At 38.8% G+C, this 72,089-nt stretch overlaps 2 protein-coding genes across 2 annotated transcripts; both read left to right on the top strand.

Annotated features, from left to right (window-relative positions):
- The first annotated feature begins 33,571 nt into the window (after positions 1-33,571).
- On the top strand, positions 33,572-37,521 carry LOC125233976 (pollen-specific leucine-rich repeat extensin-like protein 2). Its single transcript, XM_048140155.1, has 2 exons — positions 33,572-34,496; positions 36,674-37,521. Exons 1-2 carry the CDS (start codon positions 34,476-34,478, stop codon positions 37,412-37,414), a joined length of 762 nt encoding a protein of 253 aa, XP_047996112.1. The 5' UTR covers positions 33,572-34,475; the 3' UTR covers positions 37,415-37,521.
- Positions 37,522-47,604: 10,083 nt separating this feature from the next.
- LOC125234209 lies at positions 47,605-54,138 on the top strand. The gene is made up of 3 exons (XM_048140418.1): positions 47,605-48,206; positions 51,720-53,407; positions 54,083-54,138. Exons 1-3 carry the CDS (start codon positions 47,689-47,691, stop codon positions 54,136-54,138), a joined length of 2,262 nt encoding a protein of 753 aa, XP_047996375.1. The 5' UTR covers positions 47,605-47,688.
- The last annotated feature ends 17,951 nt before the right edge of the window (positions 54,139-72,089 follow it).

Here is a 72,089-nt window from a genome sequence, read left to right as displayed (position 1 = left end):
TCATTCCTTAGAACCTCCGTCAAACCCGTTCATTAGTGTCTCTTGACACTTCGAAATATTTGTTACTTGGTGTCACCCAGTATCAGGTTTAACTATACATGAAGTCTAGTTAGGTACCTATGTAAATACTTTATTCTAAGTACACTAAGCGTTTCGCTTCAAAATTTCTTTTGCGAACCGTCAAGGAGTGGAATGCCCTACCTGAGTCCCTGTTCGCATGAGTACAATCCAGGTCTCTTTAAAGCAAGAGTACAATTATGTCTCATAGGTAACGTAAGTACGTGCTCCACCGTAGACCGACCGCATCATTACTTACCATCAAGTGTGATCGTGGTCCAACGACTACATATTTAAACTAAAGAAAAGTGCATAACATAGGTTAAGTTAATACCTATTAGCCAAGTCACGCGTTCCTATTCTTAGTTTGAGCCAAATTGGGCTACAGGACCATTTTCTCACCAAATTTCACGAGCGAAGCAATATTTTAATAGTTATTTGTTATACAAGCAATTGAAAAACTCGCAAGCTCAGGATTCTATTCTCGAACCACTCGCTTTGCTCGTGGTTCAACAATAGAATCCTTTCGCTTGCTCGTTTTTCAATTCCACACTCGGCGTTAAAATACAACTTTGCACTCGTGTGTAACACAAAACTTTTCCCCTTACTAAAGCGAGGAAAGTACAACGCAAAAAACGCGTTTATCCTGCTGCCAGTAGCTCCACAGGTCGTAAAACATCTTCATCACTAGATTAACCCAATTTTATCAATTTTTAAGGCAGAAAATTTGCCTATATTCAAGGTCAAATTACTTTATCCACTAGTGGATAAAATGCGTTTTTACCCGCTGGTATTAAAGGACAAAACACGTGTTTCCGAGTTAGTGAGGGGAAAAGAATGTTACCTATTTTCAACCCCCTTCGCAAAAACGACGGGGTGTTATAAGTTTGACGTATCTGTCTGTCTGTCTATCTGTGTGTGTGTGTCTCACTGTGGCATAGTAGCTCCCGAACGGATGAGCCGATTTAGATTTAATTGTTAGTGTTCGAAAACTGAGGTAGTCGGGAGTGTTCTTAGACATGTTTTATGAAAATCGGTCCAAAATTTTAATTTTGTGGTTATTACATAGAAAGTCGCTGCTTATTAGCCTCCTCCGTTGCCATGTTATTGTATAAAACTGAAACGGAAAAGATGAGAAGCCAAGCTTTTCCGCGCATTCCCTACTCAACATGCTTCAGACAGACTGTATTATTCAGCACATCCCGCCAAGGCCTAGTTGTGGCCTGAAAAATGCTTACCATTTACTTGCGAACTTTGTATGAGGATTATGTGGATTTCTGTACTTGTGTGTAAATTTTTCAGAAGCGTGCTATGTCAACCACATGGCTCAGATGTCGATGCATGTGTGCCACGACATTACACGATTTAGCCATCTGAGATGTTTTTGGTTTCTATATATATATTTTTTTTTATGGGATAGGAGGCAAACGAGCAGACAGGTCGCCTGATGGTAAGCGATCACCGCCGCCCATGGACACCCGAAACACCAGAGGTGTTGGAGGTGCATTGCCGGCCTTTAAGATGGGTGTACGCTCTTTTCTTCAAGATTTGAAGGTCGTATCGGTCCGGAAATACCGCAGGCGACAATTCATTCCACAGTTTAGCTGTGCGGGGCAGGAAGTTTCTGGAGAAACGCACAGTTGAGGACTGCCAGCCATCTAGATGATGACGATGGAAATGTTGTCGTGTAGGGCGATGGCGGAAAGAAGCGGTAGGGATTAATCCGAACAATTCCTCGGAGCACTCCCCGTTATACATGCGATAGAAAATGCAGAGCGAGGCCACATCTCTACGCAGCGCCAAGGGGTCAAGCCGATGGGAGATATGCTGGCAGTTGACAATTCGAGTCGCTCGTCGTTGGATGCGGTCCAGAGGGAGAAGCTGGTACTGAGGTGCCCCTGCCCATAGATGAGAACAGTACTCCATGTGTGGGCGAACCTGCGCCTTATAGAGCTGAAGGCGGTGGGCTGGAGTGAAATACTGTCTCGATCTATTGAGCACACCCAGCTTTTTTGAGGCCAGTTTGGCCTTACCTTCTAAATGACCGCGAAACTGGACTGCACTCGAAATGTCAACGCCTAGAATTCCTATACTGGCTGTGGCAGTGAGAGGAGTGCTCTCAAAAAAGGGTGATGCGACAAACTCTAACTTTTTTGCGGTAAACGCGCAAACCTGTGTCTTGGTAGGGTTAAATCGGACTAAGTTAAGTCGACCCCATTCAGAGACTTCTTTCAAGGAAGTCTCAATTTCAGACACAAGTTTGTTCCGGCTCTCGATGACGTTTTCCCGAGAGATATTGGTGCGGCCGGTGTAAGTAGCATCAACCGTACTATCATCCGCATAACAATGAATGCCGCTGGTTTGCAGCATGTCATTGATATGCAAGAGGAATAGCGTAGGTGATAGCACACAGCCTTGGGGAACACCAGCATTCACAGGCATGGAGTCAGAGCATTTACCGTCAACTAAGACCTTTATGCTTAAGTCTGCCAGGAAGCTACCCACCCAAACACATAATCTCTCGGGAAGCCCGTAGGATGGTAACTTCGAAAGAAGTGCTTTATGCCAAACGCGATCAAACGCTTCCGCGATGTCCAAACTAACGGCCAATGCCTCACCCTTCATCTCGATTGCCTGTGCCCAACGATGTGTCAGGTTAACTAGAAGATCACCAGCCGAGCGGCCTCTACGGAAACCATATTGTTGGTCACTAAGCAGCTGGTGATCCTCTAGGTACCGTAAGAGCTGGCAGTTGATGATGGATTCCATTATCTTCGAGAAGAGGGAAGTTATAGCTATTAGCCTATAGTTGGACGGATTTGAGCGGTCGCCTTTTTTAGGGATCGGGTGCACCAAAGCTGACTTCCAAGAAGCCGGGACTACGCCGGAAGAGTATGAGAGCCGAAAGAGACGCGTTAAGACCGGAGCCAACTCAGGAGCACAAGTTTTTAGCACAATGGCAGGGACTCCATCGGGCCCACTCGACTTATGAGTGTCGAGGGAACGAAGTGCTTTACGCACTGAGCTTTGGTTGAACCGGACATCCGGCATACAGCTCTCGCACCGCGGTATAGTCGGCGGCGCGTTTCCCCCGTCATCCAAAGTAGAGTTGGACGCAAAGAGTTTGCCCAGAAGGTCGGCTTTATCTTTTGCGTCGTGGGCCCATGAATCACTTCCCATGTGCAGGGGTGGAAAAGATGGCGTGCAGAAATTCCCCTGGATAGCTTTGGCGAGAGACCAGAACGCACGAGTGCCCGAAGGGAGGTGCTCCAATTTCTCGCCAATTCTACCGATGTGCAGCGTCTTTGCTCTGGCGATAACTCTTTTGAAGGACCTGGAGGCGAAGTTAAACTCCTTTTTTAGTGCGCTGGTATTTTCATCCCGTACTGCCGCCGCATTAACCCAGGCTCGGTAGCACTCGTTTTTCCAACGCGAGGCCTCTTTACAGAGACGACTGAACCAGGGTTGCGATTTACCACCAACAGGGACTACAGAAGATGGAATGAAAAGCTCCATTCCCTGCAGCACCACGTCAGCAATAGAATCAGCGACGACATCGGGATCATCTGGCGAGAAGCAAACTTGCCTCCAGGGGTAGAACGCAAAGAAGGACCGCATCCCATCCCAGTCTGCTGACCTATAGTGCCACACACGGCGTGTACATGCAACTCGCCGACGCGGCGTGCACGCGAGCGGAACCGTGCTCCGAATCAAGCAGTGATCCGATGACCCCAGCGGGGCTTCAACGGATACACCGTAATCTGTCGGATGAGAAGTCAGCAGAAGGTCCAACAGGGAAGGTTCCTGTCCTTCCACATCTGGGATTCGCGTAGGCGTAGTAACCAGTTGTGTTAGGCCGTATGCCAGAGCAAAGTCAAAAACAGATCTGCCCGCATGATCGGTCTTATTAGAGCCGAGCCATTCGGCATTGTGGGCATTAAAATCACCGAGCACAATGATCTTAGCGGATGGGATCTGCTGCTGCACAGAGTCTGCAGCCGTTTGAGTGTGCTCAATGAGTCGGTCAGTTTCGGCATCACCGCTGTGGGACCTATATAGGCACGAATAGACGCGGGGATGGTCATCGCAGTCTATACGTAGCCATAATTCGGTAGGTACCTACCTCATAAACATTTGCCCATTTTTACATTGATGCTATTGAATGGAAAATCTAACGCGGAAAACTGTCTCAATAACAGATAACATCTCGGTCGAATGTTGAAAAATTATGTCAGTCGGTACACGAATGTAAGTACTACGTCTTAAAGTAGTTTTCATCAGTTAAACGTGACACGACATGAGACGATTATAGTTGAGGATCAAACGAACTTCTTGAAGTTAGATCGAAATTATATGAGTCACTTCATTTGAAAATATAAATTTATATTGACCATGTAGAATTTGTAATTTTAGGTATGTAAAATAACTTAAACAAATAATTTGCACATTACAACGGGAAGTTACATCATTTGTCGGTAATCTTCTTATTTGGTCATGTAATGTTTTCACGTGGGTACATACCCTCAATTGGCATAGATTTAGTTTACATATTTTATTTTAAATGTTAAATACAAGTCAAGAAGTAAAGATACAGACTATACACGACACGAGACCTTAAAATGTCCTGCCTATAAATAAACAATAATTTTGACAATCTAATACTTTATAACGCCGCCATTATACTGTATCAGTTACAAGAAAAGCCTTTTAAAATCAAGGAAAAATAAAATAAAACATGACTTAAAAGGATTACCTTATCAACGTCGTCTCCATAGCAATAATCCTCAACTGAAGGCTGAAGGAGGTATTTTATTTGAGGAAATTTCTCATTTTCTTTAGTTTATTTGTTAAATTGAACAAATCATGACTCATTTGTGTTAGTTTCATAGGTTTGTGGTCGCCTAATGGTTTGAGTAACGCGTGTGGGTTGATAGTTGGGCCATTTTTTTCAAAGTTGTCCACCCCACTTTTTTTGTAACATGAGTATTTTTACGCGATTATTACTCAGAATCGCGAGCTCTTTCGATCCGGATAGGAGAAAAAAAATGTCCCAAGATTTCCATACTTCGAACCTTCCATTCCGTTACCGCCATACAAAATGTATGAAAAAATGGTAACGGAATAGGAAAAAAACCTTGGGACACTTTTTTTCTCCTATTAGAATAGAAAGAGCTCGCGATTCTGAGTGGAAACCACATAAAAATTTCCAAATCCAAAAAAAAGTGGGGTGGACAACTTTGAAAAAAATGGCCCAGTTCCATAAGAACAAGATTTTGAAAATGCTATAAGCAAACTTATAGAATTAAGCTATAAATCAATAGGTACGTGTGCTATGGCGGCTGGTGAAAATTTCTGCTAGGCAACACTGAGCAAGAAAAAACCTACTTTCACATTTAAGTACTTTACTAGTAATCAATTTTAGGCAAGCCGGTGGGAATCGGCTTGTATGGACCAGCCGCTGCTGAGTGCTACTTACAGCTTGCTCTTGTTACAGTATGCTCATATAAATACATACAAAGCTACATAGAAGGTAACTAACTTTTATCACAAAATTATTATCAACACACGAAATCACCCCGCATCCAAAACCCCAGGGTATTGCTATTACTTACATATTTGACTACCTACACATTATTGTGACCATGAAAAGAACTCTAGTGACGTGAAATGTATCATAAAAAAATCTCTCTTATCTGTTTAGAACCATCCATTTCAGAATAATGCCTTTACATTGATTTACACTTTCACGATTTTTACACATACATTAATTAACCTCCGATACTCCGGTAACAACGCCGTTGCGTTTATGAAGTTAGTTATAATATGCGATCGAGTCCAATTTGCTATTTTAAGTAATCACACAGAATATATAATAGTACAAGTACAGAAGGCTCACTCCTTTGATATTCAGAAAATGCCGCCATTCTAAATTCTTACCTACATTAACAAACGGACCGCACGCGAGCAGTCGACATTGAATTCTATTGCGCCGCGCGAAGGTCGTCGTCACTGAATGGGCCGCGAACTCGCGGCCGCCGGCATGTACTTGTAGCGCGGCGATAGGATCGCGGAGTGATCCGCCCCTGGTAATTATGCATTTTGTTGCTTTCTGAAAACTATTTTTTTCCAATATTGTGTTGTAGGCAATCAATGTAACAATCGACAACTTTCAATCCAACGTTAGCAACACCCAGCCCCAACTCTGGACACCGTCTGGGCCAAAAAGCACAATTTTGATTAAAACTTTAGAAAACTCAGGCCGACAACGGGCCCCGATTAATTTAACTTTTTGCGGCACAGTCCTGACCCGGTTCTACTTTTTTTAGTTCTGACAACTGTCCTCGCGGCAGGAAGCATTTTGCGTTAAAATTAAGCGTTAGTTAAAACAAAGTTGCCTTTTATTACGGGAGGATGTACAATTTCACTGCGGAATGCGAAGTCTATAAACACTGTTTTATTTAATGCTTTTAGAATGTTACATTTGCATTGGTTGGTAGATATGCATTACGTATAATTCGAGGAGGGCAGCGTCGTATTTGTCAATAACCGGTCAGGTTTCAATGCCTTAGAATAAATAAGTCATACAATACATCGATATCGTTTTATATCGTGTAGAACAAACAATACAAATAATATGGGATAAGTACAACATACCTACTTCTTATCTTTCGGCCTATCAACTATTCGTGCTGGTTGCAGTACCTGATGTCGAGATAGTGATGTAGTATATTCATAGAGTTAGGTAAAAATAATAAGATATTTTGCATTTCTTTTTTTTTATATTTTTATGATGCTTGAATAAAATAAACATTCAGTAATACGGATGAGCCCCTGAGGTCTAATTATACTACAAATATTTTATCCAAAGCACCTACAGTAATATTGTTAACATTTAATTCCTCTGACACTTGTAGCTTTCCTCTTCTTTCAGACGTCATTTGAATTTCTTAAACGTGTTCAACATTTCTTAAAACGAAAAGAGAAACGCAATTGAAAGAATTTTCATTTCAAATTATATGACCTAGTACATTTTACTGTCACCCTCGGGACGCCGCAGCCCCGGCCTAGCCAAAGAGACAATAGTTGACGCTACGTGGCGATCGAAACGCATTCTGGCTCTGTCGCGCCACTACAGAAGAGCAATAGAGAGAGCTAGCTACGAAGCTGAAGCCATTGTGACGTTGGCTATGTACCCAGGACTGGCGTCGCTGGCTAATTAGAAACCGCGAACACACTTCCAATGGAAAATACCCCCAATTCAAAGGCTGATAAAGTTGACTTTTTAAAGTCAAAAAGAAGAAACTGCAATAGTTTGAAGTCGCAAAAGATATTGGACTTTGTTGATAGAAGTATAAAGTTTGAAATGGAAAGGCGAAGAGTTTAGATGAAATGCAAATGGATGGCGTGGGTCCACGCAGGTGGAAACGTGCGGCGAAAACATGAAAATTGGCGTCGAGCGAGTTCTGCGGATAATTGATTGTGTTAACTCGTTATTTGGAGATTTATGCCGTTCGCCGGTTTTCACTAGTTTTAGTTTAGAAGTGTGAACGTCATCAAACTTCAAATGATACCAAAGGTGTAAGTTGAGTTTCGTCTTGTCATAACAGCATTGAGTTTAAAGACTGTAGGTATGTCGCTGGTACTTATGTATTATAAAAAGTAGTTACTGTTGTATATATGCCCCTTACTTACTCATACTTTCATGATAAGTATAATATTTTCTTGCACATGTATAAGGTAACGGACCCAATCATGGACAGTTTAAGATAAAATTTTGACTATTTTTGATATTTGTCCTGATATTTTTTTTCAGTAAACAGATGACTTTTATCTTGCCGCCAAATCCTTCAGAATTAACCGAATTAAATGAAACTTCAAAATTAAGCAGCTCTAAAACTCTTGTTTATGTACAATGCCATCAGTTTTTAGAAACTATTTTTAGATACTTATTTTTAAGGACTTTTGGTTTTTTTTTTGTCCATAATGGCATCACCGTCCATTATAGGATATTTTACATTAAAGAAAAACCGTCACATAAGAACATGTACATAATTCATTTTCTTGACAAACTTAATTATTTATTATCACTGTTAAAACTCGTGTTACTAGTAATGTGTCTACTCTTGAAAGGTGACCTTTATCAGTCTACACGTGTATCTCAGAGAAAGTCTACGTCCTATCCTCAGAATTACAAATAAAGTTCCAGAACTACGTCTGTAACGAGAATGTAGTGATTAGTAAATGCCTGAGGCACGGACGGATTGACGAAAAGGGCATACTATTCACATTGCTGAGAGCTGGCGATTCGAGAGACTTGTATGGGTACCTACTAAGAAAAATAAAATTACAAAGAGAAATACCGATGGAAACTCTCGGGACAAAAATGGCCACCTACTTCTTACTCTATGATGTTACAGATGTTCATGGGCAATACGTCTGCCTGTTTGCCTCCTATTTATTAACAAAAAGGGGTAATTTGAGGTAGAATTTGGCGTTCAGCATTGTGCGACGCAAAATAAGTTGGTAATATAGGTAATTATAATTTTTAGAACTATAATATAAATAATTAGTTATCATTGTGTTAAAAAATGTCTACTTAGAAGTGTTATAATTTGAAAGAGATGTTTTTGTATGACCATGAAACTAAATATGGACAAGACTTGGGTTGATGGTATAGAATGTTTTAAGGTGGCGTCAGCTGGCTGAGCTGGCCTACAAAAAGATAGGACTTTAACTTATCATACAGCCACATTATTAATTTTAAGAGCTTCTACGCTAAGCCCTGGTCTAACGACCCCTTAACTTAATGATTTGGACTGTAAGGACTTCAAATCGCGCAATCCTTACAGAAAGCATTAAATTCATTCATTAGCCCCGCTTCCATATTTCACCGGCAACGACTCATGCTCGAGATTTATCTGCGCTCTCAAATTTAAAATTACCATTTGATTTCGGCCGGCATTGTTCAAGAGAAACAGCCAAGCAGATACGCCGCAAGACAAATGTGGAGTGGCTTTGTTTGCGGCGAAATATCATAAAAATGTAAGACGATAAAGTGGCCTGATTTATGGCGTCGGTACCGCGGTAAATAGATACCTAGTGCTGTAGCGCTGCTGGATTTTTATTATATTTCCTTTTTGGCGCTGAGTGAATCTTAGAATTTCTACACTTAAGTGGCAGGGGATATTTCTTTGTAACTGGTTGATGTATGGAGATTAACACCTTAACAGCCAGCGGGGTTCTCTGTTCGTAGTCGCTTTTACAGCGCAGCGGGTTCATTAGCGCTGGTGGCGAGAAAGGCGTGCGACTTTCAAATATTTGAAATCAGTTTGTAAATAGTCATTATAAATAAGCCCTTTAAGCTAGTCGTTTGATTACATATAGGCAAAGGCCTACCATATTGTATTGATAGCATCTCCTACACCACAGTATAATAAAGAGTACTATCGTACAGTATGGCCACTACCGCTCCCCGCTAAAAGCGCCTCCCACCCCTCTCGGTTACCTCACAGTTACCGCCTGTCAAAAACGCGAACAGTCAACCTGTCATATTTCACTCATACAAGCATACGCGTCACCTACACGAGCTTAGACTGTGTGCTAGGAACGCGCCTCTTTCATATATTTGATCGCCAGTGCCCGAGGTGCCTACACTGCCGATTTGTTTCAACAAAATTTAAAATAGGTAATCCAGCACATACTTACTGTCAGACGCCTTCAAGTATTCTGAAATGTTCGACACATCTGCTTTTGAATTGTTGCAGTAACTTTTAACTTTTATTGTAGCTAAATCTCTGAATTCCTTTTCTGCCATGAAATCCACACTAATATTATAAATGGGAAAGTGTGTGTGTCTGTTTGTTTGATTTTTAAGTGGTGATAGTTGAAGAGATGGAGAGTGACATAGGCTACTTTTTATCTTTTTCTAACCCCCCACTTCCCTAAAATGGGGGATGGAAGTTTGTATGAGCATACGGCAATTTTCGAATTTAACGCGAACGAAGCCGCGGGCAAAAGCTAGTATTTAATAAACTCTATGAAACAAAGTCTCTAGAAGTAACTTACATCGTTCAGTTTGGTCTAAATCCCCCCTAAATATACTTTTAAGCGCGGTTTTCCCCGGTCCAGCACGGTTATTGGCACTTTCATAACTTCTGGCGCAGCTTAGCGGCCCGCTGCGCCGCTAATTCTAGCTCCGGCCCATATTGGCTCCGTTTGGCACTGGGAATTATGTAATGGAAATAAGGCTGCTAAGCACTTCTACTTGTGTTTGTAAATGAAGGCGCTGGTTGAAATTATCTGGCTTGCGTTCAGAAAAAAAACTAATTACGGTGTGAATATACTTACTGAACTTATAATTGTCTTTCGTACCAGTGAAGATTATGAGCAATGGACTACGATTCCCTTTCCTGTTCGAAGGAACTATCGATCACCCCACTATCGATCTTAGCTGATAGGATGTAGTGCTGCTTTCAAGAGATTGTATAGCTCCTTCTGTTGCAGCCACTAAGAAGCAATTCTACAACCATCAATGACTGCGATGACTGTACCTATAAGCAAATGCAAGGCCGATCAGGGTACGTAGCCGAATGGCACAAACGCTCACGAAACGAAACGCTCGTAGATATCTATCTCTATCGCTCTTGCATATTGGCATGACAGAACCAGACTAACTTTCGCGGCGTTTCGTTTTCGTTTCGCGTCGCAGAAATGCCGGCACGGCACCAGCATTCAAAATATATCTTGACTCCTCTGCCCGTAGCTAAAACGGAGCGTGACCCTGAAGTCTTGGCCCTGAGGTGCTACAACAGCTTCGCGTTGTCGTATCTACTTGAGTTAGTCCAATCAGGGCTAACCGCGGTTTTCCAAGCTTATGTAAATGTTATTTTGTACAAAACATTACTACTAGTAGGTCGTTACCTATTAAGCTACGTGATATGTGTTTACTACTATCCAACCAAAACTTAATTATAATTCAGAATTTTATAAATACGTTAAACGATGTGTTTAATTAAATGTCGCCGTTTCGGCTTCCACGTTATAAAATTGATAATTCCACGATATAAAGTTAAATTACAAAACTGACATAAAATTACTCAAGCGATGAAGCCAGGCATTCGGGATATCATTACCAGTACCTGTGAATGTTTATCGGTGAAATATAGTAGACGAATATTGGCTTTTTGCACTGTTATGTACGTTATTAAATTTAAACGTGTTTCATTTCATGTACCTACATCGAAATTGTACCGTATCAGTTGGTTGGAAAAGCTATTATTTCTCTGGAGTTTTCATGTATTGATATTTTTCGCAATTGAATTACTTAATGTACACTGCAGTGGTAAACTACAAAGAAAATCTACAGCGTGAGGGTCAGCTACATATCTCTGCAGCTTAGTGTACAAATATTTTATTTCTTTATGTATGGTGAAGATCAGGCCAAAATGTGTGGGCGAACAGATCTGCAGTAGATACATCTCTGCCCAGTGTGTGTGGCCGAATGCACAAACGCTTACGAAACGCTCACGATAATATCTCTTATCTCTATCGCTCTTGCGTATTGGCGCGACAGAGCCAGACTACATTTCTGCGGCATTTCGTCGCTTTACAAAAAGTGTGAAAAGGACCCACTGACGCGATAGGCCATATCATAATCATAAATCATTTATTTACTTACCATGGTACGTATAGGATGTTAGAATAATGTTATTTTAATATGAACACATGGTACCCTGTGAAGGGTATGGCAAGATTCTTTAAACTATGTTACGTACATTAGGATGTCTATTTTGTTACTTATAATTAGGATGTCTATTTTGTGCTTACAACAACCTACCTAATTACCTAAATAGGTAGGTAGGTTTTTGTGTCAATTCAAACACATATTCATCAAGTAAATGTTATTATCGATTAAGAAAAAGTTATTCTTGCATCCTATTCCATTAAAAATTTCGTCCTAATATTTAAAACTAATGTCCCAGTAAATTAAGTTCAAAGGTAATAATTAAACTATAATGTAGCTTTTAGCCTACGTATTATCAGGAAACAATAGGCAGCGAGGGTTAATCCCGCCGAATTAGCGCCGGCTTGAATGGGCGCCTGGTCGCGCCCAATGTCCCATGAAAAGGACAATACACTCCTGAACGTGTGTAGACTGTGTAATAGGTTATAAATTGAAATAGATATCGTACACGAAAGAAAAAACGGCAAGGCCCACTGGTGGCCGAGCCGGGAATCGAACCCGGGTCTTCAGCTTACGCTAACGTCTTTACCACTAGACCACCCGCCCGCCGTGGTACCCGACGAAATTTATCTAGTGTATGTTATCTCTGATAAGGCTAGGCGCCTTTTGACCAACTCTAAGGGCGAACAATTAGTGCGTGCACCTCCTATATATTCATATAGGAGGTGCACGCACTTTGCAGGATTACGATATAGCGAGAGAACAAATCAAAAAATATTCAATAAAATAATTTGATTTGTTCCCTAGTTGTGTAATAGGTTGATGATAATCCTAGCTTACGGTTTGACCACAAAATTCAATTTATGATGTACGAGAAGTTAGAAATGTGAAGCCAAGTCCAATAAGCCGAAAATTAACACATAAATCACCCATGAAATTAATACTTTACTTGTGAACTGAGCTGCGTTGAAAAAATCGTAATGCAATCAAATGATGAAAAGGCAAATATTAAGAAAATACGTCATTAAGTAGGAATGACCGAATCACAACCATTCATTCCATATGGAAAATACAAAGAGAAGACCGGTATACAATTACAGTTCAAAGTTTGTTGATGAGAATTATAAGAACACTAGCTTTTGCCCGCGGCTTTGCTCGCGTTAGAAAGAGACAAAAATAAAAATTTTGAAAAAACCCCGACCGCGACATAGTAGACCGACTTTCATCAAACATGGCTAAGAACACTCCCGACTAACTCAGCTTTCAGACAAAAAAAACTAAATCTAAATCGGTTCATCCGTTCGGGAGCTACGATGCCACAGACAGACACACACACAGACAGACAGACAAACAGACAGACAGCCAGACAGATACGTCAAACTTATAACACCCCGTCGTTTTTGCGTCGGGGGTTAAAAAAGTAGTCTATGTCACTCTCTATCCCTTCAACTATACCCACTTAAAAAATCACGTCAATTCGCCGCTCCGTTTCGCCGTGAAAGACGGACAAACAAACACACACACTTTCCCATTTATATTATTAGTATGGATACATAATTATTTTATACATATATACCTGATATGTTAATATATTATGATTTTTTTCTTCGTTAAAGCTATTACTAACTCATTGGTTTTAGCGCGGCTACTGGCCTGCTTGTAATAGTTATTTGTTATACAAGGGGGCAAAGTTGTATTTTAACGCCGAGTGTGGAATTCGTGTGTTAAAAAACTCGCAAGTTCAGGATTCTATTTTCGAACCACTCGCTTCGCTCGTGGTTCAACTATAGAATCCTTTCACTTGCTCGTTTTTCAACACACGAGAAGTAAAATACATTTGCACCCGAGTGTAACACAAAACTTTTCCCCTCACTATAGCGAGGAAACTACAACGCAAAAAATGCGTTTATCACTGCTTCCAGTAGTTCCACAGATGGTAAATCATCTTTATTACTAGATTCACCTACTTTTATCAATTTTAAAGCAGTTAATTTGACTTTATTCAAGGTCAAATTACTTTACCCCCTAGTGGATAAAATGCGTTTTTACCCGCTGGTATTAAAGGACAAAACACCTGTTTCCGAGCTAGTGAGGGAAAAAATAATAAAAATATTAAACTTCAAAATAAAATCGGTGTCATCTAGAAGTCTCTTTAAGCAAGAGCCAAATATTATTATGAAGAATTTAATAACAGCGTAAACCAGAAATACAGCACCCAAATCAGCAGAAGAACTACCGACGCAGACGCCTCTGCCAGAAAGCTCAACTCGCAGAACCCGGTAAGCCAACGTCGAGCTTCTGATGTAGTATAGCCTCTATTGCTCTGCAAAGTTGCAAAGTGGCAAGCGGAAACAGGGCGGCCAATTTTTGCGCTACAAAGATGTGCTTAAGCGTCACATGCGGAGATATCGATACCTCTGGGTTCAATTGGCGTAAAGGACATTTTGGCGAAAATTAGTTATATATACAGTTTTGTTCAGAATTTCAAGCGCTATCGATCTGTGTAGTTAAAATTTCGATATCTCTTAAAAAGTTGCCTTTACGACCAAGATTTTCTACTATGGACTTGCAAAAATAGCTTTTCTGAAGGGGCGTAAATATCAAGTCATTAATTATAAATTATTATTTGTGTCGTAAAGGAAATCTACAAATAAATATATAGTCGTAAGTCACCTTGATATATATTGTTGCCCTTTAAGCCCTTACTTTCTAAGGATCACTTTCTATAGTGGTGTGATAAAGTTGGGCGTAAAGGACAAGTTTTTTTGTTCTTCGTCCTTTACGACCAGCACTAAAAATATTTTATCCGCAACTGTAATCGATATCTTTGGGTTCAATTGTCGTAAAGGACATATAATGCAGGTTTCCAAGAGAAAGATAAACCCACTTTTTTTGTTTTTTTGACCTATATTTGTGACGTGTATAAGAAAAATATGCAGATTACGAGTATCTTTAACCTAGTGTAGCAACCGTAGCGATAAACTAAACGATTTAGAAGATAGATGGTTGTAAAGGACACGTCAGAATACTATTAACGTCCTTTACACCCATGATTTGATAGGGTCGTAAATGACGGTCTTAGATGATTTTTATACAAAGTCGGGGCGTAATTGTAACCGAAATGGTACAAATGTTGTGCTAAGTTTACAATTAAAAACTGGAAAAATGTATCAAAACGTACTTAATATGGCATAGAATAGCTGCATTAGTTTAATGCAGTGTATTATTTATCTAAGCTATCTTAGGGCCGGTTGCACCAGCACACTTTGACGCCCCCTTCATCGTTAAAGATGGCTCCGACGACCGTTAAGTCCATATTTGCGTTGCACCATGCCATCCGTCAGTAAAAGGGTTACGATTCATTTAACCGGTGCCAGAGCACCGGTTAACGGCTCGTATTAGGTAAATCTAGGAACCAAAATGGCGGCCAATGTTTTAAATTTGTCCCGTATTTCACGAGTTTATGCTTATTTTAAAATAATTTGAGCTATTAGCAATGTAAAATACTTATAAAACGTTTAAAACAGTAAAAATGTGGAAGTAACTAAACATAAAAAAGTGACAGTGACACACCAGAGTGGTTTTAAGGTTATTTTAATTGCGCGACGATTTGTGTTTGTAAACACCTTTAATTTAATTTATTTTGTTAATAAATGTGTGTGTTTATATTTAGATCGAGTGCAGAATGAGCTTCAGTTGAATATATAATCGATCGATGCTGTAAGAAATTCACAAGTGCGTCCTATGAGATCAAAATTCGACAGCAAATAATGAAAACTATTTGTCGACAATACAGTCTTTAAAAGGGTCTTGGTATATTTGGAATCACGAATAAAATAATAAATATCCTGGAAAAAGTTGTGGATCCATTATGACATCCGAAATCAGGGCGAGAATAACGACAAACATTGTATAAAATCCGACCTTCAAAATCGTATCTCGCGACAGGAATCAACTTTCGTTTTAAACTATACACGTCTATGAGACATACGAAATGAAGTATTTTAGTGTGAAGCAAATGTGTTGGGACAATCTACACAACTTTTAGGCAACAGCATAGTCAAGATATCAGTGAAAAAATGTAAAGAAAATGTTATTATAATACTTCTGTTCATACCTACTTATCTGTGTTTTATTTCTCCTTTTATAACTTTTTCATAAACCTATAATGCAAAAACTTTGCAGTAGTCAACTTAAATTATTTACATTTAACATGTTCAGTGCTGGCGTCGCAAAGTTTGAGACCAAAATAATCCTCCTCCTATGTCGGTGACACAGCGAAGTTGACTTATGCCAGTGGCATAGGAATGAGAATTTATTTGTTTCTACCAGCATAAATAGTGTAGGCTTTTAGTAAAACAGTGGGATGAACGTGAATTCATACTATTCGTAAACACTCCGGACAGAGAGATGCAATCTTGAGTTTGACTAGTGCAAAGGCAAAGTTGACAATCAAGCATGTATTTCAGCTAATTAAATACATAAAGCTAACCAACATGAAAGCAATACAGATTTTATATCCTAAATAGTAATGCAAACATAGTAAGTATCTGCTTGAAATTCACTTTACTTATACCTAAATTTTTCATGTTGGTCAGGGATAAATTCTTGACACCAAAATGTTCTAACCATTTTAAAGTGTACCTACTACTAAAAGTCCTCAAATTGTATTTCATAATTTGTGTTGCTTTGATATAAATGATGCAGCTGAATATTTCTAAAATAAATCAGAGTCTAAGATTTCATAGGCACTTATAGTTCTGTACTTATTTTTCAGCATACTGTTGAGGGTGGGCTTGTGAATATTGTGGCATGTCAGAGCGTTATCAGACTTTTCAGTAGCAGTATAATTATATAGGCAAAATAATTTCTAGTTGTGTCATGCTAATTTGGAAACTTTACTTACTATTCTGGAAAGAAGAAATATACCTCTGTGAAATTAAAACAACAGTAAATAATTCCATGGGTAATTTATCTACACCTCAAAAAAAGGATATTATAACTTGAATAAGTAGATAGTTATAATAAGAGTATAGTGGGAAACAATGACTATACAGGAAGGTAGATAAAATCCTGTATTGTTCATGAATAAAGTACTAATTATCATAAACTGTGACACTAGATATAAGTTAGAAAAAAAGAAATATTATAGGTAGGACTTTATTTTTACACAGATTGACTGAGTTCCATGATAGCTTAATAACGCTTGTGTTGTGGGTTACTCAGACAGTAATATAATTATGTAAACACTTGATTACATAGAAAACTTACATACTCTGGAAAAAATGTGTCTGCCGGCCACATTTAAACTATCGGTGCTGTTCTCTAACATGTGAATAAATGGATTGATCCCAATAGATGCCAGCCTCAAACATATTGCAGTGAAAATGTGGTCTTTAGAATAAGCATTCAATTTCCAATTTTATAACCACAATTTTTAATGGGTTGGGGTCTATTAGTGGAGACTGTATAGTCATTTGGCACATAAAGTAACAAAAATATATTTTATTGACAAAATTGAAATTCTGATGATAATAATTTGTAAAACTTTATTTTCTACAAGTTTCTTCCAGACTTCCAGTTAATTTCATAGTATAATTTGTTGATTTCTAGAACAGATTCACTTGTAGAACTGTCATCTTGTAGTCCACATCAAATGGTGTAAATCAACTCTGAAAAGAAAGCAACATGTAACTTATTATTATATTTAGTACTTAATAATCCTTATCAAACACAACAAAATTTAAGTAAAAGTACATAAATAAACTTAAATGTCTGCTACTACAAACAGTTTTGTCATTAATCTTATTGGAAATTTTGCCATAGGCTGTGTGCTGTGTATGACATTGAACTTACCTAGTACTGCACCAAAAGTATGCTAATTTGTTTTATAGCCAGTTCACGGAATAAAGGCTATGCATTTGGGTAAGAGGTCTGTAATAAGCTACCTATAATTATTATAATACTCATGAGAAAACTTGCCTGGTAATTGGTTCCTTCATTCCTTGTTACAAAGGCTTTTAGGTTGGAAAAAGCCACGAAAGTCGTAGAGACGCGTCCTTTTCATGCATCATGAATATATTATATTAAGATAACCACGAACACAAGTGTACATAAGTGGTGTAAATTGTTAAATATTTCGATAAGAGCTGCAAAGAAAGTTTAGTTTGCGCCAAAGTTTTTTTTAAATAAAGATTTTGACATTTATATGATTGGGTTGCTATATGAAAAATCAATTCTACCATAAAAATGTTGGTAGGATTTCATTCTCGACCTGGCATCACAGTTAGCGGTTACGTGCAGTAATTTTTGGGTTGGTGCAACGCAATTCATTAACAAATCGTTAAGTCCCCCACGTAATCGGTAAAATTTTACGAACAGAGCCTACATTTACAGGTGGTTTGGTGCAACTGGCCCTTAGCAAAAAAAAAGAACAAGACTAATATTTTATATACAGTTTTGTAATAAATAAACAATATTTGCTTAAAAACTATCTAATACTTTGGCAACAAATTCAAAGTTATTTTTTAGTATTCGCCGCTGTCTGAATAGTCAGTAGGTTACGCATTCAGTCTTTAATTCTAGCAGGGAAACGCTTTCGTAGTATTATTATACTGCGGCGAGATGTAGGTAATTAAAAAAAACACTATGGTAATCAGGGTATCCAAATGCACAAACGCTCACGATAATATCTATTTCGTAGCTATATATCTTTATCGCTCTTGCGTATCGCACCAGACTGCATTTTTGTCGGCGTCTGGCGTCGACGATTGCCATTCAGCTACGCCGGCAGTAAACTTTAACAGTAGACTATACTAACATTTAGTGCGACAATAACAGGTGCGTTTCGCTAGCGAATGAGTGTTAGCGTTTGGTGACTTGGCTATGTACCCAGGTACTTAAAGCATTGACTATAATATTTCTAGGATTGAACTCATAATTAAGATTATTCTTATTTAACAGGTTTAAGACTAAATAACAATCTTCTGTTTTAAAATTATCAAAAATATGAATCAACATATCAAAATCCGTTGCGTAGTTTTAAAGATTTAAGCATACATAGGGACATAGGGACAGAGAAAGCGACTTTGTTTTATACTATGTAGTGATAGTGATAGTGATACTTTTACTCTTAGTTATTCTTAGAACTTCTTTCTACTTTAGACTTAAAATTACTGTCGTATTAATATAGTCTACTGTTCACAGTTGATTAAAGTTTACGTGATTACCATTAGTGTTTTTATATTTACTTAAACTACGAAAGCGTTTCCCTGCTAGAATTAAATACTGAATGCGTAACTTATTGAGACAGCGGCGAGTACTAAAATAATAACTTTCCAAAATATTAGATAGTTTTTAAGCAAATGTTGTTTCTTTATTGCAAAACTAGATATAAAATAGTCTTGTTCTTTGTCTTTGCTAAATATTTAGATAAATATACACTGTAACACTAATGTGGCTATTCTATGCCATATTAACTACGTTTTTATACATTTTTCAAGTTTCTCAATTGTAAACTAAGCTAAAAACAGTTGCCATTTGTACCATTCCGGTTACATTTACGCCCCGAATTTGTATAAAAATCATCTAAGACCGTCATTTACGACCCTATCAACTCTAATTGTTCAAAAAAATCGTGGGTGTAAAGGACGTCCATAGCATTTTGACGTGTCCTTTACAACCATCTAACTTCTAAACCGTTTAGTTTATCACTACGGTTGCTACACTAGGTTAAGGATACTAAAAATCTACATATTTTTCTATATACGTTACAAATATAGGTCAAAAAACAAAAAAGATATAAACATTTTTCTAAAAAAAAAGTTGTTTTTTGCTTCTCCTGAAAACCTGCATTTTGTCCTTTACGCCAATTGAACCCAAAGGTATCGAATGACATTGAACCATCGCACTGAGAGCTCGGCACAAGATCGGCCCGAAGTGGAGGCATACAGTGAGAACAAAAGTGCAAGCCTTCGATAATCAGAGGCGAGTGGAACTTGACGCCAAGCGCGACGAGATAAAGGCCCGGTCACCTGCGGTCATAAACTATAATTACATCGGAGGTGTGTTGACATGCAGTGAGTGTGGTCGTACATTCTCTGCGAAAATAGGCTACGTCAGCCACCTGAGAGCTCAATTCATGGCCGTCGCTCTCAATAGCCATACCAAACCCAGTCGCTGAGGCCGAAACCGGCCGGGACAAGATGATGATGAGTCTCTATTATTCATACAGTCCGCACCCTTTTCTCATTTACTCGGGGTCGGCCTTTCTTGTCCTTTTCTACACGTACTTACACTCCATAATACACGTACACGATTTTTAACCGTCGCCTCATATCTCTCAAGAAGGACGGTTATCAAGTCGTCTGTATGTTTTTTTTTTTTTTTTTTTCATGTTTGTTCCTCGATATCTCCGTCGTTACTGCATATGCATACAGATTGGTCCCATTTTTCTCAGAACCCAGTTCTGATGATGGGATCCTGGAGAAATCGAGGGAACTCCTCGAATCTGGAAGGCATACATATGGTGATTTTTGTGTTTTTAAAGGAACAGCATGCATTTAGGTACGAAACAGTGATATTTGGTGCAGTGGAACTGCTGATGATGGCCAGAACGGAACTCTTCAAATCTGAACGGCACGCTTATAGTGACTTTGGTATTTTTATAAAAACAGCATGCACTTTCGTCCAGAACAGTGACATTTGGTGCAGTGGAATTGCTGATGATGGTCAGAACCGAACTCCTCAAATCTGAACGGCACGCTTATAGTGACTTTGGTATTTTTATAAGAACAGCATGCACTTTCGTCCAGAACGGTGACATTTGGTGCAGTGGAACTGCTGATGATGGCCAGAACCAAACTCCTCCAATCTGAACGGCACGCTTATAGTGACTTTGCTATTTTTATAAGAACAGCATGCGCTTACGTCTAGAACAGTGAAATTTGGTACAGTGGAACTGCTGATGATGGTCAGAACCGAACTCCTCAAATCTGAACGGCACGCTTATAGTGACTTTGGTATTTTTATAAGAACAGCATGCACTTTCGTCCAGAACAGTGACATTTGGTGCAGTGGAATTGCTGATGATGGTCAGAACCGAACTCCTCAAATCTGAACGGCACGCTTATAGTGACTTTGGTATTTTTATAAGAACAGCATGCACTTTCGTCCAGAACAGTGACATTTGGTGCAGTGGAACTGCTGATGATGGCCAGAACCAAACTCCTCCAATCTGAACGGCACGCTTATAGTGACTTTGCTATTTTTATAAGAACGGCATGCGCTTACGTCTAGAACAGTGACATTTGGTACAGTGGAACTGCTGATGATGGTCAGAACCGAACTCCTCAAATCTGAACGGCACGCTTATAGTGACTTTGGTATTTTTATAAGAACAGCATGCACTTACGTCCAGAACAGTGACATTTGGTGCAGTGGAACTGCTGATGATAGTCAGAACCGAGCTCCTCAAATCTGAACGGCACACTCGTAGTGACTTTGGTATTTTTGTAAGAAAAGCATGCATTTAAGTTCAGAATAGTGACATTTATTTAGTTATGTTTGTTAAGCATATTGAGTTTTCAAGTCAAAGTTTGTCAAGCTTCGATTTCTTATAATATAATCGGATTCATGAGGAATTGAGGAAACTCCTCAAACCTTAACGTTATACGTATATTCATTTGTGTTGCCATCTAATAATTAAAGCATTAAAAGCAGTTTTAAAAAATACTTACACATTTCTATAAGTACATAATCCAACATTCGCAAGTAGCTTTCACCAGAACCCGAAAGGCGAGGGTTTTTTTTTCTTAAAAATTATTGGCTATTTATTTTCAGCGTCTGGGTCTTTTTCGACTGTCGTCAGCCAAGGTGGTCTTCCGCTTCCTCTTTTTGTGTATTGCATGTTTAAGTCTAACTTGATATTATTGTTTTGTTTCTTATTAAACTCTTTTTATCGTAGGTACTTACATGAGTATACGTAGTTATAAGTTACTAGCATTTGCCCGCGGCCTCACTCGCGTTAAATTCGAAGAATGCTTCATACAAACTTCCACCCCCCATTTTAGGAAAGTGGGGGGTTAGAAAGCGACAAAAAGTAGCCTATGTCACTTTCCATCCCTTTAACTATCTCCACTTAAAAAAATACGTCAATTCGTTGCTCCGTTTTGCCGTGAAAGACGGATAAACAAACAGACACACACACTTTCCCATTTATAATATTAGTATGGAAGTACGGATATACGCAAATGGGTAGGTATATGACTGACAAAGGTTGTTCTTACCCCGACAACATCGTTAAGTGCGCTGAAGCAATAAAAGAAAACTCTTAGTAAGCAGTAAGACTTCGCTCTAAACATTCTTTGAGAATTAACCAACAACACTCTATTATTAAAATAGAAAATAGCAAAAGGTAATAGGTAATAGGGCTATGAAAATTATTATTTATTAGCAGGGAAAAATTAATATAAGATGATTTTATTTTAGTTTTTCTTGCCAATCATGCAAAATGCTGTTTGTTCCTGTAATCATACACACTAATACACAGTAAAACATACGCGGCTTAGACCATGGAGGGATTAGAGGGACATGGTCCTGGTTTTTAATTTTTTTTAAGAGGGGTTAAGGTAGAAGTACCAGTACTCGGCAGGTGTCCCATTTGAAAGTCATTATCAATAAATTTTACAGAAGGCATTTACTGCGTGTGTGTTAGTGTATGATTGTAAAGTGCAAATTATTAGAATTTTTTTTTCTAAAGAATTTTTTTGTAGGCACAGACTCAGTCAAGATATTTTAGCAGAGCAAGCACAATGCTTAATCATACGACAAAGGCCGTAGCAGGATAAGGGAAGAAAAAATGCCCTTTAATGATTAGAAGCTGGTTTTTTTTTCTATGGTTACATACGGAGAAACTAAAAAGCCAAAAATAATAAACCTTCGAATTCAGATTTCTTATCGGATTGCTTAATCTAAACATCCAAATTATAAACAAATCAATTATTTTTGTAGTCGGTACCAGACCTGTTCGTCGCCTTGCTATTTCCTGTTTGCCCCACCCAACCATACGCAGGCTGGCCCCGACTCCAAAAATAATTGATTTGTTTATAATTTGGATGTTTAGATTATTGCAATCCGATAAGAAATCTGAATTCGAAGGTTTATTATTTTTGGCTTTTTAGTTTCTCCGTATTTTGTAACACGCTTTTTTTGAAAGCGGTTATATTTTTTGTTAAAAAGTTAATTTATTTGTTGATTTTTAGTGGTTCCTAGTGATTTTAATATGTATCAGTCCGAATATATGTAGAGTAGTGAAAGAATTAGGGTAAGGTGGTTGACAGTGGGTCGCTGGTGCACAATAGGTCACGCACACTACGACGAATTCAAATACACTATTATTAATTTATTACGCGCCGTGGATACCTCTGGCCAACACGTACCTACTAGCTCAGTGCCCAGGGGACCGCGCGAACAGAACGTTGTGTGCAGGTGTGAACGTGATATCACTCCGCGGGTAGCATATTTACGTAAGTTGGAATTTATCGTATAATTTTGAATTATATGTCATTGAATGTCTTGTTATCGTTTTTATTACTACCTTGATTAAAAAGCTATTGTGTGTTTTAACATTTTCCGCTATAAATATTTTTTTTTGTATTTGTTTTTAATTATTTAATTTTTTTGGCGTGTAGGTTGACATTGGGTCATATGGGTCAAGTACACAGTGGGTCAGATTTAGTACACATTCCTATGTTACAGACTGCCTCGAAAAAGGGTCACACCTGTAGAAATGAAGGAGGAATACCAAACGAACGAGTGGAAAAAGCATAGGCTGCCATAAAAAAATCTTGGAAGACTATTTTTATGTGGCTCTTACTTATGTTGTTTGGTCAGAAATGTTCATTTCAGAAATATTGATCCCATAAAAGCATTTTGAGTAGTTAATTATTTATATACGCATAATAATTATTGGTCTAATTTTCTTACATTATAAAGTTTAAGTTAGATAACAAGAAATATTTATTTTTGTTTTATTGTATGGCTGTTTACTAAGCGTGTATGGCCGAAAGTGGAAATTATTACAAATTGGATCTTTTAGTTAGATGATCAGTACACCTATGTTACTAGGTTTTGATATTTAGTATTGAATATTTTAATAAAAATTAATACATGTTCTGTTTCATTCTTTTTCCCCTTATCTTTCTGATATGATTCTCTTTGGTCCACTGTGGACCACTGGTATATCCATTGTTCACACCCCCTGTTGCACAGTGGATCAAATTCCATTTTTTTTTAAAAGCGTTAGTGACCATACATGTCTCATAATATAGCTTTTAAACCACAACACAATAAATCTTAAATAAATGATGTATATAAGAGTCCAAACAAAATGTAAATATGTCAAACCTTTCCTGAGATATGGCCTCCGAAAAATTGAGTGATCCACTGTCAACCATCTTACCCTATCCTTTAACTCCTAACCATTGAGGAGTTGACATTCCATCATCAGCTCAGCCACATAAAATTATTACCATCAGGCGTAAATACTGGTGTACCTTTGAAAAATACACTAAAAACATTACATGTGCCTATAACATTTGAAGAGTTCCCTCGATTTCTCCAAGATCCCATCATCAGACCCCGACTTGGTGCCAATGGGACCATCTCGGGGTTATACCCGTTCGATCAAAAAAAAAATTTTGAAAATCGGTCCACGATTCTCGGAGATATCGAGTAACATACATACAAAAAAAAAAAAAAAATTCAGTCGAATTGAGAACCTCCTCCTTTTTTGAAGTCGGTTAAAAAGCCTTATTTAATGATCTGTCAGTCATATAAGTTTGACAGATAAAATCGAAAAGCAACAGTGTCAAAATTAAAAAATAATGTTGGTTGGATTTTGTTACATTTTATTGTTATACCGTTCTAACACCGCCAAATAGCATTAACATTTATGTGAAAATAAAAAAATATTGTTTTTTATACAAATTGTATTGGAAAAGTTTTTCCCAATTTGTGGACTTTCTAGCCGGATTTTTATTTGGTTCCATACAAACTTTTGATCCTTGAGAGGAATGGGATCTTTTAGCATCTAAAAAAAGTTTGTGAAAAATGTTTTTTCCAAAATCTGTAAACGCCAATCTTCATCAATTTGAAATAGATGGAATGTCTCCTTAGACCGTTTTCGCGTAGCAGCACGGGATCTGGTAGCTGCCCTCACTGACCCGCTATCAAAATATACCCTGTATATCTTTTCAAAAATCAAAAATTTGTTTTATTTTTACACATTCACACAGAAAATATATTTTTAAGTTATTTGGCGGTGTTAGAACGGTATAACAATAAAATGTAACAAAATCCAACCAACATTATTTTTTTAATTTTGACACTGTTGCTTTTCGATTTTAACTGTCAAACTTATATGACGGACAGATCATTAAATAAGGCTTTTTTAGAAGTATCACTTAGAGTGGTCCCTCCTTCAGAAACTAAAAATTTTTTTTTTTTGAAATGTTGACTTACGTACTTTTTGCAGAAATATTATAGTTGGAGATTCAAATTTCTTCCAGGTTATAAGTACTATTTAGTTAACCAAAATGAAAAAAAGATTGTATGATAAAGTTAAATAATTTTAGAGAAAAGTCATATTTCATGAATTTGGATTTTTTCTTCTGCTGGCTGAACCACTGGGAATTTTTCAACAAAACTTTGCACAATCGTACTACTAAGTGTAAGTAACTATAGAAAAAAAAACCAGCTCCTAATCATAAAGGGCACTTTTTGTTCCCTTATCCTGCTACGGCCTTTAGTGATTGAGATGAGAGATTATTTCCATGTTTGGAAAAATAATGTAACTTAACAATCGAAATAAGGTGCCATATATTAAAGACGAAAATGTCCTAGGGCCTAGTGGCCTAGGGGTTTATGGCGTTAGCCCGGATTGCTAAAGACGCCGGTTCGAATCCGGCCTTCGCCACTGGTGGTGTCCGTTATTTTTTTCTATATATGACATCTTATTTCGATTTTTAATTTATATATAGTAGTTTGACTACTTGAAAATACAAATCAAAATATTTGTTAAAATAATTTGATTTTTTTCCATAGTTCAAAAAAAAAAATCAAAATAATTTATTCAGCAAATAGGCCACAGGGGCACTTTTACACGTCACATGTACATATTTAGAAAATATTTAAAATTGAGTTCCGTAACTTAACAATCTTAGAGGCTGTCTTCATACCTACTTATTAAGTATGCATATTTGTGAGCATTAATATAATTCGTGAAGCATTCTAAGTCGCTCCGGGGCATCTGATTCACTTCGCCCTTCCATACATTAGCTTTGTTTACATTTTTTTGTGTAGGTATTTCTTGTATGTTGACAGCCACGGACGTCGGACACACGACCTCCGCGTTCAGTAAGCAAATCTCGCGAAAAGGAGGATTAATTAATTAATTTAAACTTTATTGCACAAAATAAAGTCTTAATTTAAGAGGCAAATTTAATGCCATGAAGTAATTTGCTTATTACGTATGGTATGGTATATTGTAAACTGGTGTTTAAGTACCTCCAACCTAAACTAGGGTTAGAAAATCAACTTGGCTATAGTTAATCACGTGAAATTTTATCAATATTAATACAACGTGGATAGTCTTACTTTTAGGTAATTTAGTTCATAGATCTGATAAGTACATTTATTTAAAATTAATTTGACATTTGCGGCTTAACGCGCCATTTTTTGCAGATATAAATAATACATAATGTATATTAGGTAATTAATCGATTACTTCACAGATTTACTCTCGAATTATCGTACAATTATGCAAAAGATAAACTACGTTGCACTTATAATATATCAAAAAAATCCGCAGAACTCATTGCGACTAGTCAAAATTGATCAAACACAATTTTACAGTTCACCAATTTATATAATTTGCAATACTCCAAACGGCCAAATACTTATAAATTATTATTTTATTCTTTTGTTAGGAGTATCCTTGAATTCGGAAGTGTTATCTGGACTCCACAGTACCAAGTCCATATTGACCGTTTAGAGAGGATACAAAAAATTTTCCTAAAATCTTTAAGTTACAGAACCGGTAACTATTTTGCTAATTCCACCTTGTCGGCGAAACATTTTGGTGTACCCTCCCTTTCTGACCGTAGAATTTATTTAGATGTCATGTTTTTGTTCAAACTTCTTAAAGGTAGTATTAATTGCCCTAATCTGTTAAGTCGAGTTACTTTTAGTTGTCCGCGTCAGCCCTTGCGCCCTCGATCGCTGTTTCACATCAGTTTTTGTGTAAATAACTATTCTAGACATACCTTTTTCAGACGAGCTCCTAGCTACTATAATAAACACCTTTTTGATGTTGATTGTTTCCAAAATTCTTTGGCTATTCTAAAAAATATTGTTAAACGTAAGTTGTTTTAAAAACATAATTACGTTAGGTTATGTTATGTTGTATGCAGTTTAATTTTCTTGTATTACGTTACGTTATGTTGTTTTCATATTTTCATTAAGTGAACATTATTTAGTATGTACAATTATGAACCTCCACTACTACTTACTTACTTTCCTTTCTTGCAGTACATTTTTGTATAGCCAATATATAATGTATTTATGCGACTGTTTGGTTTCTGAATAAACTAAAAAAAAAAAATACTCGTCATCACAAACGCATACACATATTTTATAGTAAAATACATATCTGTGTAGTACACACACTGCATGATACGCACGTATTCAAATTTGTGACCCCTTAAATGTAAAGTGAAATTGTGCGTTATAAGAGCAGCACTCTAAGCAGGGGTGATAAGTGGTTCGTTATGTTTTTCATTTGATTGCACATTTGCTTCTTGGGGTATTTTTATTCGTACATTTCGTCACTGTCACATAGTCCAATTCACACACATCACATAGGACATTTGTCACATAGGTCAATTTAAAAGTAGATGATTTCAAGTTAGAAGAAGTTCTCTTTTATAAATATTTAGGAGTATGGATGGACAGGTCTTTACGCTGGAACAAACATATTCAGGAAATTTCGCAAAGAGTATTAAAGTTCTTGGACATTTTCAAAGTCCTAGTGGGACCGGGCTGGGGCATGCATCCTAAACACCTCAGACAGTTATATATTTCAATCATCAGAAGCCGCTTAGATTACGCTAGTTTCCTGTTCGATAATAGTAGTAAGTCAAACTTATATAAAATTTAAAAAATTCAAAATCAAGCAATGCGGACTATTGGAGGATTCATTAAAAGTACACCCATACATGTGATGGAAAGCGAACTTTGTTTGCAGCCATTACACATCCGGCGCAGATTTCTAGCCGGAAAATTCCTGTTAAAATCAAAGTCGCAGTTAGGTAACGTTATTCTAGACCTTCTTCAACAATTGAAATCATCTATTTCCCGAAGAACATGGAAAAGACCTTCTCCTTTATTACTTACGATGTATGATTTTGTAAAAGATATAACAATGTATGCAAGCAAGCAGCCAGGAATGTTTAAACTGGACTCATGGATAAGCAGTTTCAATCTAACTAATATCGTTATTTGCAATATAGAGGATATCACAAATCCAAAACGTAACTATGATGTGGCTAATCTGAAGAATATTTGCTCTCACATGGTAAATGATAAATATAACGGGTATTACCAGATCTATACTGATGGCTCAAAGCAAAACGACAACAGAGGAGCTGCCCTCTATGACCCACAAAATTTTAACAGCATGAAATTTAATATAGACGGAGAATTATCCATAATGAACATCGAACTCATTGCGATCCTAGAGGCCTTAGGTTATATAGAATCAATAGACCATAAAGCATTTGTTATTTTCACTGACTCAAGAAGCTCTCTCCAACATCTCCTAAAATGTACTGCTAATGTCAGAGGTATTCCGACAGCATATGCTATTATTGACACTATATTCAAATTACGAGACAAATCAAAATTGGTGGTCCTTCAGTGGATACCGTCCCACATAGGTGTCTCTGGAAATGAACTGGTGGATAATTTAGCCAAAGAAGCATCATCTGATGGAGTACCTCTGCCCGTTAAACCATACTTTGCAGAATACATACATTTAGTGAAGTCAAACTGTCATATGTTATGGAAAGAACACTTTGACCAAAGGTCGGTAGAAAGGGGAATATGGTATAAAACCATCCAACCAGAGCCATGGAAAATCCCGTGGTTTGACAATAGTGACTTATGTAGAACACAACTGGTAACCGCGTTCAGACTTCGTTCCGGACACATTCCACTAAATAAATTTGCATTTTTAATGAGGAAGGTCCAGTCGCCGGAATGTTCAGAGTGTGGTGGATTGGAGGATGTCTGTCATATTATGATGGAGTGTGTTCGGAACGAGGACAGAAGAAATGAACTTCTGCTTCAAGGCATTGATGTTAAAAGACATGACTGCTGTAATAGAATCTTGGCTTTCCCGCAATCAAGGGAAGCGAAGGCTCTATACAGTATGGTGATTTTGGGCATCCGAAGACGAAAATAATTACCTGTATTAGTTTTAATATTTTAGCGTAAGAACTCCTGATGTGTATCATGGAGCGACATCGTCTCTTAGACTAAGCTCATTAAATAAAGATTAAAAAAAAAAAAAAAAAACGTATCAGCATTGCGATACAGCGAGGAAATGTCGCCAGTATCCTTGCTACAATGCCTCAAGGGCCTTTTTAGGGTTCCGTAGTCAACTAGGAACCCTTATAGTTTCGCCATGTCTGTCTGTCTGTCCGTCCGTCCGTCCGTCCGTCCGTCCGCGGATAATCTCAGTGACCGTTAGCACTAGATAGCTGAAATTTGGTACCAATATGTATATCAATCACGCCGACAAAGTGGCAAAATAAAAAGTGGAAAAAAATGTTTTTTTAGGGTACCCCGCCTACACGTAAAGTGGGGACAGATTTTTTTTTTCATTCCAACCCCAACGTGTGATATATTGTTGGATAGGTATTTAAAAATGAATAAGGGTTTTCTAAAACCGTTTTTTGATAATATTAATATTTTAGGAAATAATCGCTCCTAAAGGAAAAAAAAGTGTGTCCCCCCCCCTCTAACTTTTGAACCATATGTTTAAAAAATATGAAAAAAATCACAAAAGTGGAACTTTATAAAGAATTTCTAGGAAAATAGTTCGAACTTGATAGGTTCAGTAGTTTTTGAGAAAAATACGGAAAACTACGGAACCCTACACTGAGCGTGGCCCGACACGCTCTTGGCCGGTTTTTTAGACATTAGCTAGCTTTTAAATTTAGTCTTAGTTTCTTATAGAATTATGTAAATATGTTCATATAAATAAAGATTTTATTATCGGTATACATTCACATAATGTTTATGTAAATGATGTCATTCGTATACATAGTGAGATTATATTCAAGCTTAACTACCGTCGCAATCGTAAGCTAACTATCTCTTCCTGTCGCTCAGCTCCTCTTAGGGTCACTTGCACCGCAGAAAATGGAGGGTTAACCCGAATGAATGCGCCTTTTTCGGAAACACTCGACGCGCAAAGTTCGTCATAATTCCCGCCAGTATGTCTCCGTGTATGTGTTTATACGCGGCTCGTAAATATGTAAGAGTGGTTTTAATTAAAAGCGTCCGTCAACGTCCTCCCCCCACTTGACGTTGACGCACTGGTTCCTTTGATCAGCGGCTGACGTGACGGCTATATGCGTCACGGAACAATGGGGAAGGCGCGAAGTGGTGACGCAGAGAAGGTTAAGCTGTTAACATTTTGATTGCCTTTTTATTTCTGTCACCGTCTTCTTTTGAGATTCAAACATACTTATCACCTTAAAAAAAATGTGTTGCCCTCACAGTTACAAACTTGGTGTCTATTCTAGATTTACTATTTACTCTGTACTTTATCAAAGTTTTCTTTGTGCGAATCTTATAATTGACATAGCGTCAGTGTCAATGCACAGTGGAATACTTCCTAATTCAGCGCTAGTAACAGTTTCAGAAGTTTTATGCTGTACGAGAGAAAGCAACTGCGTCTTCATCAATTAAAATTTTGGTTTTATAAGCACAACCGCACGGTGTTACGGTGACCGCTTTACATCAGGCGGGCCGTATACTTGTTTGCCACCGACGTAGTATAAAAAAAAAAAAACAATAACAGAATCCCTGATTCAGCGCTGCACAACATCCGCGCACAAATTTGGGTCACGACCTCATTTACCACACACGCATTTAAAGAAACAAGCATCCATGTAACGATGAATCGCGTGAATACCTTAAACAGGTCCAGCCTGGTAATAGAGCCTTCAGCAAACAACGCACCACAAAGGAATCCCCCAAATAAAGCTAAATATAAAGGCCCATAAGCAATTACGCAACGATAGCGGGCTCGCTCGAGATTCACGAATACCGGGAAGAGTAAGCATTCGTACAAACCTTGGAATCGGTTGCTTAAGATTTAAATTCGTGTGTCTGTGGTGTGTGGGTAGGTTTGCAGCGTCGTTCAGACGTCAAGGGCTTCCCCTACTTTATTTATTCGCCTTAACGAGCGAACTCCACTCAATGGGCAGGAATTGTTGCGGCTGGCGGCGCCATTGTGATGCTAATGCGGGAGTTATTGCGGCTCGCACCTGGCCCGGCTCAAGACATGCTGCTCTATACTGTGAAGAAATAGAGGCCTACTCGCGGAAAAACCGCATAGCTTCTCAGAGAAGAACATTTCAGCGCCGGCGACGGCTAAGGTTGATAATTGTTTAAGTTTGGATTTTAAGCCGAGTTTTGTGTCATTTTAAAATACTTAAATCAAAGATGTAGACGTCGCCGACATAAATCGGTTGAGATAGTATTGTTTCTCTGTAAAAACGTATACCTTCCTTTTCTTCCTTATATATCAGTCCCCCAACCTTTTAATGATCTTCCATTATAAACGATCGTCAACGCAACGCCCAAGTGTCTATGCCGATGACACTAATTATGTTTTCGAATGTCGACGTTTTTCCTCATCGCGGACAGCGTGAAATGTTTAGGTTAATAAGTATCAATTAAGTATTGGTTGGACTCCATCAAAGACTGAGAGGGTCCGATAACGGTCGGGCAAACTTGGGGTCCAGCGCTGCGTTTAATTAAGTAAGCCGATCGACACACGTACGTAGTAGAATAGATAACACTTACGAACAGTAAATTCATTGTATTTTTATATACAGATATAAATGGGATTCCTCGTGGCCACAGACTTTTTTTGTGGTGTCGGCGAACACGGGTCGCGTGAGCAAGGACCCTGTGAATACAGGTAAAACTTGCTGATGTGCATGTCTACCGCCATCAGTTTTCCCTTAGCCGCCTTATACAATACCCCTGGGACGAGATGGGATGGTGCTATCCTTTTCTGGTGTCATCATCACATGGCACCAAGGCTACAGCCTACCTGAGACGAAGACGTAGCCTACGATGGAGCGAGCTTGCCCGGAAGGTGCCTGTTAAACCTCAATTCGAAGGTTGCCGGATTAATAATTATAATAGACGTCGGCAAAGGATTCCATTCAACAGATCAACAGCAACAGATCTTTTGTGGCTTTTCGTGCTTATGGTCCTTTAAATTACAATAGAAATTCTGTTAAAAAAATATATTTATTGCACATGAAGCATAAGAATCCTTTAGGCATGGAAGGCTGCAAATAAGCAGGTACCATTTGACTTAAAGACTAATGTAGGTTACTCCAGTATTATTGCATGTATTTTGGGAGATATTCTAGTAGTGCTATATTGCTGTACCAAATATTCCCTACTGTATTACTTTTTTTAATGGTAAAGAAGCAAAACTAGTACTTTTTTAGGGTTCCTTATCTAAGAATTGTGAAAAGTAATTCTTAATGCATCATTTTGCTGTCCATCCGTCCTTCTGTCTGTCTTTTTATCTGGAAAATGTGGAGTTAAAGAATATATATTAACACCACATACTTAACACTTAAATGCATGGTGATGTATATGTCGGCGGACGATCGTAAAATCCGCCAGATCACGAGATTCCTAGGCATATCGTGAAACGGCGCCAAATCATGAAATGCCTAAAAGTTGTCCAGGCATATCACGATGTACCTGATAAACAACACGGCCGATCGATTAAAGCAACGCATTCGTCGATATTCCTAGCTCTATAGCGGGCACTTCGTAGAATAGTTTCTTTCTTAGCCATTGGTGGCGCTGCGTATGCAGCGTACTACCTATGCGATGGCGCGGATGGCGGCATTGGCGGCCGTGTTTGTTTACCGTGTGAAAAATGTCGCGCCACTCTAAATGATTTTATCACCAAAAATAGTGTGGTTATTCAAAATAGAAGTGCAAAAGAAGCTTTTTTCTATTCGTCAACTTTAATTTGCCAATTACTATAATATTAATTATTAGCTATTATTATTATAATTACTAACACATGTCTTGTTTTGTAAATTTTGTAATTTTTTTTGTATAATTTAAATGTATAATTATGGACCTGGTCAATGTATTGAAAAAGTTTATTTAATATTTATTCCAATTAGGTAATAATACAAGTCTGTTTTCATTTCATTTGTTAACTACAAAGTTTTTAATTTAATATTGTACTTATTATGCTTTTTTGCAATTTTTACTTCAATTTTGGAACCCTAATGTATTGAACGATATGGCGGCGTATCATGATATGCCTAGGAATCACATGATCTGCCTAAATGCCACTGGCGGGTTTTACTTGGTGAAATCACGAAATAGCGGCGTTTCATGATATGCCTAGGAATTTCATGATCTGCTTAAACGTCACTGGGCAAATCGTTAAACGGTGAGTTTTGAACGATATGGCGAATGTTACTGTTGCATATGTGTGCGTATGGCTGCGTCCATACGCTGTTATCTATACTGAATACAGACAGTGCGCTAACGACCGTCGGTGGTTTTACTCGCTCCTTTCCCATATTTATCAGTGGCGACTCGCGTGCGCAATCTACCCGCCCTACAGAGGAAAAAATCATGTCGAGTGCAAATATTGGGATTTTGACCATTTTTGATCACTCTTGCCAAAATTGGAAGAGTTATAAAGGCAGGATTCTACAATTTTTTTTGGCCAATGATTTGGACGGGACCTCAGATGCTACGGGAAAGAAGAGGAAGGCCATTCTTTTGAGCGCACTCAGCGAAGGCACATATAAATTAATTGAGGATTTAGCGTTGCCGAAACAACTGGAAAGCGTGCCATACGAGGATATTTTGACACTTTTGGACGGACATTTTACGCCGACACGGGTGGGCTTCGGCGAGCGTCATAAGTTCTACTCCGCCTCGCAGCAGGTAGGCGAGTCTCACACGCAATGGGCGGCGAGGCTCCGTGGCCTTACTGCACACTGTGAGATGGCGAACGTGGAAGAGGCGCTGCGTGATCGTTTCCTGATGGGCATGTTGCCAGGCCGAGAGAAGGAAAAGCTTTATGCTCAGAACTTAAAGGAGTTGACGCTGGTTAAAGCGGTCCAGTTGGCAGAAACCATTCGGTGTGCTAGCGTTGGGGCTACCGCGTCGAGCTCTGAGGCCGGCGCCGATCAGCTGCTGAAGATAACGAAAACCCCGAAGAAAAACGAAGGTGTCGCGAAGGTTCCGTGCACGATTTGCGGTTACACAAATCATAAGCCTGCGGAGTGTCGGTTTACAAATTACGTGTGCAAAAAGTGTAATGTGAAGGGACATTTGCGTAGAATGTGCAAAGTGAAGTACGTCAATTTGGCACCAGAGGATGAGGGCGATGATGACGACGGTAAGATTTATTTTATACGTTCGTTTCGCGGAGAGCCTATGGTCGAAACCGTTACAATACGTAAAAAACAATTTCAATTTGAAGTCGACACGGGCAGTGCCGTCACAGTTGTGCCGCAAAATACTTACATTAAGTGTTTTAGTGACATTCCCTTACGTTCCACGAATAAAAGGTTGCACGGTTATTCTGGGGAACGTATTCAGTGTATAGGAATGATTCCGCTACCCATTTCATACGCGGGAATCACTCATTCATTAAAGGCGTATATAGTCTGCGATGAGGGCCCCGCACTGCTGGGAAGAGATTTCATTTCGTTATTTAATTTACAATTAACTCCTGTGAATTATTGTAATGATGAAAGTTTAGATAAAACGTTACAAAAAAAATATCCACAGCTTTTCTCGGATAACCTTGGGTGTTACAATAAAACTAAAGTTAAATTAACTTTGAAAGATAACTCAAAACCGGTTTTTGTTAAAGCCCGGCCGATCGCGTTTGCACTGCGGGATAAGATCGATAAGGAGATAGACAGGCTAGTCGATTTAGGCGTTCTTGTTCCGGTCGAACACTCTGAATATGCCTCCCCAATAGTTCCCGTATTAAAACGAAACGGTACCGTTAGACTTTGCGCAGATTATTCAGTGAGTATTAATAAACAGCTAGTCGTCGAGCAATACCCCCTACCTACCGCAAATGAGTTATTTTCCAAGTTGTGCAGTGGGCAACAATTTTCTAAACTCGATTTATCGATGGCATATAATCAGTTTATGCTCGACGAGGCTTCACAGAATCTAACATGTATAACACACCGTGGCCTATATAAGTATACAAGGCTAGTGTTCGGCCTGTCCTCCGCCCCAGCTATTTTTCAGCGTGCTATGGAGGGTTTGCTAGCAGGGATGGATGGCGTATTGTGTTTGTTGGACGACGTGCTTATCACGGGCTGTGACGAAAAACAGCACCTGGACCGGTTGCACGCTGTCCTTAACCGGTTGCAATCTGCGGGCCTAACCCTACAAAAAGAGAAATGCGTTTTTTTTCAGGACGAAGTTTCGTACTTAGGATATGTCATAAGTAAAAACGGGTTAAAAAAATCATCGGATAAAATAGACGCGATGGTAAATGCACCTAAACCTAAAAATGCTGCAGAGTTACAGTCATTCTTAGGACTCGTAAACTATTACCGGAATTTTGTACCGCAAGCATCGACAATCCTAAGTCCTTTGTATGACTTATTAAAAAAAGGTATTAAGTGGCACTGGTCCAGCAAACACGACAACGCGTTTAAGAACATTAAAAGTGTCTTAGCGTCAGATCAGGTACTGGCACACTTCAATCCAAATGCCAAGGTCGCGTTTTTATGCCGTACACAACTGTCAATTGAGAACGGGTGTGTTATGAGGGGCCACAAGGTAGTTATACCTGGCAAATTGCAAGGAAGAGTGTTATCTGAATTACATACCTCGCACTTAGGTATCGTTAAAACTAAAGCGGAGGCACGTTCAAGGTTATGGTTCCCCGGCATAGACGAGGCAATAGAAAAAATGATAGGGTCGTGTGACGTTTGCATTCAGCTACGCCCATCCCCAGCGCGGGTTCCATTAGCACATTGGGACTTACCTCCCACGGTATTTTATAGACTCCACATAGACTTCTTGGGTCCTATAAATAACCACACGTATTTAATAGTGGTGGATGCCTACACCAAATGGGTGGAGGTCTATGATATGGGAAACTCGACGTCATCAATAGCGGTCGTAGATAAATTATGCGATTTCTTTTCAAGGTTCGGACTACCTGCAGTAATCGTAAGTGATAACGGCGCATCTTTTTGTTCGCACGAATTTACGGCTTTTTGTAGCTTAAATGGCATACGTCACGTGACGTCACCTGCATACCATCCTGCCAGTAATGGCCAGGCGGAATCAATAGTCAAGGTCATCAAGAGGGGCATTAAATCTAGTTTGCTAACGGGTCGGAACATACGGGATAGTAAGGTTAAACTATTACAGTACTTGTTTAATTACAGGAACTCCGTTCATTCTACCACGGGCTCTTCACCAACTGAACTAGTGTATGGTCGTAAACTAAGATCACGTTTAGACCTACTGCAACCGGTCCCACCAACGCCTTCATCCTCGTCGGTCGCCCTTGCTAATGTCGTCAAAAATAAACAGTGTTTGCAGAATAACAAGTTAAATAGGAAGAACAACGAAACCTTTACAACAGGTGAATACGTTCTATACAAAAAATATACAAATAAAAACAAGTTCACTTGGTCTAAAGGTGTTGTTGAAAAAAGACTAGGCAAAGTGTTATATTTAATAAAAGACATTACTTCTTCAGTGTTTATTAAAAAACATAAAAACCAAATGCTTAAGTACAAAGGCAATCAAAATAACTGGGACTATTGTGACGCATTGGATTATGACTTACCTGGAACATCCTTAACCTCTGCACTTGCGCCGCCGCCGCCGCCGCCGCCGCCGCCGCCGCCGCCGCCGTCGCCGCCGCCATCGCCGCGCTCGCCGCCATCGCAACCGTTGCCACCGCTTACGCCGGATACGCCGCCGCCGGCGTCACTCACGTCGCCGCAGCCGTCACGGGCAGTGCCCCCGCCGCCACAAATTCGGTCGCCACCGCCACAGCAATCGCCGCCTCCGCCGTTATTCACAGGGCCGGGTCCATCGCTCACGCAGACTTTGATCCCATTATCGGCCGCCCCCGGAGAGGGAGAAAGTGAGGCAAAGAGTGGGGAGAGGAACGAGGGGTTAGCCCCAGATGATGAGGATGAATTCCACGAGGCGGAAGCAGAAGGCCAGAGACCAGACTTGCAAGACGTGGCAAGTAATGCGCCGATAGTTCCCAAAAAAATATTACGCAAGCGTACTAACATTAGTTATAAGAAATACTTTTAAGAATTGTTTAGATTAGTTATGTAACTTAGAGGGGAGGAAGTGTTGCATATGTGTGCGTATGGCTGCGTCCATACGCTGTTATCTATACTGAATACAGACAGTGCGCTAACGACCGTCGGTGGTTTTACTCGCTCCTTTCCCATATTTATCACCCCCCAAAACCCAAACCAAACCCACGCACGCACGTTGTGTTTACGCCAAATCATGATTTGGCGCCGTTTCACGATATGCCTATGAATCTCGTGATATGGCGGATTCTTCGTTCGGCCGCCGACATATGTATGCATCATATATTTTGATGGCCCGTGGCTCGATATGTAGCTATCCACAATCACATTTATTGCTTAATTATTATTCATTATTTATTACTATTTAATAAACAATTAAGTAAATTAAATAATATAATGATTTACTATTTATTATTTAAGGATTAAGATGAAATGGCGGAAAAGAGTAAAAAAACAGGATGATGGCGATTTTTAGTACGTGATTTAGGCAAATTTTTAGGGTTCCGTAGTCAACTAGGAACCCTTATAGTTTCGCCATGTCTGTCCGTCCGTCCGTCCGTCCGTCCGTCCGTCCGTCCGTCCGTCCGTCCGTCCGTCCGTCCGCGGATAATCTCAGTAACCGTTAGCACTAGAAAGCTGAAATTTGGTACCAATATGTATATTAATCACGCCAACAAAGTGCAAAAATAAAAAATGGAAAAAAATGTTTTATTATGGTACCCCCCCTACATGTAAAGTGGGGGCTGATATTTTTTTTCATTCCAACCCCAACGTGTGATATACTGTTGGATAGGTATTAAAAAATGAATAAGGGTTTACTAAGACCGTTTTTTGATAATATTAATATTTTCGTAAATAATCGCTCCTAAAGGAAAAAAAAGTGCGTCCCCCCCCCTCTAACTTTTGAACCATATGTTTGAAAAATATGAAAAAAATCACAAAAGTAGAACTTTATAAATACTTTCTAGGAAAATTGTTTTGAACTTGATAGGTTTAGTAGTTTTTGAGAAAAATACGGAAAACTACGGAACCCTACACTGAGCGTGGCCCGACACGCTCTTGGCCGGTTTTTTAGTTAATGTTTAAACATTTTATCATAGGGGTTTCACAAATAGTGTACCTTTTTAATAGTAGTCATTTGTTTTCAATAAAACTTACCAATAACGATGTATTTATATAAATAAGATTTGGCCTATTTAACTTCTAACACTGATTTAGTTTATGAATCGATCTTAAATATTTTTTTTATTATTTTTCCCAGAGGCAGAAAACCATTGTCTATCACATAATTATATTCATATCTCGTTAAAAGAAAAATCATGTATTTAAGGGTTAAAACACTACAGATCCTTAAAGCTGGAAAAAAAAACAAAATTATGAGTTAATAAGAAAGATACTTGTACAGTAAACGTATTGTGCAATATTATTTATTTTTAGCCTTTCAATTACATTAACGGATCGTTACTCGTGGCTGCGATGAGCGTTGGGGAATTCTCAACTTTGTAAATAATTTAATTAAAAAGTTAACAATAACAATGATTGTACAATAACAATATAAATAAATACAATATTAATACAATTAATTAAATACAATATCTAAGTGTAATCAAAGAGAATAGAGTGTGACGAAGTTATACAAGTCTTTGGTATAATGTTATGTCATCCGTGGTCATGTGGTCAACAGAAGTAACAGTATATTCACTTAGGGTGTATGTTCGAGAAATGACTTTGACGCCACTATTTAGTTTCAAAAATAAGGTATGATGTGTTCAAAAATAAGGATAATCTTATCAAGGTTGGTGTAGTCATCCTCCTTGCGTTATCCTGGTATTTTGATTGAGTTAATAAAAGCTTGCGGACCATTGGACCTAATCGAAAGAATCGCTGTGGGACAATAATGTTAATGACAAGTCCTGGCGAGGAGGTTTGACTGAGCCGGACTCGACTTCGACGTTATGAATTTGGCTTCAACTATTAAATTTTGAATGCTATCACGTGTAGAACAAGTTTCTAATGCTCCCCCAAGTTCAATGTCTATAAATTTAACGTAATTACATTAAAGCAGTGTAAGTTCGGAGCCACCGTCCCTTGATTAAGTCGATGTTATAGTTCGCCTGAATTGTGGTCAGTCGGACGCTCTACTGCCCTGACCCGACCCGTAAATGCTATTAGTTCCTTTTAATTCCTATCGAATACACAACCAATTTAACTGGAATTTAATTTAAGTTAGGTGACAATCTTCCTGAAACCTTATAAATTGGCAGGTGTGTTCTGCCCCACAATATACAGCATTAGTATTATTTCGAGAGAATGCAGTAAACATCGAATCACGCTCCGTAGCCGAATGGCATTCCTGCGAAGCGAAACGAAATCGAAACACCGCAGAAAGGTAGTCTGGCTTTGTCGCACCGATAGGCAAGAGCGATAGATATAGATAGCTACGAAAGAGATATTATCGTGAGCGTTTGTGCATCCGGCTATGCACACAGTTTTCCTATAATATGTGTTGGCAATGTTCGTGCAGGTGATGATTGTCATAAATTCCTACACGTAATCTTGTAGAATGATGGTAGCGGCAGCTATTGGAGTACTGTTATAGACTGCTTGTAGTAGTTTAACATAGAAAAGCTCACAAATTGTGGTCAGCTCAGCACCAGTTGTGCACAGCACATAGCGTATAGTCATGTATTTGAGTTTAATGTTTTTAGAAGGATGATAATTTAATGATAACGACTATATTTGAACGTTAGTACATGGATCGTTTTTATTGCATTTATATTAGGGCTCTATTGTATCCCCCGGCCTTTATAAAACGCGACTTGCATTCCCGCCACGCCTCATCAAAGCAAATCACCAGATAAAAGTAGGCGTTTGCGGTCATTTCTATCGACTGCTAACAGAGCATTCTCAACGTACAACGTGAGTCGTACGCTGTCTATTTCCACCATTGGTGGCCACTACGCGGTGCAAGAACTCGCATGCGAGTTTCATTACAGTTCGGTGTGCTGGAGTGTACATCAACAATCCTCAATGTAACGAGAAATGAAGATCGGTCTGTTTAAGCTTACTGGGGCTGTTTGTTTCCTTTCTTTTAGCAAGGACGATTATAAAGGACCAGCAGAGTCCATACTAAATACCGTACCCCGTTGTTGGCAGCCGTAAATCTATGTCACTAGATGTCACTAAGAGTCTCATTTGAATAAAAATGTCGTTTTTTTTTTTAAATACGCACGCGGTAGTTCAACGGCATTACAAGTGATACAGTGAAAAGTATGTAGATGACGCTAGGGGCCCGTGTCATGTTTCAGTCCCTGTTTACAACGCAAGCCATCGTTCTTATTTTGAATTATGACAATCATGCAAAAGAGTACCATACTGTCAAATTTTCTATCTCTTTCATTTTGAGCGTGACGTCAATGATTAGTAATATTACTTTCAATATATTTAAAATTTAGATTTTAATGAGGCCATTTCGAACGGTGTTTATGATAGATATCATGTTGACAATCAATCTCATGACCGTCTCGCTCATACCAATCCTATCCTATATTTGAACGAGTGCGACCGAAACATGATTTTTGAATGTCTAAAATCTTATTGGTAGTTGTCGAAAAACCGCTTTTTCCATAAAGTGTTGGCGCGACGTCAAGTGGGTGATAGGCGTACGAGCAAGTACGCGTTGGATGGTCGACTACTATGCACAGCGGTTTTTACGCGTACTTACGGTGACACGTCGTCGAGCCATAAGTACGCATACCTGCTCGTATCGTACGTTTATCACCCACTTCAGACTGCGTTTCGATCGGCGTTTAGCGACAATGATTATCAGCTCGGCTTCATAGCTTTACGAACCTTAGCTCGGACCATCGAATATGAAACTTAAGTATAAACTTCTTTATACCCTTGTGTATACTTATATAACTTATAAAGTTCTTTATACACAAGGGTATAAAGAAGTTTATAACCAGGTGCTCCATGACACCATTGCACCAATCTGTCGCCAGCACTGCTACACTTCAACGGCCAAGTCACACAACATCCATACTAATATTATAAATGGGAAAGTGTGTGTGTCTGTTTGTTTGTCCATCTTTCACGGCAAAACGGAGCGACGTATTGACGTGATTTTTTAAGTGGAGATAGTTGAAGGGATGGAGAGTGACATAGGCTACTTTTTGACAAAAAAAGAGACAAAAAGTTTTTCTCTCTTTTTATATCCCCCACTTCCTTAGAATGGAGGATGGAAGTTTGTGGAGAGATTTTCGAATTTAACGCGAGCAAAGCCGCGGGCAAAGGCTAGTTAACTATAATAATAAAGAAATCGCAGTAAGGAACTTTATGTAGATTTCATTACTTTTTAGAGATAAACAAGCAGGTCCATCGAGACGGCTATTTTTTACAGAATGTTTTTGGTGGGATATACATAGTCTTAGTCCGTTTTCACATTATCCGATCCGATATCGGATGTCGGAAGGATTTAAATGGAAAAAATCCAAGATAGCGCCTATATTGTATGGGGTATAAGTCCTACATCCGATATCGGATCGGATAATGTGAAAACGCATTTAGTCTCATTAATTATTACTTATGTCAGAGTTTCACTAATTATTTATTTTTATTCATTTATTATCTCAGTTTAGGTTTATACGAGTATAATACTTATAAAAATATATTACCAAAACAATACAAACTATCATTAATTTATTATAAAAACGTAAACCAAAGTGCCACGCCTAGTCGGCCAGTGCATGGCCTACGCTGCCGATGGTTAGGGTGCTCGGAGTGACATACAAGAAACGCTGAACTATCCGCGTTGTGTCCAAGACGAAGCCTGACCGACGAAGCTAGCAAGTCTCTCTACATGTTAGCTGAAATACTGTCAAACCGTTCACTGTGATTACTCAGATTATTATAAGCAAAATGATCTTCGAATGAACTTTCTGGACAATTGAGATGCATGGGCGCAGTCGAAACCAGCTCGTTCCTTCAACCGAGTCCCGTTGAAAATCGGAAAGATTATTTTCCTTAGCACATTTAATGTTTACAAATTGGATTCGCCTTCTGTCACCTAAACTGGTAAATTTATGTATGAGGTCATTGGTAATACAATTATTAATTTATACAGTTATTAATTCTGTATCCCTACTCGCATTGCTGCTGCGATTCTAAAATATTTAATATCCATATTATGAATATTCAATAAATCATACAATGACATTTGTGATGTGACATGGATGTCAGATGTCACATCTGTTGGCACAATGATTGCGTTTTGTTGAACGTATTTGAGTTCAACATGTAGGTTTATTATCACTAAGTATATTATATTAATGAACAACGAAACGGATGTGACATTTTCCTAGTCCACCAACGTCATCTAGTCATTTTATTTGGCAATAATTAGACAACATGCGAACAAACTTAGCCAGCGAAGCGATCACAACTACGTCGAGGCCGACCAAAAAATATAATTTGTAAAAATTGTGTTTGGAGCCAATATTTTGATATTAAAATAAAGTTTTTTGATAGTTATTCATAGTATAATATAAAAACAAGTAAAGATATGGGTGAAAATATGTTTTTTTCCACTCCCGGGTTACGAAACAACGCCATCTAGTTTTAAAGCAAAAACTAAGCTTTTTTCAGGGGTACGCTTTTTTGTATGGGCTATATCAGTCTAGTATTAAATGGTCCTTGCTTTTAGTGAATATTTTAAATATATGATTTTGACTCTTGGAGACCATATACATACATCTCTAAGGAGAATTAGATTAAGTATACATTTTATCTTTAGTTGTGACATTTAGAGTCATTTGCACCTCTAAAGTAATTTTAGACTTTTTTTTTGTATTTGTACTTTTTATATTTAGTGTAGTTCTTGGTTGTAATTCGACATTTAGAGACCTTCTACATCTCTAATTAATTTTATAGAGTTAACTTTAGTTAGAACTTAGAATTAGTATATAATAGTATCAATTGTAATTTCAATTCAATTTTAAATATTTTCTAAATACCTATGTACATGTGACGTGTAAAAGTGCCCCTGTGGCCTATTTGCTAAACAAATTATTTTGATTTTTTATTTTTGATTTGAGATATGAAAAGATCACATACACATTACAACGCAGTGTATAAATCACATGCAAGTTCAGGCGCCATCTAAACGAGCATGGTGGTGACTAGGTTTTGTAACCACTGTTGTTTAAGGTAAATACTAAAGACTTACCAAAAATATATAACTACGCGCCATGTTGCGGAATTTTATTAAAACTATTTTCGTCATACTATTCTGCACTGTCGTTGAATATACAACAGAATATCGGCGCCCTCCTTTTTTTTTTTTAATTGATGGCTTTCCCCTCTTTTGGCAGGAGGGATTTTGCCAACGACGACGTTAAAGACATACAACGCACGATAAGAATGTTCGGTGAAAATTTTTTGGTGGGAAAGGAGCTGGAAACCTAAAACAAAAAAACATTTATTGTTAAGGACATCACAGACAGCACAGGACGAATGTACAGTTTATTAGAGAAAAGAGCGGGAAAGGAGCGCCCTCCTTGACAATAGTCATTTTTAGTCAGGCTTACATGGCATTTTGAATGACAAAGTTTAAAACTGTCACCATTTTTGTTCAGTGGCGTTTATAATGAAACTCCTTAACGTTGTTCTATTCAAGACGTTGCAAAGTTAGCTAAGATGGAATCAAGACAACCGAAGTTGTTATATCTCTTTATTTACATGAACATATTTACATAATTATATAAGAAACTAAGAATAAACTTAAAAGCTAGCTAATGTCTAAAATAGGCCCTTGAGGCATTGTACCAAGGATACTGGCGACATTTCCTCGCTGTATCGCAATGCTGATACGTTGTGCGAGGAAGTCGCCAGCTCATCGGTCACCAGTTACCTCAATCAGACGCTTCGCGATTTCTGTGAACAACTTGTTCGCGCTGGGGCCCCATGGACCTAGAGTTTCTACACCGAAGTTTGTCTTGATTGATATTTGGTGCTCCTAAGTTAATCTGGTTTAATTAGTAAAATTTGAAAACTAGATTTAATCAACCACTGACCAAGAGTTGGGTTTGATTAACTATAGTGGATACAAGTGGAACCACACCAGTGCTCGTTAGATGGCGTTAATTAGATCTTCAGTATTCAGGTCGGGCTTAAAGATCGTGGTTACGGCACGCCGGCGAGTCTTACTTGAATGGCCAATAAACGAACCTTAGGGCTACCTGCGTCCTGCCGTCCATTCCCAAAGCTTTCTGAACGCTCGCCTCAGTTGTAGTAGATCGGTATAAATCCGCAAGATATGCTACCAGCAAATGCTACTTACAAATTGTAAGGTTAAGCAATAAAATTGAAGTTCATAAAAGTGTCGACGCTACATAGGGTGGATGCAAACTCGCCCTTATGGAAACCCGAAACACCAGAAGGTGTTGGAGGTGTGTTTCCGACCTTTAAGACGGCTGTATGCTCTTTTGAAGGTTTGAAGGTCCTATCGGTCGGGAAATACCGCAGGCGACAGTTCATTCCGCCGTATAGTATGCGAGGCAGGTTGTGGAAGAATTATATCTACTTCTTCAATATACATGGTCGGCAAATGGTCTTCAAGCTTCAAGAATGACTATCTCAGGTCTTTTAAAGGGATAAAACGATCAAAATGTTGTAATGAAAACTGGGAACTTAAAACTTATAGACCTTGACTGATAAAATATTTCTTTGAAATTTTAACTAATTGATATGACGTTATTTATCAATTTACATGCATGTATTTCACTTGCACTGATCACTATGAATAATCGTACAGGTTTTATCGGAACCAGATCGAATTACTAACAATTCTTTGAATTGGAATCGGCCTCCAGGTGTAAAATCCATCGCTTTAAGTCACGTTAGCAACAATATATTCTTGCTATCAGGGTTCGTAGCCGAATGGCACAAATGCTCACGAAACGAAACACTCGTAGATATCCATCTCTATCGCTCTTGCGTATTGACAGTGCCAGACTACCTTTTAAGTAAGTTATATAGACGTAAGTGTTATAGATTCAAATGACTAAAAATAAATAATTAAAATTAATCGATCCATAAACTCGTTATTCGCCTTTCGTAAATTCGCCTTCTCCAGCTCATATTTCTTATTAGTTTTCCCCTTCAAGAAGTAGCTAGGTTTATTCCCTCAAACTGACAAGTTTTGACATCGCGCCAGTGCCGAATTGGCACTAGAAATGCTGTAAATTAAACCTAGACTGTAACAGGAACACGCCCGAGTGTCATAAGACACTTTCAAAGTCTTCTAGTCTTACTAAACCCAGGCGAGTCGAGCCAAGTGAGTTTTTGCATTGATTTATTCAGGCGGTGTGCATAGTGATGTGCATTGTTGGAGTAAACTCAGTGCCAAATTGCCGGTAATATTATTTAATTAAATATTACAATATTGCTAATATCACCATCCTCCTTGCCTTATCCCGGCATTCGCCACGGCTCATGGGAGCCTGGTATCCGCTTTAACAACGAATTTTACGCAACTTCTCTTCCTCCGGATTGGAAATACACTGTTTTACACCAGCGGCGATTATTTATATTATTTATCACAATATTGCCTGCCAATATATGCCATTGTGAAAAGCCTTAACGTGATTGAAGTGTACGCGTTTTTACTAGTCGATTATCACCCGCCTAGACACGAAAAAAGGTCTCCTATTGGGTCAATTCGCGGCAAACGTAACATGAGTCACGATTTTATGGCATGTTCCATTTATTCACGATGCAAGTTCAAGTTATAATCAATTTTTAACCCTTAATTTGGCAGAGACTCTGGTGACATAAATTTTCCGATTTTACTTAATATATTGAATAACAGGTGTTTTTAAAGCGTCCGAAAAATATTCAAAAAAATCTAGATTTATTAGTTTTGGAAAAAAAATATGTCCGCCACAGCGGACTCTGCCAAATATTGGGATAAATTAATATGTCCGCTGAGGCGGACACTGCCAAACATACGGTCATTTAAAATAAACAAGAATTTCTTAACATATATGTCGCGAATAGGTTAAGGTAGTTGTATATAGAAATAGGTTTCGTATGTTTCATTTTGTCTGTGTTTACTTCGTGTTATATTTTTGCTTATGTGTTGTATTTTTGTGTCTGTTGTAATGTCTTTTTGGGCATGCAACTAATTTTAATAATATAGAATAAGTTAATCATAAAAACTAACACTGTATCATGATTGGTTATTTGGATTAATAAATACATTCGCGATGTGTAGCGCGCGAAGTGAAAGGGGCGGAGCTACACGGCATGGAGGGGCGCGCTGTTACATAAGCACCCACGCCGCCTCCGCTCCCTCATTCCGCTCACTACGCTCACGAGCATAACATCTTAACATGTCTTTACCTTACTAACCCTGGTAGCCCTGGTAACCCTGGTAGCCTTGGTATTGGTAGCATGGTAATTGGTACGAGGTTCCTGTCAGCGCGTCTACAAGCTTCTACGCCGGTCAACGAGCGCAGTCCTGCACTCCTCAGTGGTCCTTCGAGAGCCGGATCAGAAAAAAGAAACAAGTACGCGCTGACGCCTTAAGGTTGTCCCACCTCGGCTCAGTATCCTCACCTTACCTTTACCAGCTTGCTGGTCGGATCGTGCTGCGTTGTAGGCTCGTCCTCCGCTCACGTATCCTGGCAACTTTAGTTGCATGCGTCACATGGTGACGTCATCACGCCGCTTTCGAACGTAATAGGCATTGCACCTCGCCATTACGGGAGATTCGGCGCATCGTGGGATCTACGCTTAGGGGTGTCGACGCTGCGTTCTGTAGCGTCCGCACATAGGCGATAGGTAGGTCAGTGATAGTTAGGGACCCCCGCGTGTGCTAAAAAGAAGACAGCAAGAGTACGAGAAGAAAAAGATGTCCGAAGCAGGAAGAAACCTTCGTCCCCGCAATAAACCGGGCACACTGCCCCCGCGTCGTCAAATCCGACTCCGTCGTCGGGTCTCACCACCTCGGCGGAGACAAATACGTGGAGCAAAGGCACCGGCGGCAACCCTGACGAAGAGCGTGTAGTCAGTGATAGCGAATCCGTAGAATTCGACCACACGGTTAGGAGTCGTGAAGGCACATTGGTCGGGCAACCAATCGCGAGTAAAAGCCGCGCCGCGCCCGCGAAATGTAGTCGCGCCGCGTCCGCGAAAGGTAGTCGCGCCGCGTCCGCGAAAGGTAGTTGCGCCGCGTCGCAAAGGGATAGTAAGTTAGCAGTTCTAATGGCCGAGCTCGAAGTTCGTAAAGCCGCCTTGGTTGTTGCTCAGAGGCAGAACGAAACCGCACAGATTAAGTTGCAGATTGCGCAATGTGAAGCGCAATCTGACTGTGCGAGCGTTTCGTCGGCTGCTCACGAGCGCACCAAGAGTTGGGTAGAACGACAGGCTAGGCATACGGAGCTCGCGAAAACCGAGAATGTCATTCCCGCGCCGACTAGCAAAATTGAAGTTAAGCCCGAGCGTCCTAAACCGTACGGTAGTCATTTCGCGCCGATAGTCCACAAACCTCCTGAGTTGCCTAGCTTCGACGGCAACGTAACAGAATGGATAGCTTTCCGCGCGGAATTCAACGACACTTCGCCTATGTTCAGTGACGTAAACAACGTGAGTAGGATTAGGCGTGCTCTCAAAGGAGACGCACGAACGGCAGTGAAATCGATTATGTATACTGTTCAAGACCCGCGAGTGATAATGGACGCGTTAGAGCGTCAGTTCGGCGATCCGGACGAAATAGTGTTAACCACAGATCAAATAATACTAGTACAGATACCTAATCCCATACTAAAAATGGGCGCCGTCCTAAGTATTCTAGACCTGTAGGCTAAATTTAATCCACACTCAAAGAGCTAGATGGCGCCAGTAGCCACGCGTGGCCAACAAAACTCTTATCAGTATCCTACGTCGAAATAGTCATCAAACTGCAACATCTTGCGACATCTGTTTTAGCTTTCACGCACTAAACCTATAACGTCACATGGACGTTTAAAGTCGAACATTACTAGATGGCGTTGCCGTGCGGCTTGTATGTGTGCTCGCCGCGTACGTATAATATACTCGCTCTGTCCGCAACACATGCAAGCGGAATTGAATGAACGAGATCCGCGGCGCCCCACCCCGCGCCCCACGCCCCGCGCCCCGCGACCACGGCGCTGCGCGCCGGCGACCTTGAGTTGAGAGGCCCCAGCCCCCGACCAAAGGATGCATTGATTTGTTAAAATTTAAAGCACTCTAATGCAGGCGCGTAGTTAATTAGAAATATGGAAATGAATATTATTATGTAAGAAATACATAAGTATAATAGCTAAGAATGTACATGTAGTAAACATAATGAACAAAATGTAAAGTACGTATTTGATAAAACATTTTCGAGAGTAATATTTTTATTCATAAAATTGTGCAAACACTGCAAACTTAATTTAAACTCCGAAACTGTTTATTTTCTGAAACATGGTATGAAATGTTGTCATTACGTCCTTTTAAGTTAAAATATGCTTCCCGGTACCACAACATAGTGTAATTTAAAAATACAGATATAAAATTAATACTTTGCAAATAAATTACGACTATAAACACATAAATTATTAAAACACCAAGACCAGACAATTTAAGCCTGGCGTCCACTAGGCGCGCCGATCGAGCCTTGGTAACCCTTAGGCCGTTTTTACATTATCGTTTTTACATAAAAAAATCGTATTGTTTCTTACTACAAAAGGTCCTTTCTCATTGAGAGATGTCGAAAAGTGAAAAGTAAAACCTTTGTTGAAAAATTTAGGTTTTTAGAAAAAAAAAACGTTTAAACTCTTTTTAAGTGCCAGTCTGAAAAAATATATTCAAAAATATAAAATACATAGTTATTTGTTATACAAGAGTGCAAAGTTGTATTTTAACGGCGAGTGTGGAATTGAAAAACGAGCAAGCGAAAGTATTCTATAGTTGACACAACAACATTTTCCCTCACTATAGCGAGGAAAGTACAACGCAAAAAACGCGTTTATCACTGCTTCCAGGAGTTCCACAGGTGGTAAAACATATCGTCATCACTAGATTCACTATATGACTATATTCAAGGTCAAATTACTTTATCCACTAGTGGGTTTTTACCTGCTGGTATTGAAGGACAAAACGCGTGTTTCCGACCTAGCGAGGGGAAAAATGCAAAAATGTAGTGTGTTTTGGTTTGGTTTGGTCGGGGGGGCTGATGTGGTTAATAAATAATTATATTTGTACAATAATAATGTTTTAAAATGCTGTTGCGCTTCGCTTCGCGCGACGCAAGTGCGGCGTCGCGTCGAGGTCTAGGCCCACTCCGCCGCAAATCGGCGACCGAGCGCGCATTCGTGTGCGTTCGGAAATCCTAGCCAGTCGGCAATCGTCGCGTCTCATACTTCCATATCGATAAGGTTTGATTTCGCATGCATCGCATCGGTCGTGCATGTAGCAAATGTCGGAAGGATTTCAAAGGCAAAAATTAAAGATGGCGGCTTCAATGTATGGGATATCGGTCCTACATCCGATATCGGATCGGATAATGTGAAAACGCACTAACGGTTAATGCTTAGGCCGTTTTCACATTATCCGATCCGATATCGGGTGTCAGATCGACATCCTACATCCGATAAACGCTTCCGATAGTGTCGGATGTACAGTCAACCAATTGGAACCCTAGGCCACTCTACAACCATGTCAAAATGACAAGCAGTAAGAGGTTTCTTACAATCTGATTTATAACGTTACTATGACATAGTTCTACAGTGGCCTAGGGTTCCAATTGGTTGACTGTAGGTCCGATAAAAAGCATTGTTCCAAATCAATGAAGTATGATTTTGTATCAAAAAGTATTTAAAAAATGTTTTATATTTAATAATTATAAGCACTATATTCCAAATATTATATTGTAAAATTAAAATAACGGCATAAAAAATACTCAAGAGTGTCAGGCAAAATAAATAATTTTACATTCAATTGTATCTACTAAAAGATGATAAAACTAGTATCCACAATTCGGACCGATGCATTACAAACTTTTTTTTTTCAATGGAAATTGTTCAACTAATTTGAATTTCGATCATTGGCAGCTGTTTAATAGAAATAGACGACATTTTTGTCACGCACACTACTACAAACGTATACCTACATTATTAACGTACACAAACAAATATTATCGGCTGACAGCTGAATATTCTACGAACACGCGAGCGGGAGCGAGGCTGCGCGATTTTGGTGACGCAATCATAGACTAAAAAGTTAACCGCGCAGATGTGCCATTTTCATTGTTCCTACTAATGTGTTTCACCTCTAATAGATTTGCGAAATATATTTATTTCAATTTGGAAAATTATTAGGTAACTACTTACTACTTTATGAATTATGTTACTATGATATAAAAAAAAAGTTAATTTGTTTATTGATTGTTAACAGTTATTGAGTAAAATTGTATTTTTAGCACGCTCACTTTTTGCTGTTTTCTTTGGCCTGGTCATGAAAAAAGAGAACAATGGATACCTACGCTTTGTCCAAAAAAACTGACCGCACTATATATATATTATTATATATAAGTATATATTTGTATTTTAAAGAAGAAGATAAATCTTCAAGAAAAGAGCGTACATCCATCTTAAAGGCCGGCAACGCACCTCCAACACCCCTGGTGTTTCGGGTGTCCATGGGCGGCAGTGATCGCTTACTTTGTATTTTTTAAGTTGTAAATAAATAAATAAATAATTTTGACAGGCGGAATATAATAATGTGTCACATCTGATGGTGGACTTACTACTCTACGCGTAAATTACCGCTTCGCGCACTCCGCGCATTTGTCAGCTTGTGCAGAGTTTCCGTCTGGCAACGTCGCCTATAGTACGTAGTACATATATCTCAATGAACGGAACGCACACAATCGCACCGTTTCGTTAGCAGTATACTGTAGATAGTGACAGCTCCATCTAGTGACAATATGCAATAAAATTTAGGTAGCTCGATACTGTCGCGCGCAGGTTGTTCACGTTGTTGCGTCATAGTCAGTAGCAATATATTACGTGATATTATTTCTTTGAAAATTTCTAAAATAATGCATTAAATTTGTGTTGTCATCGATGTTTGTATTTAATTTATAATGTACTTAATTTATGACGCTTCAAATACCTTTAAATCTATTTGATAAAAAAATAATAATCGTCAATCGTGACACTTAGCGCCATCTATGATTTCTATTTGGAAATAATTTTGCACTGTTCGGGATGAGACCCCATGGTGTTAACCGAATTGCATAGTGTTAAACGTATGCCACGTTTGGCAGAAGACAATAGTAACATTGCGTCGTTCGCCGCGCACGTAGCAAACGCCGTGGCTACAATAAAATCACTCGGGCAGGACAAGTATCTACACGCGCCGGAATTAGTAAATAGAATCGTTGACAAATTAAATTTGATAGTGCGATATGAGTGGTCGAAATACAGACGTGCTAATCCCAGTTCCCCAGACCTCGTCGCGGTCTCTGAGTTTTTAAACGAGATTAGCATAGCCGCGAAACGCATTATCCGAAGGCCGACGCATAAACTTCGAAACGCCGCCGACACGGTTTTCGTAGAGCGCAAGTCTAGACCGTCTAGGCATTATGCTCCCGAGTCCGCGCGCGATCGTAGTACCGGTTCGGAGTCATCAAATTCGTCCGATTTTAATTACGACGCTCATCAAGCAGGAATTAGGTCACGACAGAAAGCAAATGCGGCAGTTACTGCGCGCGAATCTCGGCGATCGAATGAAGCTCTCCCGCGATCTCACGCCCCCGCACTTGCCCGCGATCGAAGTCCAAAGTCGGAAGATAACGAGCCCGACAAACGCGTGGTGCATACCAGCGTTATCAAAGTAAAACCGCGAATTAGTCTTCCCACTATCGCGCATGCGGAACGCCGCGAAAGTAGGGAACCCGCGCCTTCCGAATCTAAACTCGGCCAGAAATCCGCAGAGTTAATGTCGTCCCGTGACACGTGTCCCATATGTAGAGGGAACCATTTAGTCAGCACGTGCACTCAGTTTACGGAGGCATCGATTTCTGAGCGATGGGAGTTGGTAAAGGAAGCACGGCTTTGTATACTATGCCTAAACGCGCACGCTAGGTCGTTTAAGTGTAGGTACGTGGCATGCGGCGAAGGTCAATGCGAAGCCCGCCACCATAGGTTATTACACGGTAGAAGCGCGGTCGCGGCCGCGAACGTTAGTAGTCCTACGTACGCCATAAATACAATTAGTTTCGCGCCGAACGAACCCTCAGTGCTGTCGCTTTTGAATAGTAGCGAGAGTGCATATACGCCCCTTACGTGGGGGAGCGAGAGCTCTCCGGTTACGCCTAGGGACGTACCCGCTATCACGACAGTACCGACGGAGCGGTCAGTCAATACCTCGTTCGACCGCGACAAACCCGCTAGCGTTGCGTCAACCACGCGATGGATAGTAGAACCCGAACTCGATCACGAACGCGAGCCGCGATCGCCGACGACGCGTGCATCACCCGTCGACATCACCGCCGCGAAAGGTCATAAGCGACCGCGTGATCCTAAGCCCGTAAGCTCTTTCGTACCAACTAACGGATTTGAGTGCCTACCGAAGGCAAAGCATTTTTCCGAATTCGCTCAGTTAGTTAGGTCCACGGCCGAAGTTCTGGTTGCCGCTGAGGTTGAAAACGCCATATTGCCATACGAGAACACAGAAACGGAAATGAATAAGGGAAATCTGATTTTAGCAGAGATATCGCTAATCAGACGGAGCCAACTAGCCGCCTTTCCGGAAGAGATGAAGTCCCTGGAAGCTGGGCAAGCGCCATCAAAGAACTCTCCTTTGTCAAGAATCACAGTGGAACTGGATGAATATGGAGTCATCGTGTCGAACGACGGAAGCCGAAGAGTACCCGTTCTGCACGCCAGCGAAGACTTCACCCGGCTGCTGATTCGTCATTTTCACGCTCTGTGTGACGGCAATCACTCGTCACTACTTAACGAGTTGAAACACAAATTTCACATAGTCGCTCTGCGCGGTGCTATTCGTTATCGAACTCTTAAGTGCCGATGGTGTCGAACTAACGACGGAACCAACCTCACGGTCCCGATCGTCGACTTACCATTAGAAAGGCCTCGAACGAATATCTCTTATTGCACCGCGATAGCTAAGCACGAAGACACCCAGAAACCTCATGACAGCGACGAAGCAATTCTTCGTAGCGGATCGGTGCCATACGGTACATGGTCTAGAAGCGAAAACGCATCACTCTTTCACGGTCCAGAAGACCACATAAGAGTAGCCATGGTACACCCGTCCACCGTTGATGTTCGCCGCTCAGCTTCCAGACACCTTCACCTACGCTCCCATGATGTCGGTGTTAGCACACGTGGGGGAGATTGTCGCGAATAGGTTAAGGTAGTTGTATATAGAAATAGGTTTCGTATGTTTCATTTTGTCTGTGTTTACTTCGTGTTATATTTTTGCTTATGTGTTGTATTTTTGTGTCTGTTGTAATGTCTTTTTGGGCATGCAACTAATTTTAATAATATAGAATAAGTTAATCATAAAAACTAACACTGTATCATGATTGGTTATTTGGATTAATAAATACATTCGCGATGTGTAGCGCGCGAAGTGAAAGGGGCGGAGCTACACGGCATGGAGGGGCGCGCTGTTACATAAGCACCCACGCCGCCTCCGCTCCCTCATTCCGCTCACTACGCTCACGAGCATAACATCTTAACATGTCTTTACCTTACTAACCCTGGTAGCCCTGGTAACCCTGGTAGCCTTGGTATTGGTAGCATGGTAATTGGTACGAGGTTCCTGTCAGCGCGTCTACAAGCTTCTACGCCGGTCAACGAGCGCAGTCCTGCACTCCTCAATATATTTATTTTAAAAATTAAGAAATATAATAATTTTGTATGAAAATCAAACTGACACATATTTATAGTCAAATATCATTATTTTAACTTTTTTCCGACTTTTTGGCCAGGTTGCACAGGCCGTGATCACGACAGACTGATGTGACAGTGATGTCCCAGCAAAATGTCGTCGAAGATGTAAACAACACAAAACTACCCGAAATTAATTATATCAATGTTCGGGGCAGACAAAGAAATTATAAATTTTGATCTACCCGGTTTTCTTTAATGTTTATTGCCCCTCGCGCGACATGTAACATTCACATTATCCGCGCACTAGGTATACCTAAAAGTGCCAAAATTTTAACTGCTTGGTCCAGCACCACACGCTGTTGGATTAAATAAAAAATCTAAGCATAAAAGCAGGCCACCAAAACAAGAAAATCAAAATAATAAACAAAACAATATAATAATTTGTTACAACACGTGTCACCGCAACATTGGCATAGTCCGCCACGGCGGACAAATCGTATTTAATATATATTTGGCACTGTCCGGTGCGGCGGACAACTTGTTTAGATGATGATTATGAGTATTAGAAATTGAGAAATAAATTGAAAACATAACCACTTGCAACTATTATGTAATATATTTTATTATTTATACAACAGAAATACCCTGTTCTTACAAAAACCAAAAGAAAAACGCATAAATATTTTGCTAAAAACAGTTTACTTCTGATGCGGTGCCATCTTGACGAGTAACTGTCAAACGAGTGTTGACAGTGGTCAAATAGTATTTTTATACAAAGCATGTATCATAAAAGAGTCTCTTTCCATATGTTAAATTAAATAAAATTCTACTTAAAAAGCGAAATATTTTTTTTATCACCTGTCCGTCCCACCGGACTTTGCCAAATTAAGGGTTAAATAAGTGTTACTTTCCTGATATATGCATAGATCCATTCATTTGCAGCTGTAGTTCAAATAAACAATCAATGAAGTCGTAACTCACGTTACTTTTACGTGGATTCACCATGTTCCACTAGGGACTCGATTGTCGCAAGTTTCGATTTGATTTGTCTCATTTTTTTTAGTTGTGGTAGACCATCATTACGAGGATAAATAGAGAATTCATTTAGGTACCTAACTAGTTTTCTGTAACATGTCAGTACTAAGAATGCGTTTTGAAAATAAGAGTTAAGTGGAATTCATCAACCAGAACTAGTGTTTACGAAGTCCCTTAATAAATAGTAGTGTTTCCAGAGATTACTACTTTAGCCAATTGTTAAAAATTTGTAATGTTGATGCCATTGTCAATTTCCTCGATATATTTACCGCGTTTCAGAGCAACGCAACACAAGCAACACGTAGTAAAGTTGCTGGTCTGAAACCGGTGGTGGTTATCATCCTGTTTGCGTTATCGTGCTCTTGGGAGCCTGGGGTCCGCTTTGACAACTAATCCTAAGGTTTGGCGTAGGTAATAGTTTTCACGAAAGAAACTGCCATCTGACTTTCCAACCCTAACTAAATCCCAGACAGTCCCTTATTTTCTGGCCTCTGTCCTTTAACTTTATTTTTAGTGAATCCAGAAAAGCACATCACTAAGAGCCCACGGGTTGAAAGCAGCCGACTGCACCGCCATAGCTCTGGCGTCTGTCAACGCTCCTCTGCATTTGCATATTTGATAAAAATTTAGACCTTACACTAGATTAACCTTAGTTAAAACTGATTTTTGGGAATTCCATGATGAGAAATGATAATGATTCGTAATCAAGATAGCGATTTTTTGTAAATGCCAAAATCTACCACCATTTAATTGCTTGTTAGTCGCATCATCAAAATGACATATGACATATCTATTTAAATAAACAGTTTTCGCACATTCCGTGATCGTAATATGCATTCTAAACTCTCATAAAGTGTATAAAAATGCATTCAACGCTGCATCTATAAAATAACCGCGTTTTAAATTTGAAGTGTTGCTGTGTTGGTTGATGTGATACGAGTATACTATTGAAGCTGCTGCTACACTTTTTCCACTCGCATTTACTTACGCTCAAGAAGGGGTGACAATATCATTGGAATCCGATACAAACATATAGGGTTTAAGCGGCCTATGACGTTGCGCCTAAAATCATTCGATTTTATTGCGTCATTTCGCGATTGCCTGGAGCGAGTGTGCTGTTTGGTGGAAATAGGCGAAGGCGTTTCTAACAAATTCATCTTCAATGGTGATTCGGTTGAGGAGATCACGATTTATTTTTATTACAAAGTGGAAGGATCCTGCGTCTCTTACTGTATAATATTCTTACTGTACATAGCGAGTTGATTATTTCAGCAGTTGCTAAAAAATAGCGATAAATTATTATGAAAATCGTTTATTACATCTATAAATAATAATTGTTATGCTTTCCTTGTTCTAAGAAGTTTCTCACTCCTAGGATAAAATAAATCTTTACTGTTTTCAAAATGCATTTTGAATAAAATTAAGGAATTATTTCGAGTAAAATTAATTATTTAATGAACTCGGTTGGTATCGGTTGGAACCTACGTATCGAATTTACAAGAATTTCTATTAACTGAAATAAAAAATCATTTATTTTGATTTAATTGCATCCTCCTTCTTTATTATAGAGATAAGAGAGACACCTAGTTTGGTTTTCGTGGCGTAAAATTTACGCTAAACAAACAAACAATCATTTAATGATTGTCATCTTGGGTGGGCGAACGTCGTTTATATGTAAACGCCCGCTAAATTTAAGTTACTTCGCTACCTTACCTCCACTCACAACTATTTCACGTTTATTGCACTTTAAATTTAACAACACACCCGTACACTTAACAACAACGACCGTATAAACTTACGTCCTAGCGCCATTCTTGATCCCACTCCAACTTAAGTCATAGAAGCAATCATAACAAATCTAAGTTGTAAGTTCGGGCCATTCCGGCTAAGTTAGGGGAGAGTCGGCAACTGTAATGCACTCGCAGCCAAGTTCTGGATTAATGCCGCAAGTCGGTGAGGGCTCATATAATTGGCCAATAACTGTGGACCGTCGACACTCTAAATCCGTGGCTTCTGACGGCTAAATTAATTTTAACGGTTGGGTAAATAAAATGGATTTAAGATGTAGGTACGAGGAACTACATTTTAGTTATAAATTTAATGAACAATAGTGACCCGAGTACGGCTCTGGGCTTACGAGTATGAGGTTGTAAGAAACTCCATAGCGTTCCTATGCACACAGTCTAAGCTCTTGTAGGTAAACGCGTACCATGCTTGTATGAGATATGACAGGTCGACTGGTCGCGTTTTTACAGGCAGTAACTGTGAGTTAACCGAGAGCGGGTGCACTTCGGGAGTGAGAGTGGCCATACTGTACGATAGTACTCTTTATTTATACTGTGCTCAGGCAAGCAAGTATTATGGTCGCGCGATATATGAAAAAACATCAGGCCGTCCCTATCAGACTTACAAATAGTGCGATAGGGACGGTCATTTATCGCGCATCATACTTGCCTGCCTGGTATTGCACTTTGTAATCTCATGGAACTTTACCAAAACACACTCAGTCCATGATTTGGATTTAAATTCCTGACTGCAGGCTGCTACGGTCTATGAGCTTTTTATGGGAATTGACACACGAGTTAATAAGAGTGGCAACGGGTTCAGAATTTCACCAACCCCTTTCTTCCCGTGGGTGTCGTAGAAGTCGACTGTGGGATATGGGTTAAACTGTGGCGTAGGCGAGAGGCTGGCAACCTGTCACTGCAATGGCACAATTTCGATTTCTATCCCTTTTTGCCAAAAGTGGCACTGAAACTTTAGTAGTTCATGTGCTCTGCCTATGCCTTTATGGGATACAGGCGTGATTATATGTATATGTAATAAATATATGTTAAATTACATACATACAATCACGCCTGTGTCCCACGAAGGGGTAGGCAGAGCACATGAAACTACTTAGGCTTCAGTGCCGCTCTTGGCAAATAAGGGGTTGAAAGAAAACGAAACTGTGACATTGCAGTGACAGGTTGCCAGCCTCTCGCCTACGCCACAATTTAACCCATATCCCACAGTCGACTTCTACGACACCCACGGGAAGAAAGGGGGTGGTGAAATTCTTAACCCGTCACCACACGGGCCCATATGTTAAATTCATTATAAAATATTGCTTATTTAGTTTCTGTAATCAAAAACAGTTATTTTCTTTTATGTTGTGCAAATTAAATACAAAAAAGGTACCTAATACAAAATAATTGTTTCTGTAATACAAAAGTATATAAATGTAACGACACATTTTTCACAGATACAGTAATTATTTGAGATTATTCTTTATGTAATGATTTTAATTAACAACTATGGATTAAAATTAGCTACACATGGTGCAACCTCAAAATCCTACAGTTTAACCAACGGTTCAAGTAACCCTATCTCCCCAAGTTAAATTAACCATTATAGTCAGACAATAACTTAGCCGAAGCTTCAATCCTGGCAGCGTAAGCCGGAGTTGTAAGTCGTGCTGCAGCGCGCTAGTACGCACGTCGGTGACCACGGTCTTACCTGCCCCTCCCTCCACGAGTTGGGGGGGGGGTACACCGCACTTTATATCCCCGCAATACCTTCAAGTGCTAAGATTAGAGATGCTAGATAGTGCTGGAGTTATAGTTGGCTAGATGTACAAAACTAACTACTCCTTTGACTTTCTTTTCTCATTTCTATTTAAACTTGCCGTTTTTTTTATAAGTAGTACTAACGAACATTTACAAAAGTTGTATTATAACATGTTGTAACATACAACTAGGGAACAAATCAAATTATTTTATTGAATATTTTTTGATTTGTTCTTTTTTCAAGTAGTCACACTACTATATATAAATTATAAGGGCAGTGGGCCTTGTCGTTTTTTCTTTCGTGTATGATATCTATTTAAATTTATAATGTTGTAACATGTTGAAAATTAATACGAGTATTAATACGATTTTGTACGAAAATATGAAAGTTAAAAGCGTTTTCATTAAAGTTATTCGTCCATTAAGTGAGAAAAAAAAAATGAATGACTTGACGTATCAAAATAGTCAACGAGCTAGTAAAAACAGATCATTGAAATATACCTCGTAAAGGCTGATTGATAGAAGGTAAACTGAACAGTCAGCCATAAATCGATCACTGACTATCAAACAAGATAGTCTACTAATGATTATAAAAAAAAATAAAAAAAAATATTGGGGACACCTTACACAGATCAACTTAGCCCCAAACTAAGCAAAGCTTGTACTATGGGTGCTAAGCGACGATATACATACTTAAATAGATAAATACATACTTATATACCTACATAGAAAACATCCATGACTCAGGAACAAATATCTGTGCTCATCACACAAATAAATGCCCTTACCGGGATTCGAACCCAGGACCGCGGCTTAGCAGGCAGGGGGTCACTACCGATTGAGCCAGACCGGTCGTCAATCCCTATCGTCGTTATGTCCCTTTATTTGTTTCGTCTTAAATAAAACCGATACACATTACTTAAACATTTCCCTCATGTAACGACAAAAGAGCACTACAGTGTCACATCTATACGATATAATCTCGCGCCGTCTTCAGACTTCTCATTAATATGCACGCCGAAACTAACCATATTTCTTCCGCATGAAAGACTACATTTGCGTAACTGATTCCGGGTTTTAGGTAAGGTCTGAGCCCGGATTTTCCGGACGTATCGCAGGGCTGCCAAATTGGTGAGACTTTGCCTAAACATAATAAAGTAACTCGATTTGTGTGCCCCAGTTGTGGATACATTGGATTAGGCAGTATCATAACACTTGAGTTAAGAATGAGGGGTATATTTGAAATGATGCTCTGTCTAGTGCGAATTATTTACACAAGATTACTTATGCCCTAGGTCACAAATATTACATATTATACAATCATACGACGACATGGCGACTTCCATGGCCCTAGGGGAATACAGCTCCTTGAGTTACGGTATGAAGAAAAGGTGAGAGAACAGGCGACAGTACTCTCTAGAATTGAAATCCACTCTAAATAACTCGGTTAAACAACTTAGTACTAACCTAAAAGTCGTAAGAAACTGTTAGAACACGTAGAATACCTACTCGTACATAGACACCTAAAATTTTTAGTAAAGTGTGTCTGCAAGAATGGCTGCAATTTTGAAATCTTAGAATACTAAATAGTCCTTTTTTGTAACTTGTTTCAATACAATTGTAGTAGTAACAATACATAAAATCGCTCGTAAAATTTAGTTGCTTATATTTAAGCGACAGCCCTGAGCCGCTGCAATCTAATTAAATTCTGCGCCGAGACGTTTGGCATTATTATCTCCTTAATTACTCAAGTTCAGGAAACAAAGATTGTTGTCCCAACATTAACGCAGAACAAGCTTCTGTAACTCTTTACCCCACTTCACTGGAGGCACGAATCATTCGATCTTCTACATAAATTAAAATAGGGTTACTTGGAAAATGCAACAGCGCTGTGAAAATGCAAAGGAACTTTCTGGGAAGGGAGTCTCTATCATTAATTACTTTAAAAATAACAGATAAAGGTTGCCGGTTTCTAGAAAACTGTTTTAAAACACAGAAAGTAATTTTGAAAATGGTTTTTGTCAAACCAAGATTTATAATTATGTTGAATTTCAACAAAGTGTAAAAATGACAATACCGATTGATTCTTAATAGGAAAACGAATTAATATAAACAATCATTAAATAATTGAGAATACTGACAAACATTTATAACAAATGACACAAAAGTGAAGCCTGCAAGTGAAAGTGTTCTAAGGCTTCGCAAGTTCTGCAATTAGTCTAGCTTAACTGGCGGGGTAAGTTGAAACAAAAGTCTTCACACGCGCGCTAATAATAAATATATTGTTGGCGTAGGGATGTGACGACCCCATCGCCCACTGGTTTTACCAGTGCAATCAGTCAACGCAGGGCAGCTTGTGGCGAGCTGTTGGGGAACAGCGACCCCACGTACCCGAGTGCTCCTGGGGAGTTCTGTTACCCGTAAGGCGGGTGGGTGGGACAGTACTCTCTACCTCCGGCTTGCTTTGGCTGGCCGTCCAGAGTGGAGTCGTTAGGGCTATATGCTCCAGGGGTGGAAGTGAAAATTTGCATAAGACGCGAGTTGGTACAATGGCTTGACAACCACTGGGCAGAAAGCGGTGTACACCTCTCAACACCCTTGAGTTCTCACACCGGTGTTGCCCTTGAGCCATCGTGGATGTCGCTTTTTGTGGGGGCCCATCTTGTGGGGACGAGTCACCGTCTGCCGGAAATAAAATTGAATACCGTTTTATTAGGCAGGCGTCCGGTTTTTTATCCATAGCCCAGTATTTAGTCCATCACTTTCATCAAAATAGCCCAGTTCATTTTAGATTCCATTAACTCTCAAATAGTCCTTACACCCTGTCGGGTGCTGCCTCTGCGTGTGTCCCATGATACGGGCAAGGGCAACATCCGCTCGGTGTACCCCTTACATTTCATTAAAGTGTCAAAAGGCCCTCTACGCGTTGGCTTCGGCCCCGCGCACGCCTCCCAAAGGTCCGGAACACCATTGTTCCGTGATGGGAAAGACATACAAATATATTGTTACTGTTCAGATCATTTTGAGGCCTTGACCGCTTGGTTACTTGTGCTCAAAGTAACTTCCACACAGAAAATTCAGATTTTGTAAAACTTCGTCGATGAAAGTGCAATACGGTTGGCTGCAGCAGATAAGCCTAGTGATAGATTTTACGGAGAATACGAATTTTTACTATAGGTAGCTGAATTTACACTACACCTCAAAGTTAATACAAGTTTCGAGACGCAACTATGGGTAAGAGAGAGTGGTAAACATCTGCATCTCTTTCTTTATCTTTGTTTCAAAATTTGCAGGAATAGCTTGCAGGTGAAAATTCAGATTAATGCCTAACGGCAATATTGAATGAGCCAATTTTTTTTTAAGTTAAATAGTTGGATTATTTTCAGTCTACTGGCCGACTGGCCGTGCCTTACTCGTTAAACTAGTTCGGTCAGCCGCACCGAACCGTGGCACGGTGCACGGTAGCTAGCGACTTGGACACTTGCTCGTTAAGATCATATTCAGTTTGAATGGAATTGTGTGCATTGCTGTGGAAACTTTAGTATAAACCGAAAAGTATAAATCAGGGTGTTAAGTAAATATATAAGCTTTTTTATATTATGCAAACTCATTGGTTCTAGCGCAGCTACTGGCCTGCACGCTAGTAAAACATTCTTAAAATGTCAAACTTGAATTAATCAGTGTCAATTCAAAGTCTGTTTAAGCAACAGCCAAATACGAATGAATTTAATATCAATAATAACAGCAGCGCTTTGCAGCTGCAGAAGAACCACCAACGCAAAGGCCTCTGCCAGCAAGATCAACCCTCAGAATCCGGTAAGCCAACGTAGAGCCTCTTAAAACTCATTTCTTATATTTCTATACAGTCCACTCTTTCCGGCTTTATGCTAGTTAATATGGACTAATATGTTTTGATAAAGGATTAATTTAAGTTACTCATTTATCCGGTCTCCAACAAGCTTATAGTTACAAAATGTTCTCCAAGACACTCAAGTTTTGATTCAAAGATATGGATTAGTAAACTCCACATTCACAGTATAATTGCTTGGTGCATTGTTAATCCCTCCCTTTCCCTATTGAGCTACTTTTGGTTTTTATATAAGTAAAATTTATTTATTATGTGTACCTACTAACTTAATATATTTAGAAAACAAAATCATTGTATTCCCTAAACACAACAGAAACAGTAAATATTGTCCCAAAATTTACGCGAAACATAAATCCGTCCCTTCAAAACAAAAACACGTCACTTTATAATATAACGGGCAAGTTTACGGCCTCCGGAGAAAAATAGAGGGGGGGTTTACCCCCTCCGCGATTGTTAATTCAGTTACAATAAAACTGTTGTTGTTCGCAAACGGCTCGACATGGAATGTTTCCGGTTCCGGTAACTGGGTTGTGGCGCCGGATGCTTCCCGAAACGATGGAGTTCTGAGGGTAGTTCCCGCAAACTTACCTTCAGTTAATATATTATTGCGTTAAACTATGCCGCACCTCTTGCTTGATATGGTGTGTAAGAGCGTGAACAACATTTTTCTCAGAAAACTTAGGACGGGTCTGTGTACTTTTTAGAATAGAAAAGACGATGTTAAATAAATAGGTACACCTATTTGTCATCTTTTTTATAAGTATTTTTTTTTATTCGTCATCGAGAATCGGGCCTTCTTCCTCATGAGTACAAAATGGTGATGGTTGTATTGTCTACAAAATTGCATTGGTTAAAATTGCTTTGTCATCATCATGTCTGACATTGAAATAATGACAGACTGAGCCACTGAGTGAGTTTTGACGGTTTAGAATATATTAGGTAATCAATAGCGTAAACGGTATGGAAAATGTACGTAATTTGGGCTGTAGTAACTTTTTAGTGCCCACTGTTCACTTTTCACTTTTCATCATCGCACCGCTCGCCATCGACAGGGCGCTCATCCTCACACCTTGCAACCTAAATGGTCGCGCACCGTGCGGTTTCAGAGGTTTTTTTTCCCGCGGATGCTCCCCTATTACATATACAGAAGTTAAGCCTTATAACTTGCGCCAACCGCTTAACTCAGGGTTAGTGGGCTGTCAACTGTTAAATTCCATATAAAATGGTTACTTAACCCTCCATTTCATATGGAATTTGACAGATGACAGCCCACTAAACATGAGTTAAGTGATTGGTGCAAGTGGGCCTTAGGGTGATAAGTTAAACCAGACATATTAGAATTATTTAATGTTGTCATTACTAGTAATGAAGGTATGTTTTAAAGTAACTCTTGATTGTCACCCCATAATTATTTTTTTTTTCATTTTCTCAGCAGTAATGTACAAAATTGTACACACGCGGTATCGACAAGCGTTTAAGGGGAGTGTTTTTGCAATACCTTGCGGGCCGAATTATAAGTACACTCGCCGCACTCATATTGGTCCGAGCCCTAGGGCCTCTAATCGGCATAGGCATAAATGGACGTGTATTTTCCCCCCCGGAGGAAACTGGACAGCGAATTTAATCAACGGCCCAATACGTGGTGAGATGACATCTGCTTTGTGTTAGTAAGCAATATATATATTTGGTTTCACGTACACATACATAAGCATCAAACCATATATGTTTCACGAGCTGTAATTGAGCTATAATGTTTCCAAGAAAAACTGAAATCGGCAATAAACTTTCAATATTAGGATTTGTATAGCTATCAGATATATTATTTTTTTTTATTAAAGATTAAGGTAAATGTTTTTTTTGGCAACAATTTAATTTCTGGTCCAAGTTTTTATCACTGACTGTCCTTTTCTTTCCAAGTTACTTTCAATCAGATTACTTCTCAAAATCCTAAACACAAGTTCTGGTCTCCATCATCAGATCAGTTTGATAGTAGAGTCACCGGCATAAATAAGTGATGATTTCTGTACCTCGTCGCTTTTAATCGTTTGACAATTTCGTACGACATTTCATACACGACGTTAAAGCGACAAGGTACAGAGATCATCACCTATTTATGCCGGCGACTGTACTAAAATATTTTAATTGTCTCTGGATTTACACATGTATGCTTTCCAGCTTCATTGGAAGTTGGGAAGTAGTTACGTAGTTAGATCCAATTTAATGACATAGGAATACATACACACTAGGTATACAATAATAAATAAAAACTTGTGTTATAGTTACAGAATGTTCTAAACACTCAATGAGGAGGCACACTCAAAGGTTTTGACAAATGGCGCCACCTTATTAGTCCATTACACAGATAAAGAATTTCATACGTGAGAGCGAGAAGATGATATTTTTTCTGTCTCTCATATATGAATGACAGTGACATTGCCTAGGCACTTCACAGGCGCCGCCTGGCGGTATAAAGTGTCGGTGTGCCTCCTCATTCTCAACTTCTACATAAAATCATTTTTAAAGCGTTAAAGCAATATTGATGTGTTCAAATACTTTAAGAAAATAAACGTTTAGAGCGTAAAAAGTTTTCATTCAAACTAGAAGTCTCTAACTAAAAATCTCTAGGTATCCACTTACCATGGTCCGACTATCCGTTCCACGGTACTGTAAGATATCCACGTTTAGTTTCAAAACAGCACAACAAATGGTGTATTCAAAGCCAGTTTCGGAACCTCTACATAAAGATTACTGGTGCGTGGGTGTTGAATTTAAATTAGGCCAGTATCCTGAATGAGCATCGACACATTTTCGCGGCGATTTTCACTCCTTTGTATCTAGTGCCGCGTCGATATGACTTCGGCTAACCCGCAAGCACAGTAGTTAACTAGCAGTAGGTAATGCTACTGGCTTAGAGCAAATGGAGGTTAACGGTGTAGCCCGATAGATGTCGCTGAATCTGCAATTCTGTTAATCAATTGGCAGTGACCTGGTTTCTGGGCTTATGGGCTGGAATTGCTTTAGAAACGGTAGTGTTTGAAGCAAATATATTACTACCAACACCAACAGCCTTTCGGCTTTTGAAGTTATAGGCTTTTCGAAAATGGTTCACCTTTCTATATCTTGTCAGAATTATCAGATAGACATGTTAAGGATTTCGAATTTCTGTTATAAATAGCTTTTGTCCGCGGCTTCGCTCGCGTTAAAGTCTAAAATACTCCATACAAACTAACACCCCATTTTGAGAAAGTGCGGGGTTAGAAAGAGACAAAAAGTAGCCTATGTCCCTCAGCTCCTTCCCTTCAATTATATAAGAATAGTACCTAGGGAGAAAACTGCATGTAAATGATATATTTATTAAACATGTAAAATCGGGTAACTCACGTAAAATTGTCGAATCATCGCATCGCATGTCGAAAGCGCGCGTGCTCAATGAAATTGCTCCTCGTTACGGAGCGAAACATGTCGAGCGATCCTACATACTTACTGCATACTGCATGTAAATGTGTTATTCATCATTAAAATTTTGCCTTCGCATAAATTATGGGTGCATTTTAATTGTAGACTACCAAGTAGTGAAACCTAAGCTACTGTTTCACCACTACTATGGGTAAGCCCCTGTGAAATAAAATAGCCAGCGCGAGGGTAGGTAATATTGTAAGTAATATCGAGTGGTGTGACAAGGGTCCGGCCTTATCTCCGCGTACGTGCCCTATTGATTCCTCCTAAAACATCGGATTATGCCTGGGGCGGTTATCTTGCGGTTTATACGGAATAAGGTGCTTCGAACGTGTATGGAGCTGGTGTAACTCAGGGATATGGGGTATTGGGGACGGGATGAGTGAGAAACTATGAAAATTTATGAAAACTAAGTTATTGACATTATTAGTATCATTATTAGTCGGTAAATCACTCAATTCACTTTGTATTAGGCATTAAAATATGTAAGTAGATTATAAGTACGTAACATAGCATACTGTAAGTGTTCACTAACAACTATGGACTGTAATTGTCTGAAAATAAACGATTTTTTTTTTAAACTGGTTGAGTGGACTTAAGTCCCTTCTCAGCGTTCCATCTACTCTGCGGCTCTGCGTTATGTCGGTTTTTATGGCATAGCTCGTGAGAGCCTCTGGTCTCCTTGGCAACGGGTACCAGGAATCATAAGGACCAGTTGAACAAAAGAGATCATCTAAAAGTCCAACTCAGTAATTAGTCCTGCTTCCTCACGAAGTTTTCCTTCACCGATAAACAACTTAAAATATATTTCGTAAGCTCCGAACTCATTGGCAGGGTTTGAATCGGCGACCTCGAGATTAAATTAACGTGAGTATTGAAAGCTTATTCCATTATATAATATACAAATAATAATAAAATTCTTGATTGAACGCCGTCTGGCAGAAAACTTTTTTGACTACCAGAAATATATTTATACATTTGTTCATCTTTATTTATATTGTTCTCCTGAGGTACCTAATTAATATTTTAATCAATCAAAATTCTGAATTCAGACGTCAATAAAGATTATTGAAGTACTTGTTTGTCTTTCCTATCACGGAAAAATTGGTGTTCCGGACCTTTGGGAAACGTGCGCGGGGCCGAAGCCAACGCGTAGAGGCCCCTTCGACACTTTAATGAAATGTAAGGGGTATTATTAAATAATAATATCTAAAATTAAAATAAAAAAAATGATTTTGTGTTTAGAGATAAATATTTAAGCCGATCAAAATAACTTCTATAAATAAAAAAATATGTCTCATGACGTACTTATAGAAAGAAAGAAAGAAAGAAAGAAACGTTTATTTGGTGTATAAAAATAAAAATAAATGAAAACTTAACCTATTACATCTTAATTTAATAACACTTTATACACCAAAATGGTTGCCACTCAGCATTTGCCGATGACTAACTAAGTTAGCCATGGCGCTGGTTTTCAGGGCAACCAAATGAATAAGTTTACAGAATAGAAACATGCAAAAATATTTACAACATGAGGGAGAGGAGGTGAAGGAGGAGGTAAAAGTGAGCTATAATTTACAGAATAACAGTATAGGTAAATGGTACTTAGAAATGTAACGAAAAGAAAGGCAAGTGTTAACATTAACTGAAATTAGACATATAATCTAAAGATTAATAAAACTAGCATAGTACGACTGCTTATGTGTTAGAAATTTGAGTATCAAGTAAATACTTTTTAGTTTTACTCTTAAAAGTTGGTGTCGATTTACAGTTTCTAATGGGTGGTGGCAGATTATCTTATCTTATCTATGTCTAGTTTGGTCAGGATTAAGGTGAGGCGATATAAATTTAATTTTGTAGTTTCTATTAAATAAGGAGCTTATTCTAAAGCTTTCCGTGCGTTGGCGTTTACCTATTAAAACGAAATAAGCGGATGATCCCTATCTAGGTTATTGGAAAAACATAACGTATTTTACATTATATTTGATGAACGAAAGTTAAAAACAGTACATTACGATACTAGTGCGAAAAAAAGGAAGTTCGAAACGAGTGGCGATAAATTAAAACACGACCAAAGGGAGTGCTTTAAATCGACACGAGTTGCGATTTTCCTTTTCGCACGTGTATCGTACGACGTTTTTCAGTACAAATGGCCCTCCGAAGTTTCGACCTAGCATATAATGAACCACTTCTCGCACTAGTGCGTAAAAAAACGACCATCTGTACTGAAAAATAGGTTATAAATAATATTAGGTTAAAATTAAAGAAAAAGTGCAGATTATCTGATGTTGCTAAGGTTATAGCAAAGAGGAAGTAGGAAAACTGACTCCCACCATCATGTGGGATAGATAAAGGAGAGCTACCAGACCATAGAAAATAATCAACTTTTTCTAAATACAACAATAAAACATGTGAAAAGGTCCAAGTACTTATAAAAGCGCAAATCAGTACTTTATGTACGTATGACTTATGTCGAAACTTGAAAGGGCTCTAATCTACCTGCTGTATGTATATATATATAATTATATATTATGTCGGACAGTAAAATTTATTATTCTCCACTACCTAGGTTGTCTGGAAGAGATCGCTCTTTAGCGATAAGACCGCCTCTTGTTTTACCTCTTAAGTTGTTGTGTATACATATATATTGTTTCCTGTATTGAGGTGTGCAATAAAGAGTATTTGTATTGTATTGTAATTATGTGCGAAGAGGTAATTTACAAGTCTTGGATATATTAAAGGAAGGGAGAGAGTTACCAATATCAAAAGGATAACGCAATACAATTTAAATCATAAAAGTGAATAATAAAATTCATATTGTTTTTCTCTTGACATACAGTGTGAGTTATAAACGGTGCGTGTCAAAACGCGGAGCGGCTGCAATATAGTGCAGTCCGAGACCTAAAATAACTGGAATAACCTTTCAGTAACTTCACCTTTCCCCCAAAACCTCGTATTCCAATTTGCGCAAACAGTCAAACACGTGTATTCGCTCCTCCAATTTTGTATGGTGTCAAATTAGTACCAACGGCCGCCGCTACTGTATTAATGTTGGACATACCCTTATGGGTGACGTACTTTGCCAATAGGTACATATCGTCACTACTTTAAAAAAAACTTGTATCTTCGTCTGTCAATGAAAAGAAAATTGTAGTGAGTACGAGTATGTATGGAATGCATATAGACTTACTGCGCTTTAACTTTGAGGAACAGCGTGAGATACGAGATTCTTTAAAAGTACTGACGATATACCTCTAGACATTCGTGTCGTATATAACATTAATGTTTTATACAAATGTCACATATCGATGACCGTAGGCTCAAAGGGCGTAAGGGACAAAACACGATTTTTCAGGAGAGCCAAAAAACTATTTATTTTTGAGAAAAAAAATCATAACTCTTTTATTTCTTTATGAATTTTGGTGCTTGTTTTTGATTTTTTCATGTATATTTAAGTTCTTTTTCACTAAATAATAAGTATTACGCTAAGTGGATTAATAACAGAGACAGATGTACGTTACGCCAAAAAAAAATTGAGTTTTTGAAAAGATTTGTACGTTACGCCAAAAACAGCTATATTTAGTTCATGAATATTTAGGCGTATCGGACACAAAAATACTTGTTTTATGAGAACGATTTGGCGTAAGTCGTACACTATTCTAAACAATAATTTTGTAAAATCTGCGACAAATTTCATGCAAATTGCTATTTTATTGCGTATTTTTTTATTATTATGTAATTAAGAGGGAATCATAAGTTTATTTTTCAATTAATCAAATTAAAACTTCGCAATTAAATTACACTGTGCGTTAAAATTGGCGTATATAGCACTGAGTACTGTAGTATGTATAAAGATATTTTTTTCGAGGTTTTCATAAACGATGGGTGCGATTTTGATGCCTCTAGTGGAGGCCGTTCTTAGAAAAATAATGAAAAAGTATCAATTATTGGTAAGTGCCTCCACAAAGCTATTTAAAGTAATGAAAAACACATTAAAAAGTGTTTTGGAACTTACTTATTTAGTACTATATTGGTCATAACTCATAATGGTCATGTATTTAATTGTTTACTCTTTTTCTTAGTTTTTCACTGTTCAGCGGCAGTTTAATTCTTGTAGCGTTACTATGAATATATCGACGAGGGTACATAGCAAAACATACAAAGCAGAGTTATTATGTCGTTGGTTTTTTTTTCGAATGCTTTGTGGAGGCACTTCCAATTATTTAATTTTTTTTTAATATTTTTTACGTCATTTGCACCCTATAGAGCACCAAATTCGCACCCATCGGTAAAAGATTTCTAAAATTTAGAAAAATGATCCGCCCTGTAACGTACATGAGATTGGGGAGTTACACCAAAACGCACCAAAAGTTTTTTTTAGCTTGGTGGATACGACAAAATGCTCTTTCAAACTTGGCAGAAATGACGATTTTTTTTAGGGCGTATCGGACACTTTTTCAAAGGTATCGAGACGTTGAATATACCATTCGATAGAGAAAAAAAATCTGAGTATGACTGCATTCATAACTCATTTTCGCCATTTTGTCCCTTACGCCCTTTGAGCCTACGGTCATCGATATTTGAAAATAAATGGACAATAATAATAAATCGAGCCATATTTTAATAGTTTACATAATTTCTTACATGACTATTCAAGATTTTAGAAATTATTATTAGGGGTAATTAATAACCTCATATAAGGCTATTTATCGATAAAAGGATTGTCGATGCTTTAATTTTGTCAAGCACTAACAAGTTGACGTTCGTGCCAGAAAAATATCTAGGTATACTCATAAGTATGAGCGATGTGAATAATGACAATTAAGAAGTGCACGCGTTGCATTGAATGTTGGGATTTCGGAAAATTATTTTTTCAGTTAATTTAAATAACTATGATATGCGCAAACGATTGCTAAATTACTGTATTATTATTGGTATACAGTGCGTAAACGTAATAAGGGCGATAAATGAAACCAGGCATATAATTCAATATTGTTATCATTAATTAAGAGGTGTTTTTGAGTTACTCTTAATTTTCACCCCATAGAGAATTTTTGAAAAATTTCCCAGCAGCAATGTACTGTAAACGTGGTTGCGATGACAATCAATGACAACTGTCAACTAGCGTTTTAACGAGAGTGTGTTTGCATTACGTTGCGGGCCGAATTAATTTGTATGGATAAAAAAATATTTCAATTTTAAGTAAAAGTTATCTAATTCCATTTTTTATGTCCTATACTCACCACCATTAAGAGGTTCGCCCGTATTAGGTTTACACCCTGTATAAAGATCCGGGTGGTGGTTACACACTGTATATTTTAAATGTAATACCCATGTGGCCTACTTGCAGAATAAATGATTGTATTTGTTCAACTAAGAACTAGACAAACTGTTTTAGTGAGAACGTTTAAGGAAGTACGTGAACAAATCTCGATGTATTGTTGCTAATGTAATCTGTATTATCCTGTCACATACTTCTGTTGTATGTATCTCCAAGAAATAAAAATAAAATAAATAAACTTTTCGAATGTGTAAGATTTAACAGTAAATTTTGTACGCACATACGGCACAAGACTATTCCAGTTGTTGTATTCAAACGTCACAGCGTGTAGCAAGACACGTATTGCCACCGCAACTGCACTGAATGCCCGTGCATAATAGATCCGTGTTGACACGCCTTTTGCGCAAGTTCGAGCGGACTTTAGCAGGCGAGATTTGGAGTTGAAAGTTCTTGACAACTTCTACCTAGGTAAGGTACGGGTAAGACCGACTTTTCGTTGAGTTGGTGGTAAATAGCAACACAAGTACATTACTCCATTACCACTACAT

The sequence above is a fragment of the Leguminivora glycinivorella genome, chromosome 15 (assembly GCF_023078275.1).
Source record: "Leguminivora glycinivorella isolate SPB_JAAS2020 chromosome 15, LegGlyc_1.1, whole genome shotgun sequence".
Lineage (NCBI taxonomy): Eukaryota > Metazoa > Arthropoda > Insecta > Lepidoptera > Tortricidae > Leguminivora > Leguminivora glycinivorella.
This window is presented reverse-complemented; position numbering and strand designations above follow the sequence as displayed.

Bases quoted from the DNA above. Each gene is read 5' to 3' on its own strand.
- LOC125233976 (XM_048140155.1), top strand. From the start codon at position 34,476: ATGAGGGCGATGATGACGACG. The intron at 34,497-36,673 runs GTAAGATTTATT...AAAAATAAACAG, and splicing joins TGAGGGCGATGATGACGACG to TGTTTGCAGAATAACAAGTT.
- LOC125234209 (XM_048140418.1), top strand. From the start codon at position 47,689: ATGGCCGAGCTCGAAGTTCGTAAAGCCGCCTTGGTTGTTGCTCAGAGG. The intron at 48,207-51,719 runs CACAGATCAAAT...CATGGTGTTAAC, and splicing joins CCGGACGAAATAGTGTTAAC to CGAATTGCATAGTGTTAAAC. The intron at 53,408-54,082 runs GTCATTTTCACG...CGCGATGTGTAG, and splicing joins CTTCACCCGGCTGCTGATTC to CGCGCGAAGTGAAAGGGGCG.